Here is a 68,117-nt window from a genome sequence, read left to right on the forward strand (position 1 = left end):
GGGACAAGGAAATACGGGGAGTACCACCCCATGTCCCACTGGTCCCTCGGAACCATTGTCACTGCGCCCTTTGTTAGGAGATTTGTAATCTCCTCCTGGAGCGCACGTGTTTTCATCGGGCAGGACAAAACAGTCTCTCTCACGCCCCTGAAGGGCGGAGGAGGCTGAATGAACTGTAGTGCATATTCCCTCCTCAATGTCCTGTCTAGCCAGCCCGACAGAATACCTGCCCCTTCTAGCCATTCTGCATAACGCAACGACAGCGGCTGGGCCGTCTGTTGTGGTGCAGTCGACAGAAAAAGCTCGAATTTCTGTATGACCCCAGCCGCCGCTGCACACCGAGGAGGTGGCACAGCCCAAGGTGGGGTCATTTCGAAAGGGATGGGCTGCCGTCTGTAAAGAGTGTTTGTTATGTGTAACAATGCCCTTTATTGACGCAGGTTTATTATGCCTGATAATCAAAGAACCGGCCGCACGCTCATGAGCTGGGCCAGATCCTGATAGACATGGAGGGGTTTTTGATGTAAATAACGGTCCCTCTATACGGCTACAGACAGGGGTGTTTAACCCCCTTTGTGTCGTGATAGGGGTAAGTCCGTTAGGCAGAGAGCTGGCCACACGCTGGTAAGCTGGGCCAGTCTCCGCTTTGTTTCTAACCGGTAGCGATTGGACCACGCTCCGACAAGGCAGGCGGGTCTCCGCTCTGGTAGATAACGGTCCCTCTATACGGCTACAGACAGGGGTGTTTAACCCGCTTCGTGTCGTGATAGGGGTAAGTCTGTTAGGCAGAGAGCTGGCCACACGCTGGTAAGCTGGGCCAGTCTCCGCTTTGTTTCTAACCGGTAGCGATTGGACCACGCCCTGACAAGGCAGGCGGGTCTCCGCTCCGGTAGATAACATGGGAAAATCTCCTTTACTGAAAAGGTAAGGTGGGGATTTTCCTTCTTTTGCCTCTTTATGAGGTAGCAGCCATGAAGAGGAAACCGGTGGTGGGGTCATTACCGACCCCTCCGCCAGTGAAACCGGGTCACGCTGCCGTGGGGGGCCGTAGCGGGCCCTCCCAGTGGTCAGCGGCGGGGGCTGGGGATGCCGAGTGGGGCATGGCTCCGTCGGTAGAGGTGGAGCCAGTGCCGCATCACGCCGAAACCTCCGTTTCGCAGCCGTTGACGGTCTAGTCGTCACCACGGCGGAAGAAGAAGAGGTGGAGGGTCGCTGGAGGGGGAGGTGGCTGGCAAGGTGCTTCTTAGCCTCCTCCATCGCGGCCAGGCGCTTCGTCATGGTGTCCATGGCGGGACCGAATAGCCCTTGTCTCTCTATTGGAGCATTCAGTAGGGCCATCCGGTCCGCCCCGGTCATGGTGGTGAGAGACAGCCACATCTGTCGCTGCTGCACCACCGCGTTTGCCATCAGGCGACCCCCACAAACCGCGACGCCCTGGGCCAGGTACATCGTCGCGGCACTGAGCTTGCTCAGAAGCTCCGCCTCCGCTGCAGACAGACCGTTGGGGTCGGTCTGTGGTGATTTTCGCAATGGCGGCGTTAAACATGGCGATGTTATTCGCCGCCGCCTGCGCACCGAGAGCGTAGCTCTTGTCTACCAGGGTGGCGTTAAACCTGTCACGCTGGTTGGGCAGCATAGGTTTTTTAGGCACCGACCAGGCGCTGGACCCCGGTACCAAGTAGGCGGCCAGCGCTGGTTCGAGCGGCGGGGAGCCGTCGGTCATCCCCTCCGCGAGCCCCTCCACTCTGGTAAAGGGCAGGAACGCCTTCACTGGCGCCCTGCCTGTGAGTGGTTCTCCCCACTTGTCCTCCACGAACTTATCTAAGCCCGGGAGGACAGCGTTAGGAGGTTGGCCCTGTCGCTTCGCCCTTTTCCCGTAAAACAGGTCCTTCCTCCGTTGGGGGAGGGGAGGCGGGGGAGGGAATTGCCAACACGCCTGCCGCAGCTTCCAGGAGGCCCTGGAAGTCGTGGTGGAGTGATGGGGGGGCGAGGGCGGGGAGCTCGTGAGCCTCTACCTACCGCTCGCTCTCATCAGAGCTTTCTGACCCTGACACCGACCACTCAGCTGGGTGAGGGCGGCGTGATGTCAGGGCCGGCTGAGCGGGCGGGACCATCCCTGCTTGGGGAGGTGCCTGTCCAGAACGCCGCTCAGGGGCCTGTCCGGACGCATCATCGGCAGAGCTATCCGAGTCGGATAGCATCCCCGAGATAGCGTCCGCCAGGGGAATGCTCTCCTTGAACCAGGACATCCTCTTCCGCCTTTCCGCGACGGAAAGGAGGTGGAAGGGGAGGCAGCTGGGGGAGGCGACCAACGCCGCCTCGGCATGTTGGGGGCCGAGGCAGACGTGGCAGAAGTCGTGCTTGTCCTCCGCTGCTAGGAAATCGCAGCGGCAGGCGTCCCGGAGGAACTTCTTCGTGGTCGGCGGCGGACGATCCATCGCTGAAGGGAAAAGTCTGGCGGGTTCTCCAGTCTCTTGTAGTCGTCCTTCTTGCAGTCTCAGATGTAAACCCGTGCTGAACTTTTTGGGAGAATGAGGAGCGAAGGACGGCCCTTTATATAGCACCCCAGGGCGGGCGCAGGCATCGAAAAATTCAGTCATTGGCTACTTTAGGTAGCGGGGTAAACCAATAGGAGCAGAGCTCCCCTATGGGGCGGAGCTCCACGATATAGAACCTCCGGAAAACCGCAAAAATTAGGCATTCACCGGTAGGGGGTAGGTGCGGGAAAGTTACCATAGCTCATCGTAGGAATCATTGATCGACTCGGGGTTGGTCTCTACGTGTTTAGGAGACTCAGGCGCATAAAGAACATGAAAGGGCTCATGTCTCTATCACAACCACAGCACAGCTACGCGCGAATCATACGAAGGGGAGCAAGATATGGCAGGGGACTTTTTCTGTCAAAACTCCGGTTTTGAAGAAAAGCACTCCATACCTTTAAGAGGTGATAACCACTAATAGTCAGGTTCACTATGTTTCAATTTAAACTTTCGTGGGAATTTTGGGGGGATTTGCTAATCTATACATTTTTGGAAAGGGCATTGTATGAGGAATCAGAAAATATATGTTTCCATTTGCACAGATGTCTGAAAGGCGGCCATCTTGGCATTTAAGAAATGGCCGCCATAATACACAGATGTTGTAATATCTTGGCTTCTAAATAAGCTAGAACATTTTAACTGCTAAACCTACATTTTCAGCGTCAATGAATCCAATGGTTGGAGTTACAACGCAATTTTTTGTATTCTTCTTCTTAAAAAAAAAAAGTATATGGGCACAGGCAGCCATTGCTCTGCAGGATCCATAGGCTAATTGGATCCCCTGCAAAATTGGTACTCCAAACATGAGGATGGCATGCTTAAACCAACAACCACAGACGTCCTCCCAGCCCCAAAGTCCATCATTGAGATGGTACTATGCAAATGCAAAACTGACTGTTCTTCTGGCAGATGTTCATGCAGAGCTAAGAACTTAGCCTGTACCGACATGTGCAGCAGCCAGTGCCAGAACGATGACGATTCCCAAGCTGTGACGCACGAAAGTGATGATGATGAACTAATCTAACAGCCCAGCTCACATTGGCACGCATTGGACTCGCCATTCACATATCACACATAGCATAAACGCTTATACATAGTCAAGAGACACAACCCGCCTGTCATTACACATAGAGTAAATACACATCCCACAAACAGAACAACCAGCACACCATACACTCCCCACATTCCTCCCATTCATTTATTTTGTTCCATTCCCTATTTTTATCATTAAATATGATATACGGAGCTTATTCTCCATGCCGCACCCGCCTTGAAGTCCTGCCTGAGAGCGTTCCTCACTTCCTGTTTGCGCCAACTCAAGATCCCCAAAATCTGGCGAAGAGCCCTAGTTGTTGCGATCCCTAAACCGAATAAGCCTGAAGGGGACCCTAAGAGTTACCGTCCCATCTCTCTGTTATGCATCCCCTTCAAGATCCTCGAGACGGGGCCGTCTTTATAGACCTGACGGCTGCCTACGATACCGTATGGCATCGCGGCCTCACCTGCAAGCTGCTCCGCCTGCTGCCGGACAGGCACATGGTCAGAATGATCATGGAGCTCATCCGTAACCGCAGCTTTACCCTTACCACCGGTTGCGGACAGCTAAGCAGGCTTCGACGCCTTAAGAACGGCGTCCCTCAGGGATCGGTCCTGGCCCCCCTCCTCTATAATATCTACACCTATGACCTGCCCAACACACTCTCGCGGAAGTACGCCTACGCAGACGACCTCGCAGTGGTGTACTCTGCTGGAAATTGGCAGTCTGTGGAGGGGATTCTGAGCCAGGACATGCAGACACTAGTGGCATACTTCCGGAAATGGAGATTGAAGCTTAGCGAGGCAAAGACGGTGTCGGCTGCCTTCCACCTTAACAACAGGGAGGCTAAATGTGAGCTTAGAGTATACCTAGATGGAACTCCCCTGCCATGTTCCGCTGAGCCAATCTATCTCGGCGTGACATTGGACAGGACGCTCACGTTTCGCCGGCACCTCGAGTCACTGCGCAAGAAGTTAACAGCTCGTGTGGCGTTGATGAGGCGACTGGTTGGCTCAGGCTGGGGCGCCGGCGCAAAGACCTTGCACACGGCAGCCCTAGCCCTCCTTTATTCAACTAGTGAATACTGCGCCCCAGTATGGTGTCGCAGTGCCCACACCCGCCTCATCGACTCGCCTATAAACGAAGCCTTGCGGTTTGTGACAGGATGCCTGCGTCCTACCCCTGTGGACAACCTTCCCATCCTAGCAGGCATCCAGCCCGCAGGCCTCCGTTGCATGGGAGCCACAGCACGTCTCGCCTGCCGGGCCGTGGAGCTTAATAACCATCTGCTCCACGATAGGCTCACTATAACAGCGGAGCCCTCCCGGCGTCTCAAGTCGAGACACCCATTTGTGCCTGCCGCACAGGATCTCAGGCAGCAATGCAGAGATCTTAACATCAGTGCGGCAGGATGGGCGGATTATATGTGGCGCGCGGAGTGGGAGGCAAACACCTCCAAACTCCGCGACCATATCCCAGTCGCCGGCCCTGAGCCCCTCGGGATGGACTTGCCAAGGCTATCCTGGGTGAGGCTCAATCGTCTCCGGACCGGCATCGGGCGTTTCCGCTCATCAATGCACAGATGGGGCTTGGCCCCAAATGCGTCGTGCGAGTGTGGCGCAGAGGACCAAGCCGCAGACCATGTTATCCTGGATTGCCCGGTGTACCACCCACCCAACGGGATGCATGTTCTATCGGTACTAGATGACGAGACGATGACGTGGCTTCTGGAGGGGTGTCCAGAAATATAGCCCGGGTGAGCCCCTCAACCAGGTCTCGGGGTGGTAAAAGGGTAGCCCCTCGGCCCCGAGCATGGTGGAGTGGAGAGGAAAACAACTACCCATACGCAGAAAGAAGATCATTAAATATGCCATTAGGCTAAAGATTTACCTGCCTCTGTATTGCCTTACTGGTTGCTGGCTGTTGCCATAACATCCAAAAATGTATAGATTAGCAAATCCCCCCAAAAAGCCAACAAAAGTTTAAATCATAACATCGAGACTATCTAATGCAGGAGGTTGTCGTGATCATACTGTGGTCTGTGGACTCACGTATGGAAGTAATAGAAAAACGACAATTTCTTAAAGTATAAGTTACACATTTTTATGTGATGATATAAAAAAAAAAAATACAAAAAATTGCTTTGTAACTACAACCATTGGATTCCTTGACCCTGAAAATGTAGGTTTAGCAGTTAAAATGTTCTAGCTTATTTAGAAGCCAAGATATTACAAAACGTGTGTATTATGGCGGCCATTTCTTAAATGCCAAGATGGCCGCCTTTCAGACATCTGTGCAAATGGAAACATATATTTTCTGATTCCTCATACAATGCCCTTTCCAAAAATGTATAGATTAGCAAATCCCCAAAAAATTCCCAGGAAATTATATAACAAACCTGACTATAATAAGCTGCCAAACAAAAAGGTCTATCATATCAAAACATAATCTAGGGATGTATAGGAATAAAAGAATCACATCTAGAATTTGCCCAGAATTTGGTAATGAAAAATGGTTTGGCCCAAGGACTAAAGATAATACGATGGTTATCATATTTTTTCAAATCTTTATTAATAAGTTATTACAGAAACAGTAAGTGACATTTTCCGAGAGCGAAATCTGTTGTGGTATTTAAAAAAGGCGGTTAGCGATGAAATCTATGAACATGGGATGACGATTTCCATTGACCAATCAACGGTGTGCAGCGTCACACGTCACACGCAGCCTGGCAAAAAAGTACCTTTCGTTCCAATAGTTCCTGGTCGAGAAGGGTAGCTAAAACAGATCGGCTCGCTTCGGCCCGGCTCGGTTGGCAATGGAGAAAGGAAAATAAACCGGGTCAGCCCTGTAGTGGAAAAGCACCATTAATGTCGAGCCCTGATGTTGTCTCTCATCCGCACGCGTCGTATTCTAGTCTGGCGACAATAATACATTTACCGGTCTGACTTTTTAAATAAAAATAAAATCGATTCTACACAAGTTATTTTGAAGGTCTCACCCTGCGTCTGATCCTGATGTTATAGAAGCACCGTAGCAGCAGGGTAGAAGCGAGGTAAAGGGGTACGCGAGCCAGTCTAGAGCTGCGTTCGTGAATTCGCTCCGGAGGGCACACTGGGCTCAACGTCATAAAGGGACCAAGTAATTTGATTGGACAAGAGGCATTCCATGACTGCTGATCAGATTTCCAGAGCGAATTTACAAACGCAAGCTAGGGCTAAACCACTCGCAGACTCGTTTTCTTCGTAAACGAAACTTTAAGTTGTAAAGTACCCACTCAATATAATAAACAACAGTTTAACAATCACTAAATACTTATAATTTGTGGATTGGATTCACTGTTCTCGTTTGCCATAGGCTACTGGTAAGGGATACTTTTGCTAATACTTTCATGTTTGGGGCTGTATGATCATCTAATTATGTGTAGTTATGTGTTTCTAGCATGTCGATGTTCTCTCAGCATGTTGTGATGTTATAACAATTAAGAAGATGAATGGCTGAAATGGTGCAAAGCGGGGAAAAACAAATACAACATCTAAAGTCTGGAACGATTATATTTCAAAACAAGGCTTCCCTTTAACTCCCCGAGGGCTCCGACTACTGCCAAGTCTATCGCTGGGTTTATTTGCAAGGACCTTCGCCTGTCCAGTGTTGTGGAAAACGAAGGTTTCTGCCGAATGCTGCTAACACTGGAACCACGTTATGAAATACCAGTTAACACAGATATTGTGATGTATCGTTGATGAATTGTCTTACAATGTATAGATTATCGCAGAATCGATGTACCGTGATACTGTATGGGGGTTACGGTTATCGATACATCAGTTACCTTGCGATTCCCACCCCTAACTTCTTCCCTGTGTGTTGTCAGACACAGTGATTTATACCTGAGTGCTAGGTGTACGTAGGTATTCAGGTGAGTATCTTCATTCATCCCGAAGGAAATTCTTGTGCTAGATCCAGAGACCATACAAACTGCAGTTTACAAGCTAATGTTAGGTCAATTCGCTAGAACTAACCTACATACCCTGGTTCATAAGAAGAAATCAGTCTTCGTCACTTACATCGTCGTCCTCTGTGAACCTTTTAGGTGGTTTGGTTACCCTAGATGGTTTTCGTGACATTTCACAATCACAAACATATATGTACAGAAACTCACTAAAGTATAAAACACAGCTAAAATACAGCTTCTCTTCAAATCACTCTCCAGCCCCTATGACGCTTTGAGGTCAATGCATTAGTTTTTTTGGTGAACTACCGTAGTAGCCCTAAATCAGGGGTGCTCATGTAACAGAGTTGGGAATGTATGTTTAGTTGTGGTGAATGTAGATGAGTTTCGCCGTGCTTGAGCAGCCCTAGTTATTGTTGGAGCCCCCCTTTGGAGTTTGGGTGTACTGCAGGTCTGCGCGTTCTTTTGTCCTTCTCTTGTTGCCGTACTCACGGTGGTACCAGAAAATGGCCGCCATCTTAATGGGTATGTGCGCATGTAAAACGCTCCTCGTGTTTTGTTGTTTGTATGGAGAATCTTGTAATGTAGGGTGAAAATGTTGGTGTAGTACTGTGCTGTTTGTTTTTACATGTATTGTGATGTATTGTGATGATGTGAAACAGAACATTTATTGTATGTTGTTTTGAACGTGCAGATTCACAAGCAGACCAGAGAAGAATTGTGTTCTATATGTCTTCTCTGCAGGTATGTCGCTCCACATGTTGTTTGTAATTGTTATTTGTAATGTTTGAGGGAAGTTTGTGTTCTTTCTGTGAACAAATTGTCCTGATGTGAAATGTACATAGACGGTGGTGGCAGAAAATGGCCGCCATCTTAATGGATTCACAAGCAGACCAGAGAAGAATTGTGTTCTATATGTCTTCTCTGCAGGCCAAATAAAAGAATTGATTGAAAGAAGTTTGGCTGTTTGACCATCGTTACACTGGTGCCGTGACCCGGAGATCTCAAGATCAGCTGAACGCCGATCTCCGTGGATGCTGCGTGGATGCCAGGTCTTAGTGTGATAGATCAAGTGTGGTCAGAGTATTATAGTAAATGGTCATTCAGTCTGAGGTCTGTGATTATATCAGTTTAAAAAGTGCTTTGATTGTTTTGGTTTTTATGTCCTGCTGTAACTTTATATTTTTTTTTAAACATTATTATTATTATTATTATTTTCATTCAGTAATATTACACAACGCAAGTCTGTACCACTATGGCTCAGAGGCCAGGTTTTAATGATGAGATTTTTGCCAGTCCAGTGTTGCCTATGGGGAGGGGTGCATGGGGGGCATGTCAGAGCAGAGCAGACAGTGCTGTCATAGACATTGACATTGACAGTGCTGTCAATAGTAGGGAGGTGGGGTGTTCCCAGTTGTTTACTGACAGTGGTAGAGGCACAGGGTCAGGTCAGGACCCAGGTTGTGCTGCTGTCGGACAGTTTACAGGGGAGACTCCTCCCACATCCACACCCAGTGTTAATGACACTGAAGCTCTTCATCACCTTTCAGACATGATGGGTCAGCTAGGTGCTCAGATTGGCGAGTCCATTGTAACCAAGTTAATCTCAGCTGGTGTAGTTCACTCAAATAGTATGAGCAGTGCACACCTCAACTGCACATCGCCTCCAGATCCTGTGACTGATCCTAATGTTGTTAGACAGGAGGTTCCGTGCGTTACTGTGAATGTAACATCAGACAGGGAACCACCAATGTTCCGAGGTGATAGTTCTGATAAGTGTTCAGTCCAGGACTGGATTGACATGTCTAAAGCTTATCTGAGAAAGCAGAAATGTCCAATGCATGAACAGGCTGAGGAGATACTGGCAAGGCTGATGGGTAAGGCAAAGGATGTTGTGAGGGTTGGTTTGCGAAGCGATCAGACACTTGATGTGAAGCAGAACCCTGATCTCATCTATGATATCCTTCTCAAGTACTTCAGTGATGTGTCATCATGCCTCCCGTTGTCAGATTTCTATGCCACTCTACCCAGACCCAATGAGAACCCTGTAGACTACTGGTTGAGGATCAACAAAGCAGCTGATGTAGCTGGTGAGGGCCTTCGCAGACAAGGTAGGAGGATGGAGAACGTGGGTGAAGAGGTAGCACGGATGTTTGTCAGGCATTGCCCGGACTCTGGACTATCCCGTATTCTGGAATGCAAGGCTATTGAGGAGTGGAGCTCACGAGACATACAGTTGAAGATTGATAATTATCAGAGAGAGCTGAGAGCCTCTGGCAGGACCGGTAGTTTTGTGCCATTGAAGAGCCATGCCACCGCCCTCCACACTGTGCAGTCTCATCCAGAGCCTTCGATTCAGTCTGTGTCTGAGCAGTGTTCCACCCAGTACCCCCCTTCTCCTGCCCATAGTCCAGTGTACCACACACAGTGTCCGCCTTCTACCCTCATTCCTTCCCAGGACCATGCTTTAGGCCAGCTTCCGTGCCACTCCTCCGCGACTGCTGTGGCCCAGAACACTCAGCAATCTGAAGACAGGATTCTTGCTCGCATTATGGAGAGGCTGGAGCAGATGATGGGGAAAGTGCAGCAGCGTGACAGTGCTCCTCGTGGCGGAAGATACCAGGGTGGCGCCCGTGAGAAGGCCTGCCGAGTCTGTGATGACAGTAGACACACTACCATCTCACACTGCATGTCAGAGAAGCTGTGCTTTGTCTGTTTAGCCCCAGGTCACACAAAAGTTGAGTGTCCCACCAGGTCGTCCCGAGCACCTCAGCCTCAGGGAAACTAGGTGGCCTGTATTCAGAGGGAGAAAGTATAGGTCGCCAAGTAAACTCCCATTGTGAGGACGAATCTAGTGCTGAGACAGTGTATATAGCTCTCAAAAGCTCAAGTGATAACTCTGAAGATATTGTTTATCAGAATACGCATACAATTAGTGGTAGTGACAGCCTTTTCTACACACCTGTGACAGTTGGTAATACAGTGACTCTAAATGCTATGCTAGACAGTGGGTCTATGGCTTGTACAATGAGTAAGACGGCAGAGGGAAAGCTTAGAGAGGTTGGAGTTGCTACAGAGCATAACCAGTTCAGTTCAAATGTGGTGCTTGTTGGCTGTGGTGGTCGCCGTGTCAAGCCTGAGTCAGCTTTCAACGTGGAAATGGAGGTGTATGGCTGTAGGATTATGGTTCCCACTCTGGTAGTTGAAGGCCAGCATGATGAGTTGATACTAGGCACCAATGTTATTAAATATATCCTCCGGCAGTATAAGCAATGTGATGGCTACTGGAAGGCTGTGTCTACGCCCTGTCCTGCTGGCGATCCAGAATCTGAACAGTTTCTCTCGATGCTCGCTGGTCTGAACCGTTGGCGAGGTGACGTCATACCTGACAAGATAGGCACAGTCAGGTGCAACTCAGCCGTGTGTCTTGAGCCTGGTCGGGAGTACCTGATGTGGGGCAAGCTACCCAAGTCCACTATTGTGTCTCCTGGTAGCGCTGTGATGACAGAGCCCACATCGTGTCGCTCAGCTCCAAGAGGGGTTCTGGTGGCCAGAGTTGTTACTCCTTTGTGGGGAGACGGATGGGTTCCATTGAAGCTGATCAACTCGTCCGACAGGCCCGTCTTGGTAAGACGCAATGCTAAATTGGCCGACGTCTTCTCCTGCATTGCGCTCGAGGACATGGATGAGACCGGACCTGCTGAGGTCCCACTACTCAGTTGCTGTCAAGTAACCCCGTCCAGTGAAAATGCGGCCCGCACTGTTGATGAGGAACTGAAGTACATGGGATTGAGTGGGCTCGACATACACTCCTGTGACGTGTCTGAACAGTGTAGAAGCAAGATGGCTGACCTGGTTGTGCGCTACAAGGACATCTTCTCACGCCATCACCTGGATTGTGGAGAGGCAAAGGGCTTCATACATCGCATTCACCTCTCAGATCACAGGCCATTCCGGCTCCCATTCAGACGAGTGCCCCCCAGTCAGTATCAGAAGTTGCGCCAAGTACTGAGTGAGATGGAGGAGAAAGATATAATCAGGAAGTCAACCAGTGAATATGCATCTCCGTTGGTTCTTGTATGGAAAAAGAACGGAGATCTCCGTATCTGTACAGACTTTCGCTGGCTGAACAAGAGGACCCTGAAGGATGCTCACCCTCTCCCTCACCAGGCCGACTGCTTAGCTGCACTTGGAGGTAACTCCTTGTTTAGTACTATGGATCTAACCTCAGGGTTTTATAACATGCCACTACACGAGGATGACAGAAAGTACTCTGCCTTTACAACACCTATGGGCTTGTATGAGTATAATCGCCTCCCGCAGGGCCTCTGTAATAGTCCTGGGAGCTTCATGCGTATGATGACTAGCATTTTCGGAGACCAGAACTATCTGAGCTTACTGGTTTATCTGGATGATTTATTGGTGTACGCCCCTGATGAGAGGACAGCTCTGGAACGCTTGGAGATGGTGTTCAGTAGACTGCGTGGTCATAACCTGAAATTGGCCCCCAAGAAGTGTTTTTTTCTCCGGAAATCCGTCAAATTCCTCGGCCACATAATTAATGACAACGGTGTGTTGACTGATCCCAGCAAAGTTGAGAGCATCGCAAAGATGACAAGTGCTGACCTGATGGAAGCGGACGGTGTAACCCCCTCACAGAAACGAATCAGATCTTTCTTGGGGATGATCAATTATTACCAGCACTTTGTGCCTAGCTTCTCCGCTATTGCAAAGCCTCTCTTCTCTCTGTTGACGGGCCAGAAGAGAAAAGGGAAGGTGAAACAGTCCAAACAAAGGTCACAAAGCAGGAAGTTGAAGGTTACTGACTGGACCCCCGAAACGGAGCAGGCTTTCCAGAAGCTGAAAACGGCGCTGGTTGAGACGGCTGTCCTGGCTCACCCTGATTTCAGCCGTCCCTTCATGCTGTCAACGGACGCGTCCCTTGATGGCATCGGTGCTGTCCTGTCGCAGATCCAAGAGGGTGAAGACCGAGCGAGGCCAATCGCATTCGCCAGCAAGTCCCTCTCTCAGTCTCAGAGAAACTACCCAGCCCATCGGTTGGAATTCCTAGCCTTGAAGTGGAGTGTCTGTGACAAGTTTAGCCATTGGTTGAAGGGGCATGATTTCACTGTTTGGACGGACAATAATCCATTGACTCATATCATGACGAAGCCCAAGCTGGACTGCTGCGAGCAACGATGGGTGGCTAAGTTAGCGAGCTATAACTTCGACATCAAGTACGTGCCAGGCCCACAGAATGTTGTCGCTGATGCCTTGAGTCGTGTGCCTTTCGTCAAGCAGAGAGTCAGTCACAGATTACTTGAAGAGCCCTACAAGAATCTCCTCTCCGAAGTCCAGGATGTGTCGAGTGCTTCTGTACAGGACGCCTTCCGGTCGTCCAATGATAGTGGTGACACTCCACGCCAGGCAGAGAGTTACGCTCAAAGTGTCCCATCACCTCTGCATGTCCACGCTCAGTCTATGGAGATGGATGAAGTGTCTGTTGTTCTACAGTCATATGACGATCTGTGGGAGGTCGGAGCAAGAACGCGTGCTGTAGCAGTCTTGCACCATTTGCCTCAGTTAGTCCCAGGTGGTCAGGACTCACTTCCTGCTTACAGTGAGAAGGAACTCCGGGATGAACAGCTCAGAGACAGAACTCTCTCTCGAGTCTTGTACTATGTGGAGAGACATCGGAGACCCTCCAGGAGAGAGAGAGATAAGGAATCAGTCACAGTCATGAGGTACCTGAAGCACTGGGAGAAACTTGTTGTGAGCAATGGGATACTCTACAGAGTCTCGAGGGATCAAGTCGTGAAGTCAAAACGCCGCCAGTATGTGGTTCCTGAGTCTAAGAAAGTTGAAGTTCTGAGAGGTGTTCATGACCATGCCGGCCATCAAGGTCAGTTCAGGAGTCTTGGCTTGGCCAGACAGAGGTTCTTCTGGCTCAACCTCGACAGAGACGTAAGAGACTACGTCCGTAACTGCCAGCGGTGTATTGTCAGTAAGACTGTTGAACCTGCTGCGAGGGCGCCTTTGCAGAGTATCACATCAACCAGGCCACTTCAGCTGGTTTGCATTGATTTCTGGTCAGCGGAGGACTCAAGGAACAAGTCAGTTGATGTGTTAGTTGTTACTGACCATTTTACAAGAATGGCCCAGGCATTCCCCTGCAAAGATCAGTCAGCCAAACAGGTGGCGAGAGTTCTATGGGACAAGTTCTTCTGCGTCTTTGGGTTCCCAGAACGTATCCACAGCGACCAGGGAGCTAGCTTCGAGAGTCAACTAGTGAGTGAGCTGCTCAGAGTCTCCGGTGTCAGAAAGTCGCACACAACCCCGTATCACCCGATGGGTAACGGTAGTGTGGAACGTTTCAATAGAACTCTCGGTAACATGATCCGAGCGCTTGAACCAGAGGCAAAAATCAACTGGCCGAGGCGTTTGCAAACTCTGACGTTCATGTACAATAGCACAGCGCATGAGTCAACTGGCTATGCACCTTTCTATCTGATGTTTGGGCGTACTCCTCGTCTCCCTGTCGATATACTCTTCCGGACAGTCCTGAATGATCCAGCTGTGGTCAGCTACGACAAGTATGTGATGTCTCTCACGAAGGATCTGAGAGAAGCTATGGTCATAGCCCAGGAACATGTCATAAAAGAACAACACCGTCACACAGAGCTCTACAACAGACGAGTGAAAGGGCCCACCATTGACGTCGGAGACCGTGTGCTGTTGGCGAACAAGAGAGAGAGAGGAAAGAGAAAGGTGGCTGACCGTTGGGAGTCTACTGTATATACTGTGGTGGATAGGAACTCTGAGACTCACACATATAGGATACAAGACACTGTCACTGGACGAGAGAAGGTAGTCCACCGTAATCTATTGTTGTTGGTGAACTTTCTGCCGGTGTATGATACGAGTGTGATCTCTGACCCAGTTTCATCCCTGTCTGCTGTTCATACATCAAATGAGCCAAGTGACATGTCCGTGTCGGAAGTGGAACAGGATTCCTTGCCTGGGGAAGTGAGTAGAGGAACCGCGTTCGAGTCGGAGAGAGTGGATTCCTGTCCTGGGAGTGAGGGGGGGGGAGGTTGAAGACATGGAGTATGGGGGTAGAGCTGTTCGGGAGAGGGATGTTCCCTTGACTGTTCCAGAGCCCAAGGATCCCAAGGGAAGAACCCTGGAGTGGGTCACCCAGTTACCATTCCCTGACCACTCACGGACAGAGGCTACTAACACTGTAGTGTCTTCAGTCTCGTTTGCCCCTCAGAGGGTTCCCGAGCAGATGGCTGAGGAGCAAATGGTAGATCAGTCCATTAACTCTGATTCTAGATTTGTGGTTAGCGCTGATGATTGTACTGATGTTTCTGGTAACACGAATCAGATAGATGATGCTAGTGACACACAGCGTACTGACACTCTAGCTTCTGTTACACAGTGTGAACATCCTAGTACAGTCACACAGGTCAAGTCCAAGTTTGGTCGCCTTATCAAACCAGTTGACAGATTGATTTATACTATGTCAGGACAAGACATTATCCAAGACACTAAGTCAGACATTCGAGCTGTTTGTAGGTCAGTGTTTCAGGCTTTCCACAGTTAGATAAGCCGAAGCTCAGTTCAGTGCATGTATACACTGTGCACACTGACATCCTATGACATATAGGTTTGTTCGTTATTCTGATTGTTTCATAAGAGGTTGTGGCCTCTTGAAGGCTAGTAATACACAGTGAAAAAAAAAAAGGGTCTTGTGGGGTGTAGAACGCATCCTACCGCCAGTAGTTGGTTGGAGAGATAGGTTACCTCTCTTTCCACTTCATCCTTATAGGATACTTTTCAAGTTGGCTGTCCTGTCCTTTGGCGGCCCTATGTAATAGTGTAAAAAGTAAAAAGTAGTATTTAAATGTATAGTTGCTGCTCAAGGTTGGCGAAATTCAGGGGAGGTGGGTGTAACAGAGTTGGGAATGTATGTTTAGTTGTGGTGAATGTAGATGAGTTTCGCCGTGCTTGAGCAGCCCTAGTTATTGTTGGAGCCCCCCTTTGGAGTTTGGGTGTACTGCAGGTCTGCGCGTTCTTTTGTCCTTCTCTTGTTGCCGTACTCACGGTGGTACCAGAAAATGGCCGCCATCTTAATGGGTATGTGCGCATGTAAAACGCTCCTCGTGTTTTGTTGTTTGTATGGAGAATCTTGTAATGTAGGGTGAAAATGTTGGTGTAGTACTGTGCTGTTTGTTTTTACATGTATTGTGATGTATTGTGATGATGTGAAACAGAACATTTATTGTATGTTGTTTTGAACGTGCAGATTCACAAGCAGACCAGAGAAGAATTGTGTTCTATATGTCTTCTCTGCAGGTATGTCGCTCCACATGTTGTTTGTAATTGTTATTTGTAATGTTTGAGGGAAGTTTGTGTTCTTTCTGTGAACAAATTGTCCTGATGTGAAATGTACATAGACGGTGGTGGCAGAAAATGGCCGCCATCTTAATGGATTCACAAGCAGACCAGAGAAGAATTGTGTTCTATATGTCTTCTCTGCAGGCCAAATAAAAGAATTGATTGAAAGAAGTTTGGCTGTTTGACCATCGTTACACTCACACTTTTTGGAACCAAGATCTACTTTTCAAGTAGCCAGTCTGCCAAGATCTACCAGTCTAGTTTCAACATCGCAAACGTACATGCACGTACTACAAACACACACACACACACACACACACACACACACACACACAGTTCCCAGCCTGCATAGTAAACTCACAATACACTTTCCCTCTCTCTGTCACACAGCCACAGGAGAAGACCATCACAAACCCTCCCTCTTTGCTATTCTCGCTCACACACATACACACACACACACACACACACACACACACACACACACACACACATTTGCCAGTCTGCATAGGGAGCCATAGCACAAACCCTCCCTCTCTCTCCCCCTCTCTCTCTCACTCTCTTACACACACACACACATACACACACACACACACACACACACACACACACACACACACACATACATACACACACACACACACACACACACACACACACACACACACACACTCACGTTCTCTCACTCACACACTGACAGCCAGTCTGCAGTACCATAGCCAACTACTGATCCAACAAACAGAAAAGTAAACCAGATACAAAACAGGTAATTCCCTAGTTTGAAAGGAGGAAATAAATGCATTTCTCTACCTTAGTGGGAGACCTGGCACTGGGAGTTGGCAGCTAGTTTCTAGTAGTCAGGGCTGTAGGAGCTGGTTGCAAGGTGTAGGCAGGCTGCAAGGTGTCATCAGCCACTGTGGATCTGTCATCGAAAAGGCAATCTGCAGCCTCGAGAAACGCTTTTTTCACAATTTCGCCGTCTTTGAATGACTTCTTGTGTTTAACAAGAACGTGACTGACGCGATAAGAAGCTATCGTTACAGCTGTACGTTTTCGCTCTTTTGCCACATTTCCCTTCTAACAGCCATCGTAGATCTGCAGATCAGACAGACGCACTTCCAATATCACATCGTGTAAAAGTCCTCCTCCCATTCTGGATGGAAGTTATACGTTATTGGTTTCTTACTTGGTCCAGCTTCCCCACTCATTTGTATACCCTTTCTTTAGTAGTAAATAGTAGAAATTGGAAGGCTAACTAGTTAATTAGTCTCGCCGGTATTTTGTATTTTGTAGTTGGCGCTGTTGACTGCGCATGCGTGGTGAACCGTGTGTTAGGTGAAAATATCAGATCGCAGACTGGCTTACCTGTACGTCAATCAAGTGGCAAAAGCCATAGTGAGGATGGATGATAGGCGAACTTTTTTTTTTTTTTTTTTTTTACTTTCTTTTTTTTGTTGTTCAATGCCATGCGATCTACCCATACTACCTTTGCGATCGACCGGTCGATCGCGATCGACGTATTGGGCACCCCTGCCCTAAATGGTTAGAAAGTGCAACTTCTCTGCTTTCAGAAACTGTTGGATTTTTTTCGATTGCACATACGAACCCTGTAAAATCCTGGTGAGAAGTTATCGCAACATAGAAATAACTTATGTTATTTTATTTTATTACTTCTTATGTTTCTACTTCCATCTTAAGACCTTTTAAGACATTTTATTTCAACCCCAGCATAGTTTAGCAGACAGGAAGATGTTAGCTCGGGCATCAAGTGACTTGGATGAGATGAGATGTAGACCCCCCCCCCCAGATCTACATGATTCACCTATTTAGGTAGGTCACCTATTTTGAGGTAAAAACAGCGGATTTCACCGGAAGGTGAGCGATTATCATGCCTGCTACCCCTCAACACTAGACCCCCACCAGCTCACCTACCGCAAGAACAGGTCAACAGAGAATGCCATCTCCACAGCACTTCACTCCACCTTGACCCACCTAGATACAACCAACACCCACGCCAGGATGCTGTTCATTGACTTCAGCTCAGCATTCAACACCGTCATGCACATGCACTGTGTCCGAGCGGAAGGCCCTGCAACGGGTGGTGAAAACTGCACAGCGCATCATCGGCACCAAACTTCCTTCCATGGAGTCCCTCCAGGCAGACCTGTATCGGCGGAGGGCAGTAAGCATCATTAAGGACACCTGGCACCCCAGCCACGGCCTGTTTGACCCCCTACCGTCTTAGAGACTTTGCACTACTGCTGACTGCGCATACCTATTTTTGCACATAGCATTTTATTTATTTATTTTTACATATTTGTAAATATTTGTAACCTAATTTTTTATATTAATATATTTCTAATTTATACATCTGTATAAATACACACCATACTGTACATAGCTTACTGTTATCCATCTTTTGTATATACCTACTATACTTCCAATACTGTAATTAACACTTCATAACTGTACATATCCTATGTACTATCTTACCGTACTTACCACTTCATAACTGTACATATGCTTGTCTCCAATATCATGTTTGCAATATATCACTATTTGCAGTTCTGGTTAGATGCTAAACTGCATTTCGTTGTTTGGTACTCTGATCTAATCAAATAATCATAATTCAAATAGACAAGTTCATAATAGAATGGCAAATAATTATGTTCTTCAATGAGTGTCACATAATGTGTTGGGATGAATAGAGATTTGATGTCCTGTGAATGTATCTGACGCAATAGATTATTGATAAATGATCACTATCATGCTCTAATGACCCCTTCATAAACCTGCCTCATAATCAAAAATTAGTCATGAAGCACATATGTAGCAAGTGTTTATGAAGGTTTAGGAAGGCTACTTACTGTATGTTCATGGTTCATAATTAACCTTCAGGGACCGCATATTCAAATAACTGTTCGACCACGAATTGAAAACAAATCGATACAGTAATAAAACGATGCACATTTTAATCTGTGAGGTGATGCGTTTTGAGTTGTTTTCAAAGGCAAATAGACAAAATAAGTATTACAATCAAATAAAACTCGATTAAATAAAGTAGAGTTGATGACTGAGCGTCGTCTGTTCAGTGTATACTGTTAAACATTTGAGACCGACGTTAAGTCGTCTAGTTGTGAGTCCTCATTGTTAGTGACCAGGAGGCACGAAGAGGAGGAGAAAAAAATAAAATCAAACAGAAAACGTGTGAAACCTCTCCTCCGTTTTCCAGAACTTTCTCTTTTTTTGAAACCACCATCTTTTCTTTGATGTTCTTCCCCCTGAGTGTCTGGGCCGGCAGAGTTTTACCTCCTTCCACTGGCCGGAGATGAGGACTAACGCCATAAGTCTGCGTTTACCCACAATCCTCTCGGACAGGAGTGGACCAGTCCACCAGGACTCGTGAGTTTGATGTCACCGAAACTGTAGTCAGATCGCTGGACAAGTTGACTACCAACCAATGTTGTCCACATTTCTTCTTTGGCGTTCACCGGAAACTTTCACCCCCCTTTTCTAACTGATCAACATGGATGACAAGGTGTGTAATCTGGTCACATGTGAAGGTTTGTGATACGGTCAATTCGATGTCTTGTCTCTTCTCTTCCTCCTCCTCGTACCTTAAATAAACTCCAACCCTTCGTACTTCACGTCTCCGATCTTCGTCTCCGGCAGCATCACGCGTCCGTCCAGCGTGAACGCCAGGATGTACGTGGCCACCTTCCCCGCGTCCTCCTCCGACTTCAGCGCCAGCACGATCTGGTCGTCCGTGTCGGGGACGAACTTGAAGGAGGAGAAGCCGTGCGTGGGGTGGAGGGGTCCCGCGTGCCCCACCGCCACGCGGCTGAAGTCGGCGGGGCAGGACAGCAGCAGGTTGGTGGCGCGCCGCTCGTCCGCCGTCTCGTCGTAGCGCTCGGCGCTGGCCCGGCGCGGCAGGAAGAACCAGCTCTGCAGCCGCTCGCTCCACGCCGCCGACTCGTGGATGAGGTAACCTGAGGGAGACAGGGACGCAAACTGGTGATGGCCCAAAAAGGTGACAACATTTTTCTTTTTTTGCCGGAAAACAAAGAACATTTATGAAGATTCTTGACCTATTTTTGCACCCCTGGGAGAGAGGGAGGGAGAACATGAGTTTGACCAAAGGAGGGGAAGGGAAAACAGAGAGCATGGGGGGGGGGGACAGAAAGATGAAAGGATGGGGAAGGGTAGACACATGAGTGTGTCCAAGTTCTAGAGACACGACAGAGTGCTTTGACATGGAAAACAATATTGATAAGAAAAAGATGGAGGCGGTTAGGACGTGTGTTGAGGACATGACTAAAGTGGCACTGCGTTGGACACCTGCGCCTCCTAAAGGAATACGCATGAAACCGCTATCCTATCTGTTCCCGAGAATTTACCACACGTTATTAACCGCTGATCATTCCCAGTCCAGGCTAGCGATGGCACAGAGAAACATGGCTTGTTGGAGTGGGGCAGTCCCACGCATATTTTTCATTTTATTAGACAGATATAGTGAAGACAGACAGGAAAGTAAGGAGAAGAAGGGAGAGAGGGCATGTCAGGAGGGCATGGGCCGGTTACAAACCCATGCCGACATGGGCATATGTGTGCACTGTAGACCGCGGTGCTAGACCACTGGAACACCCCAGGCCATGGTGCTAGACCACTGGAACACCCCTGTCGATGTTCTCTCAGCATGTTGTGATGTTATAACAATTAAGAAGATGAATGGCTGAAATGGTGCAAAGCGGGGGAAAACAAATACAACATCTAAAGTCTGGAACGATTATATTTCAAAACAAGGCTTCCCTTTAACTCCCCGAGGGCTCCGACTACTGCCAAGTCTATCGCTGGGTTTATTTGCAAGGACCTTCGCCTGTCCAGTGTTGTGGAAAACGAAGGTTTCTGCCGAATGCTGCTAACACTGGAACCACGTTATGAAATACCAGTTAACACAGATATTGTGATGTATCGTTGATGAATTGTCTTACAATGTATAGATTATCGCAGAATCGATGTACCGTGATACTATCGGTATGGGGGTTACGGTTATCGATACATCAGTTACCTTGCGATTCCCACCCCTAACTTCTTCCCTGTGTGTTGTCAGACACAGTGATTTATACCTGAGTGCTAGGTGTACGTAGGTATTCAGGTGAGTATCTTCATTCATCCCGAAGGAAATTCTTGTGCTAGATCCAGAGACCATACAAACTGCAGTTTACAAGCTAATGTTAGGTCAATTCGCTAGAACTAACCTACATACCCTGGTTCATAAGAAGAAATCAGTCTTCGTCACTTACATCGTCGTCCTCTGTGAACCTTTTAGGTGGTTTGGTTACCCTAGATGGTTTTCGTGACATTTCACAATCACAAACATATATGTACAGAAACTCACTAAAGTATAAAACACAGCTAAAATACAGCTTCTCTTCAAATCACTCTCCAGCCCCTATGACGCTTTGAGGTCAATGCATTAGTTTTTTTGGTGAACTACCGTAGTAGCCCTAAATCAGGGGTGCTCACACTTTTTGGAACCAAGATCTACTTTTCAAGTAGCCAGTCTGCCAAGATCTACCAGTCTAGTTTCAACATCGCAAACGTACATGCACGTACTACAAACACACACACACACACACCCACACACACCCACACACACACACACACACACACACACACACACACACACACACACAGTTCCCAGCCTGCATAGTAAACTCACAATACACTTTCCCTCTCTCTGTCACACAGCCACAGGAGAAGACCATCACAAACCCTCCCTCTTTGCTATTCTCGCTCACACACATACACACACACACACACACACACACACACACACACACACACACACACACATTTGCCAGTCTGCATAGGGAGCCATAGCACAAACCCTCCCTCTCTCTCCCCCTCTCTCTCTCACTCTCTTACACACACACACACACACACACACACACACACACACACACACACACACACACACACACACACACACACACACACACACACACACACACACACACACACACACTCACGTTCTCTCACTCACACACTGACAGCCAGTCTGCAGTACCATAGCCAACTACTGATCCAACAAACAGAAAAGTAAACCAGATACAAAACAGGTAATTCCCTAGTTTGAAAGGAGGAAATAAATGCATTTCTCTACCTTAGTGGGAGACCTGGCACTGGGAGTTGGCAGCTAGTTTCTAGTAGTCAGGGCTGTAGGAGCTGGTTGCAAGGTGTAGGCAGGCTGCAAGGTGTCATCAGCCACTGTGGATCTGTCATCGAAAAGGCAATCTGCAGCCTCGAGAAACGCTTTTTTCACAATTTCGCCGTCTTTGAATGACTTCTTGTGTTTAACAAGAACGTGACTGACGCGATAAGAAGCTATCGTTACAGCTGTACGTTTTCGCTCTTTTGCCACATTTCCCTTCTAACAGCCATCGTAGATCTGCAGATCAGACAGACGCACTTCCAATATCACATCGTGTAAAAGTCCTCCTCCCATTCTGGATGGAAGTTATACGTTATTGGTTTCTTACTTGGTCCAGCTTCCCCACTCATTTGTATACCCTTTCTTTAGTAGTAAATAGTAGAAATTGGAAGGCTAACTAGTTAATTAGTCTCGCCGGTATTTTGTATTTTGTAGTTGGCGCTGTTGACTGCGCATGCGTGGTGAACCGTGTGTTAGGTGAAAATATCAGATCGCAGACTGGCTTACCTGTACGTCAATCAAGTGGCAAAAGCCATAGTGAGGATGGATGATAGGCGAACTTTTTTTTTTTTTTTTTTTTTACTTTCTTTTTTTTGTTGTTCAATGCCATGCGATCTACCCATACTACCTTTGCGATCGACCGGTCGATCGCGATCGACGTATTGGGCACCCCTGCCCTAAATGGTTAGAAAGTGCAACTTCTCTGCTTTCAGAAACTGTTGGATTTTTTTCGATTGCACATACGAACCCTGTAAAATCCTGGTGAGAAGTTATCGCAACATAGAAATAACTTATGTTATTTTATTTTATTACTTCTTATGTTTCTACTTCCATCTTAAGACCTTTTAAGACATTTTATTTCAACCCCAGCAGAGTTTAGCAGACAGGAAGATGTTAGCTCGGGCATCAAGTGACTTGGATGAGATGAGATGTAGACCCCCCCCCCCCCAGATCTACATGATTCACCTATTTAGGTAGGTCACCTATTTTGAGGTAAAAACAGCGGATTTCACCGGAAGGTGAGCGATTATCATGCCTGCTACCCCTCAACACTAGACCCCCACCAGCTCACCTACCGCAAGAACAGGTCAACAGAGAATGCCATCTCCACAGCACTTCACTCCACCTTGACCCACCTAGATACAACCAACACCCACGCCAGGATGCTGTTCATTGACTTCAGCTCAGCATTCAACACCGTCATGCACATGCACTGTGTCCGAGCGGAAGGCCCTGCAACGGGTGGTGAAAACCGCACAGCGCATCATCGGCACCAAACTTCCTTCCATGGAGTCCCTCCAGGCAGACCTGTATCGGCGGAGGGCAGTAAGCATCATTAAGGACACCTGGCACCCCAGCCACGGCCTGTTTGACCCCCTACCGTCTTAGAGACTTTGCACTACTGCTGACTGCGCATACCTATTTTTGCACATAGCATTTTATTTATTTATTTTTACATATTTGTAAATATTTGTAACCTAATTTTTTATATTAATATATTTCTAATTTATACATCTGTATAAATACACACCATACTGTACATAGCTTACTGTTATCCATCTTTTGTATATACCTACTATACTTCCAATACTGTAATTAACACTTCATAACTGTACATATCCTATGTACTATCTTACCGTACTTACCACTTCATAACTGTACATATGCTTGTCTCCAATATCATGTTTGCAATATATCACTATTTGCAGTTCTGGTTAGATGCTAAACTGCATTTCGTTGTTTGGTACTCTGATCTAATCAAATAATCATAATTCAAATAGACAAGTTCATAATAGAATGGCAAATAATTATGTTCTTCAATGAGTGTCACATAATGTGTTGGGATGAATAGAGATTTGATGTCCTGTGAATGTATCTGACGCAATAGATTATTGATAAATGATCACTATCATGCTCTAATGACCCCTTCATAAACCTGCCTCATAATCAAAAATTAGTCATGAAGCACATATGTAGCAAGTGTTTATGAAGGTTTAGGAAGGCTACTTACTGTATGTTCATGGTTCATAATTAACCTTCAGGGACCGCATATTCAAATAACTGTTCGACCACGAATTGAAAACAAATCGATACAGTAATAAAACGATGCACATTTTAATCTGTGAGGTGATGCGTTTTGAGTTGTTTTCAAAGGCAAATAGACAAAATAAGTATTACAATCAAATAAAACTCGATTAAATAAAGTAGAGTTGATGACTGAGCGTCGTCTGTTCAGTGTATACTGTTAAACATTTGAGACCGACGTTAAGTCGTCTAGTTGTGAGTCCTCATTGTTAGTGACCAGGAGGCACGAAGAGGAGGAGAAAAAAATAAAATCAAACAGAAAACGTGTGAAACTTCTCCTCCGTTTTCCAGAACTTTCTCTTTTTTTGAAACCACCATCTTTTCTTTGATGTTCTTCCCCCTGAGTGTCTGGGCCGGCAGAGTTTTACCTCCTTCCACTGGCCGGAGATGAGGACTAACGCCATAAGTCTGCGTTTACCCACAATCCTCTCGGACAGGAGTGGACCAGTCCACCAGGACTCGTGAGTTTGATGTCACCGAAACTGTAGTCAGATCGCTGGACAAGTTGACTACCAACCAATGTTGTCCACATTTCTTCTTTGGCGTTCACCGGAAACTTTCACCCCCCTTTTTTAACTGATCAACATGGATGACAAGGTGTGTAATCTGGTCACATGTGAAGGTTTGTGATACGGTCAATTCGATGTCTTGTCTCTTCTCTTCCTCCTCCTCGTACCTTAAATAAACTCCAACCCTTCGTACTTCACGTCTCCGATCTTCGTCTCCGGCAGCATCACGCGTCCGTCCAGCGTGAACGCCAGGATGTACGTGGCCACCTTCCCCGCGTCCTCCTCCGACTTCAGCGCCAGCACGATCTGGTCGTCCGTGTCGGGGACGAACTTGAAGGAGGAGAAGCCGTGCGTGGGGTGGAGGGGTCCCGCGTGCCCCACCGCCACGCGGCTGAAGTCGGCGGGGCAGGACAGCAGCAGGTTGGTGGCGCGCCGCTCGTCCGCCGTCTCGTCGTAGCGCTCGGCGCTGGCCCGGCGCGGCAGGAAGAACCAGCTCTGCAGCCGCTCGCTCCACGCCGCCGACTCGTGGATGAGGTAACCTGAGGGAGACAGGGACGCAAACTGGTGATGGCCCAAAAAGGTGACAACATTTTTCTTTTTTTGCCGGAAAACAAAGAACATTTATGAAGATTCTTGACCTATTTTTGCACCCCTGGGAGAGAGGGAGGGAGAACATGAGTTTGACCAAAGGAGGGGAAGGGAAAACAGAGAGCATGGGGGGGGGGGACAGAAAGATGAAAGGATGGGGAAGGGTAGACACATGAGTGTGTCCAAGTTCTAGAGACACGACAGAGTGCTTTGACATGGAAAACAATATTGATAAGAAAAAGATGGAGGCGGTTAGGACGTGTGTTGAGGACATGACTAAAGTGGCACTGCGTTGGACACCTGCGCCTCCTAAAGGAATACGCATGAAACCGCTATCCTATCTGTTCCCGAGAATTTACCACACGTTATTAACCGCTGATCATTCCCAGTCCAGGCTAGCGATGGCACAGAGAAACATGGCTTGTTGGAGTGGGGCAGTCCCACGCATATTTTTCATTTTATTAGACAGATATAGTGAAGACAGACAGGAAAGTAAGGAGAAGAAGGGAGAGAGGGCATGTCAGGAGGGCATGGGCCGGTTACAAACCCATGCCGACATGGGCATATGTGTGCACTGTAGACCGCGGTGCTAGACCACTGGAACACCCCAGGCCATGGTGCTAGACCACTGGAACACCCCTGTCGATGTTCTCTCAGCATGTTGTGATGTTATAACAATTAAGAAGATGAATGGCTGAAATGGTGCAAAGCGGGGGAAAACAAATACAACATCTAAAGTCTGGAACGATTATATTTCAAAACAAGGCTTCCCTTTAACTCCCCGAGGGCTCCGACTACTGCCAAGTCTATCGCTGGGTTTATTTGCAAGGACCTTCGCCTGTCCAGTGTTGTGGAAAACGAAGGTTTCTGCCGAATGCTGCTAACACTGGAACCACGTTATGAAATACCAGTTAACACAGATATTGTGATGTATCGTTGATGAATTGTCTTACAATGTATAGATTATCGCAGAATCGATGTACCGTGATACTATCGGTATGGGGGTTACGGTTATCGATACATCAGTTACCTTGCGATTCCCACCCCTAACTTCTTCCCTGTGTGTTGTCAGACACAGTGATTTATACCTGAGTGCTAGGTGTACGTAGGTATTCAGGTGAGTATCTTCATTCATCCCGAAGGAAATTCTTGTGCTAGATCCAGAGACCATACAAACTGCAGTTTACAAGCTAATGTTAGGTCAATTCGCTAGAACTAACCTACATACCCTGGTTCATAAGAAGAAATCAGTCTTCGTCACTTACATCGTCGTCCTCTGTGAACCTTTTAGGTGGTTTGGTTACCCTAGATGGTTTTCGTGACATTTCACAATCACAAACATATATGTACAGAAACTCACTAAAGTATAAAACACAGCTAAAATACAGCTTCTCTTCAAATCACTCTCCAGCCCCTATGACGCTTTGAGGTCAATGCATTAGTTTTTTTGGTGAACTACCGTAGTAGCCCTAAATCAGGGGTGCTCACACTTTTTGGAACCAAGATCTACTTTTCAAGTAGCCAGTCTGCCAAGATCTACCAGTCTAGTTTCAACATCGCAAACGTACATGCACGTACTACAAACACACACACACACACACCCACACACACACACACACACACACACACACACACACACACACACACACACACACACACACAGTTCCCAGCCTGCATAGTAAACTCACAATACACTTTCCCTCTCTCTGTCACACAGCCACAGGAGAAGACCATCACAAACCCTCCCTCTTTGCTATTCTCGCTCACACACACACACACACACACACACACACACACACACACACACACACACACACATTTGCCAGTCTGCATAGGGAGCCATAGCACAAACCCTCCCTCTCTCTCCCCCTCTCTCTCTCACTCTCTTACACACACACACACACACACACACACACACACACACACACACACACACACACACACACACACACACACACACACACACACACACACACTCACGTTCTCTCACTCACACACTGACAGCCAGTCTGCAGTACCATAGCCAACTACTGATCCAACAAACAGAAAAGTAAACCAGATACAAAACAGGTAATTCCCTAGTTTGAAAGGAGGAAATAAATGCATTTCTCTACCTTAGTGGGAGACCTGGCACTGGGAGTTGGCAGCTAGTTTCTAGTAGTCAGGGCTGTAGGAGCTGGTTGCAAGGTGTAGGCAGGCTGCAAGGTGTCATCAGCCACTGTGGATCTGTCATCGAAAAGGCAATCTGCAGCCTCGAGAAACGCTTTTTTCACAATTTCGCCGTCTTTGAATGACTTCTTGTGTTTAACAAGAACGTGACTGACGCGATAAGAAGCTATCGTTACAGCTGTACGTTTTCGCTCTTTTGCCACATTTCCCTTCTAACAGCCATCGTAGATCTGCAGATCAGACAGACGCACTTCCAATATCACATCGTGTAAAAGTCCTCCTCCCATTCTGGATGGAAGTTATACGTTATTGGTTTCTTACTTGGTCCAGCTTCCCCACTCATTTGTATACCCTTTCTTTAGTAGTAAATAGTAGAAATTGGAAGGCTAACTAGTTAATTAGTCTCGCCGGTATTTTGTATTTTGTAGTTGGCGCTGTTGACTGCGCATGCGTGGTGAACCGTGTGTTAGGTGAAAATATCAGATCGCAGACTGGCTTACCTGTACGTCAATCAAGTGGCAAAAGCCATAGTGAGGATGGATGATAGGCGAACTTTTTTTTTTTTTTTTTTTTTACTTTCTTTTTTTTGTTGTTCAATGCCATGCGATCTACCCATACTACCTTTGCGATCGACCGGTCGATCGCGATCGACGTATTGGGCACCCCTGCCCTAAATGGTTAGAAAGTGCAACTTCTCTGCTTTCAGAAACTGTTGGATTTTTTTCGATTGCACATACGAACCCTGTAAAATCCTGGTGAGAAGTTATCGCAACATAGAAATAACTTATGTTATTTTATTTTATTACTTCTTATGTTTCTACTTCCATCTTAAGACCTTTTAAGACATTTTATTTCAACCCCAGCAGAGTTTAGCAGACAGGAAGATGTTAGCTCGGGCATCAAGTGACTTGGATGAGATGAGATGTAGACCCCCCCCCCCCCAGATCTACATGATTCACCTATTTAGGTAGGTCACCTATTTTGAGGTAAAAACAGCGGATTTCACCGGAAGGTGAGCGATTATCATGCCTGCTACCCCTCAACACTAGACCCCCACCAGCTCACCTACCGCAAGAACAGGTCAACAGAGAATGCCATCTCCACAGCACTTCACTCCACCTTGACCCACCTAGATACAACCAACACCCACGCCAGGATGCTGTTCATTGACTTCAGCTCAGCATTCAACACCGTCATGCACATGCACTGTGTCCGAGCGGAAGGCCCTGCAACGGGTGGTGAAAACCGCACAGCGCATCATCGGCACCAAACTTCCTTCCATGGAGTCCCTCCAGGCAGACCTGTATCGGCGGAGGGCAGTAAGCATCATTAAGGACACCTGGCACCCCAGCCACGGCCTGTTTGACCCCCTACCGTCTTAGAGACTTTGCACTACTGCTGACTGCGCATACCTATTTTTGCACATAGCATTTTATTTATTTATTTTTACATATTTGTAAATATTTGTAACCTAATTTTTTATATTAATATATTTCTAATTTATACATCTGTATAAATACACACCATACTGTACATAGCTTACTGTTATCCATCTTTTGTATATACCTACTATACTTCCAATACTGTAATTAACACTTCATAACTGTACATATCCTATGTACTATCTTACCGTACTTACCACTTCATAACTGTACATATGCTTGTCTCCAATATCATGTTTGCAATATATCACTATTTGCAGTTCTGGTTAGATGCTAAACTGCATTTCGTTGTTTGGTACTCTGATCTAATCAAATAATCATAATTCAAATAGACAAGTTCATAATAGAATGGCAAATAATTATGTTCTTCAATGAGTGTCACATAATGTGTTGGGATGAATAGAGATTTGATGTCCTGTGAATGTATCTGACGCAATAGATTATTGATAAATGATCACTATCATGCTCTAATGACCCCTTCATAAACCTGCCTCATAATCAAAAATTAGTCATGAAGCACATATGTAGCAAGTGTTTATGAAGGTTTAGGAAGGCTACTTACTGTATGTTCATGGTTCATAATTAACCTTCAGGGACCGCATATTCAAATAACTGTTCGACCACGAATTGAAAACAAATCGATACAGTAATAAAACGATGCACATTTTAATCTGTGAGGTGATGCGTTTTGAGTTGTTTTCAAAGGCAAATAGACAAAATAAGTATTACAATCAAATAAAACTCGATTAAATAAAGTAGAGTTGATGACTGAGCGTCGTCTGTTCAGTGTATACTGTTAAACATTTGAGACCGACGTTAAGTCGTCTAGTTGTGAGTCCTCATTGTTAGTGACCAGGAGGCACGAAGAGGAGGAGAAAAAAATAAAATCAAACAGAAAACGTGTGAAACTTCTCCTCCGTTTTCCAGAACTTTCTCTTTTTTTGAAACCACCATCTTTTCTTTGATGTTCTTCCCCCTGAGTGTCTGGGCCGGCAGAGTTTTACCTCCTTCCACTGGCCGGAGATGAGGACTAACGCCATAAGTCTGCGTTTACCCACAATCCTCTCGGACAGGAGTGGACCAGTCCACCAGGACTCGTGAGTTTGATGTCACCGAAACTGTAGTCAGATCGCTGGACAAGTTGACTACCAACCAATGTTGTCCACATTTCTTCTTTGGCGTTCACCGGAAACTTTCACCCCCCTTTTCTAACTGATCAACATGGATGACAAGGTGTGTAATCTGGTCACATGTGAAGGTTTGTGATACGGTCAATTCGATGTCTTGTCTCTTCTCTTCCTCCTCCTCGTACCTTAAATAAACTCCAACCCTTCGTACTTCACGTCTCCGATCTTCGTCTCCGGCAGCATCACGCGTCCGTCCAGCGTGAACGCCAGGATGTACGTGGCCACCTTCCCAGCGTCCTCCTCCGACTTCAGCGCCAGCACGATCTGGTCGTCCGTGTCGGGGACGAACTTGAAGGAGGAGAAGCCGTGCGTGGGGTGGAGGGGTCCCGCGTGCCCCACCGCCACGCGGCTGAAGTCGGCGGGGCAGGACAGCAGCAGGTTGGTGGCGCGCCGCTCGTCCGCCGTCTCGTCGTAGCGCTCGGCGCTGGCCCGGCGCGGCAGGAAGAACCAGCTCTGCAGCCGCTCGCTCCACGCCGCCGACTCGTGGATGAGGTAACCTGAGGGAGACAGGGACGCAAACTGGTGATGGCCCAAAAAGGTGACAACATTTTTCTTTTTTTGCCGGAAAACAAAGAACATTTATGAAGATTCTTGACCTATTTTTGCACCCCTGGGAGAGAGGGAGGGAGAACATGAGTTTGACCAAAGGAGGGGAAGGGAAAACAGAGAGCATGGGGGGGGGGGACAGAAAGATGAAAGGATGGGGAAGGGTAGACACATGAGTGTGTCCAAGTTCTAGAGACACGACAGAGTGCTTTGACATGGAAAACAATATTGATAAGAAAAAGATGGAGGCGGTTAGGACGTGTGTTGAGGACATGACTAAAGTGGCACTGCGTTGGACACCTGCGCCTCCTAAAGGAATACGCATGAAACCGCTATCCTATCTGTTCCCGAGAATTTACCACACGTTATTAACCGCTGATCATTCCCAGTCCAGGCTAGCGATGGCACAGAGAAACATGGCTTGTTGGAGTGGGGCAGTCCCACGCTTATTTTTCATTTTATTAGACAGATATAGTGAAGACAGACAGGAAAGTAAGGAGAAGAAGGGAGAGAGGGCATGTCAGGAGGGCATGGGCCGGTTACAAACCCATGCCGACATGGGCATATGTGTGCACTGTAGACCGCGGTGCTAGACCACTGGAACACCCCAGGCCATGGTGCTAGACCACTGGACCACCCCAGGCCATGGTGCTAGACCACTGGACCACCCCAGGCCATGGTGCTAGACCACTGGACCACCCCAGGCCATGGTGCTAGACCACTGGACCACCCCAGGCCATGGTGCTAGACCACTGGACCACCCCAGGCCACCATACGGAGGGTTAACAGGCTTCATGGTTATGGTGTTTCAAGAGACTGGCGTTGCATTGCATCAGCCCATCAAGTTTGTGATTCATAATGGCAGATTCATAATCACAGAGGCACACGTCATGATTATGAGGTGGTGATGCACACGGCTACCTTCTAGAACACTCTACTGTAGATGGTAGGAAATGGCTGTTACAACCTACTCCAGCTAAAAGAGAAATCTCTACATTAACATTTTTTATTTCGTATTATTATTTTGTAAGTTCTTAAGTTCCTCAAAAGAAAGCACTGTTGATAAATTAAAATACACTTTAAATTAAAATACTCTATTATTATTATTATTATTTAAATTGATAATAGATAACGTTTGCTACTTATTTTTCACAAACGTAGTGTAAAACCGTAATAAAATGTTTTATAAAACCGTGCTTACTAGGGTTACTGGGCACTTAAACATCAAGGTAATTAGTAGACATCAATCCTTCTGGGGAGCTACAGGGATATCTGAACCTTTTTTACCCACCATTAAAACATGACATTCTCTAATAATAATAATAATAACTTTTATTTGTATAGCGCTTTTCCTGCAAACGTTGCAGCTCAAAGTGCTCCAATCATTATATAATAATAATTTAGTCATTTAAAGGCAATATTAAAAAGATGGGTTTTTAGTCTTGACTTGAACATATGTGCTGAGGTTGCATCCCTAATGTAAACTGGCAGTGAGACACAATCTGGAGCATAAAACGAGAATGCAGCCTCACCAAATCTCTTCTTTTGTACATGTGGTACACAGAGAAAACCAGCGTCAGAAGACCTGAGAGCTCTATTGGGCTGATATGCTAGCAGAAGGTCTTTCAGGTATTCTGGTGCTATGCCAGTGAGAGCTTTAGAAACAAGCAGAAGGATGTTCTATTGTAACTCAGCTCTAGGACTCTTACCTGGTGGTGTGATCCCCGCCGCGCTCCGTAAGGCGTTGTATTGCGGCACCCAGCTCTCGTGCTCCACGTCGCCACGGAAACCCACCACTTTCACCCACTCTGGGTTGTCGTTGACGACCTCGCCGGTGGTGGTGGTCCACTCCTTCCCCAGCCCGCCCACGTACAAGCGCTCGTCTTTGACTGCCAGCCACTCAGCCTTGAACCCTACACACAGGCCAGAGGAGGGGAGGGGGAGGGGAGGGGAGAGAGCAGGGGGGGAGACAGAGTTTGCGATTGTTAATGTGTCTGAAGAAATGTCACCCTCGCCACTCCTTTTGCCATGGTAAATGCATCTCACACCTTTCTCTTTGTTGGGAACGAGATTTAAGGAGAGGAACAGCGAGATAGTCACTACCATAGGGGACAGACAGACGGACGGACAGCCTAGCTCCAGCCTTTCAACATAGGGGACAGACAGACGGACGGACAGCCTAGCTCCAGCCTTTCAACATAGGGGACAGACAGACGGACGCCCTAGCTCCAGCCTTTCAACATGGGGGGGGGGGGGGGGGGCGGGGACGGACGGACGGCCTAGCTCCAGCCTTTCAACATAGGGGACATACAGACAGACAGACGGACAGACGGACGCCCTAGCTCCAGCCTTTCAACATAGGAGACAGACAGACGGACGGACGGCCTAGCTACAGCCTTTCAACATAGGGGACGGACAGACAGACGGCCTAGCTCCAGCCTTTCAACATAGGGGACGGACAGACGGACGGCCTAGCTCCAGCCTTTCAACATAGGGGACAGACAGACGGACGGCCTAGCTCCAGCCTTTCAACATAGGGGACGGACAGACGGACGGACGGCCTAGCTCCAGCCTTTCAACATAGGGGACAGACAGACGGACAGCCTAGCTACAGCCTTTCAACATAGGGGACGGACAGACAGACGGCCTAGCTCCAGCCTTTCAACATAGGGGACGGACAGACGGACGGCCTAGCTCCAGCCTTTCAACATAGGGGACGGACGGACGGACGGCCTAGCTCCAGCCTTTCAACATAGGGGACAGACAGACAGCCTAGCTCCAGCCTTTCAACATAGGGGACAGACAGACAGCCTAGCTCCAGCCTTTCAACATAGGGGACAGACAGACAGCCTAGCTCCAGCCTTTCAACATAGGGGACAGACAGACAGACAGACGGACGGCCTAGCTCCAGCCTTTCAACATAGGGGACAGACAGACAGACGGCCTAGCTCCAGCCTTTCAACATAGGGGACAGACAGACAGATGGACGGCCTAGCTCCAGCCTTTCAACATAGGGGACAGACAGACAGACGGACGGCCTAGCTCCAGCCTTTCCGCAAACCTGCTCGAACACTTTCCGTGAGCAGCACAGAAAAATGCACTAAACAAAACCAAACCGTTTTTTTTTTTTTGGGGGGGGGGGGGGGGGGGGGTTTATCAGCTGAATGATGTTCTGTGTCTGGATCGCCCAGCTGCCAACAGGCTGCAGCTGGCTGAGGGCGGAGGCGCGTTCCTTCCCCTGAGCTTCTCGTATCGGTAACCCTATTATAACATGAGGTGACCTGCTCGACAGTCAGAGTGCCTCTGCGCATTCCTGTGTGATTCTTGTCTTGATAACTCCATGCACACGCTTGGTCAGCAGAGGCCTGCGCGTGGCTTCCCAGGGGGGTCGCCTTTCACACGCTCACGTGCTCCTCTGGTGTCGTTCTCCACGAGAAAGAACACTGAGTGTGTTCGTTAGGTGGAACAGAGGAGGCTGTGAGCTCAGGAGGTAGAGCCGGTGTCTAGCGGTCGCAAGGTCGGCGGTTCGATCCTCGGCTGGCTGCCGGGTGACGTCAGACCGTGTGTCTGCTCTAGTTACAGTTGTCAAATACAGGAGATCTGCCGTCACCTGGTGTGCTCATTTGACGATGTCATGTGTCCCGCTGTGCCGGACGACAAAGATTACACATGGTAAAAATGTTAGTTTTTTAAAGGTATTACCGGTGTAGCAGGTATTTTGGTATAAGGGTTTGAGAATCCTGAAAGCAGCACAAGCCTACTGTGTACAACATGTAGGTTTACACTAGGGATGCACGATATGCATTTTTTCCAACCGATACGATAACCGATGTTTACCCGCTTCTCGTGGCCGATAACCGATATGATAACCGATATGAGAACAGATATAATTTCACAGTTGATAACCTGTAGTTCATGCACACCTGAAGGTAAGAAAGGCTTTGTAGTGAGCAAAGATTGATGATTTAATATTCCATAGTGATCTCACCAAATCTAACTTACATCACTATTGTTAACACAACAAAGAGAACACTTCTGACTCTTCAAATGTTCATTTATTATTTCCTCTAACAAACAGAATCTGTTAGACAGTGCACAATGCTTTTTTTAGCCAAGATCTGGCCTCCTTTTATGAAAACAAAAAAGGCTCACCTAAGAGTAATTAGATCAAAAATAAAGTGCATCTTGTCTATCCCTGTAAATTGAAAATGCATAAATAAAATATTAAAAAATAAATAAATAAAGTGCATCAGTCAATACAAAAATAAAGACTTTTAAAGAACCAAAAGTTTTATAGAGCTTTTACAGAAACTAGTGCCAAATGGCTGCTTAGTCTGCAGATAAACAGAATGACACAAGGCACATAGTAGGCTACACTAGTATGCTTAATAAAGCAACTGAAAAGGGCTGGGCTATGCTAAAATCCTTTATCTTCTACTACAGAGAAAGGCTGGTCGTCGAGGGCCATAAACTCCATTATTTTTTCATTGATTGCTTGAGCCTTTGAGCTGTCTCGAGTAAACTTCCTGCAGTTTTCAAATGCGTGTTCAATAAGCTAGGCTACCTTCTGCTACTAGTGCTTGATATTCCTTCCATACAGCGTGCTTGCAATGGTGAATTTTAAGGTGACTTATGAGATTCGTTGTGTTGTAACTCGTAGACCTTTGCCCTCCTCTCCGAACTTTTGTCGAACATGTATTGCAAATTGCAAACGCACTATCTGCCTCAGAAACTGTGAAGAATGTCCACACCAGGGAAGCTCTCATGTTTCGCTCTCGTCTATACACTGCATGGCTGTACGCAGGCGCAGCAGCATGAACGCAACAACCGGAACCAGAAATATTTCCGGCTTCATATTATCGGCTCTATATCGGCTCAAATTTAATAAAACCGATAAATATTTAATAACATTAATTTCCCATTATCGGGCCGATAAATATCGGTGCCGATAATATCGTGCATCCCTAGATATTAACTAATATTAAGTAGTGTTGTTCCGATACCGATACTAGTATCGGCATGGCCACCGATACGCACAAAAATGCTGGTATCGGTATCCGCGAGTACTAACAAATAATAACACCCGATACCAAATTTACACAGTGTCGGAAAGAGACAACAAATATGCAGTTTGTAATGTCTGCTCAAAAGAAATTCCTCGCGGAGGAACGCACGCAAGGACTTTCAATACCACGAATATCATACGGCATTTGCTGCGTTCGTCGATTCGCTCCGAGAGCGCCGAAGCGCACACTGGGCTCGACGTCATAAAGGGACCGAGTGCTTTGATTGGACGAGAGGCGTTCCACGAGTGCTGGTCAGAGTTCCAGCGCGACTTCACGAACGTAGTGTAGGTAGTGTTCAGCGACGTCATGTGACCCCGCAAGCAGGAAGTCACTAAAGCTAGGCTAAGGCCCATAGCAACAACAACTATTAGCGCGAGAGTTTTAGGTCTTCCTCTGTGCACCTTGCACAAGTGTAGATAGCGTGCGACTTTTCAGCATAGCAGGACATATTTTAGATGATAAGAGGAACAGGCTGAGTGCCAAAAACGCTGAGATGCTTGTATTTCTCAAGGCTAATCTGCCAGTGATGCTGCTTAATCAGAAGTAAGGTTTGAGTGTTTACTTGCTGTTGCACTACTACTACGACTGTTTTATATCTTAAAGTTATTTTGTTTGTAAATGTTCACTTGCTGTTGCACTACTACTACGACTGTTCTATATCTTAAAGTTATTTTGTTTGTAATTGTTTACTTGCTGTTGCACTACTACTACGACTGTTTTATATCTTAAAGTTATTTTGTTTGTAAATGTTAACTTGCTGTTGCACTACTACTACGACTGTTTTATATCTTAAATGGATATTGCACTGATTGGCATCTGTGAGAGCCACATTTCAGGTTTTATAAGGGGTTGATTTTCTTGTCACCATACCAGGTAGACAATAAAAAAAAGTTCTATAGCATTCACTCTCTGTTGGTATTTTTTCCTGTTTTACAAAGGTTTTGAGCAGTGCCAGACTAAGTGTTAGCAATAATTTTACATCAAGCTGAGTATGCGGCTCAAAAAACATGTTTTTTTGTTTTGTTTTTTCAAACGCCGTGGTATCGGATCGGTACTCGGTATCGGCAAGTACTGCACGGTCAGGTATCGGTATCGGTATCGGGATCAAAAAATGGTATCGGAACAACACTAATATTAAGTAATATTATTACTTGTTAACATTTTGCAATTGATCCGCAGTACACATGTGTGCCCCTTTGATTCTGCGACTGGTTTCTGGTCTCACCAGCAGCGTCACTAGGCTACACTTTTAAAAAGGGTGCTATAATTGATTTGCCATTTGTAAGAGAAGATAAATAGAATAAAAACATTAAGGCACTAAAACTAGAAATCTGACAGTAACTCATTTTTTTTCTACAATGCTGAATTGATTGATTGATTGATTATACTTTATTGTCCCCGAGGGGAAATTTGTCTTGGGCATGCTGCAGTTTAAATTGTTTTAACTTTAAACCAGTTGGTCACTGAGTACTGCAGAGTACTGTTTTTGTTGCTTGAATAAAGGATGGCAGTCTTTAATAGCCAACTGTTGTTGTGGACTATATACTGGGGAAGTATTTGTTATTATTCAGGAGTAAAACAATAAATACAAATATCGGATTGATATCGGTATCGCAGATACCTGAAGCCCAGGTATCGGTATCGGTAGTGAAAAACTGGGATCGGGACATCCCTATCTATAACTCAGAAGTTTTATTTCAACCCAATTCTTAAAAAATAAATATACTTCAATCCCCAATGGGGGAAATTACTTTCTGGATTTTTCTGGTGGAGATTTTTGCATTGGTTCGACACTAACCTTTGGAGACAGAGCCATCTCCGTCAGGTAGTATAACCCAGGGGATGGCCTGGCTGCCCTCGATCCTGTAGACCACACCTGTCCGGTCGTCTACGCTGTACAGATGCCCGTTGAACACCACCAGCTCTGACAACTCCATACCTACGGTTGGGTAGAATCAGGAGAAAAATTATCAGAATAATCAGCAAAAAAAGTCACTGTTATTTTTTCTGAGTGGGGCTTCACTCATTTCAGTCCCACTCATGTTTTTTCATTTTATTGGACAGATATAGTGAAGACAGACAGGAAAGTAAGGAGAGAGGGCATGTCAGCTGGGCATGGGCCGGAGTAGAACCCATGCCGACATGATGGGCATGTATGTGCACTGTAGACCGTGGTGCTAGACCACTGGACCACCCCAGGCCACAAAAGTCAGTGTTTAACGATACACAAAATAACGAATGTTGTGTTTCCTAAAGCTAATGAAAACACATTCCTTAATAGATTAACTGAACTGTCTTATAATGTCGAGTCAACATCGTGACGGTAATAATGATGGTATTATTCTGGTACTGTTATCTGAGTTAAAACTTACAACATCATCCCAACCCAACAGAAGCTTCGTACTGAGATAGATTTTATAAAACATGGGGTCGTTTCTTTACCTATCTTGGGGAACAATTGATACCCCATAAGCAATAATCACTTTTATCCTAGTATTATCTGGTTGGGATAATCTGTCTACATGTATGGTGAGGTGTAAACCCAATGTTTACCGTCTCATTTAAAAAAAAAAAAGAATCTCCTGTATAATCCTTGTCCTAAGTATTACAATCAATGTGTTTTCAATTGGCTATGTGTCCTAGCTATTTTTTTGTGTGATTTATTTACTGTAGTCTACGTTCAATAGACTTCTATTTTGACTACATATATGTATGTATGTATGTGCAATATGTCTAGCGTATATGTGTACAGTTTGACCTACTGCTCATTTTGTATTGTCATAAAAACTTAAATAAACAAAGCTTCGTACCGCGGCCCTTTTCCGCCAGGTGGCTCTCCAAGACGACCGCGTCGGCGTCCCACGCCACCTCCACCCTGTCCCCGCTCTCTGACACCAGCAGGTGGCCCTGCCTCAGGTAGCTGAACCACGTCTGGTCCTTGGAGCTCCGCGAGCCCGTGTCCAGGTCCGCTATCACCCCGATGCGGTACCGCAGGCCCCCGGCCGTCCTCTCGGGCCGGCTGAGCGGGTATGTGTAGTTGTAACTCTTTTGTTTCGCGGCGGATCCCACGGCTGACACCATCGCACGGCCGTCGAGGCTTCTCTCGCTGTTGTCTTCGCGGTTGGCTCGCCAGCTGCGCGCTCCGGTGCTGTGGTGGTGCTGATGGAAGCGGTCAACGTCGTCGTCGTCGCCCCCCGCAGACCGGTTGGTGTACAGAAGGAGCGCGAGGGCGAGCAGTGTCGCCACGGCGATGGCCCTCCATTTGAGGCGGAAGCGCGGGTCGGAAGAGGAGGCGGCGCCGGTCATGGAGGCCAGGGCTGGGAGGCCTCGGACAGAGATCCGCAGGGAGTTCATGGGATCATCCCTCTCTCCCGACTCAGAATACCCCGGGATAATGGACATGGGAGTGGGAGAGGGACAGGGAGCTGGGAGACATCAGAGAGAGAGAGAGAGAGAGAGAGAAAAAAGGGGTTGAGAGAGGAAAAGGGGAAGAGAGAAAGGAGGCAGAGAGGGAGAGAGAAGAGACAGAGTGAGGGTGGTGGGAGAGTGAAAAGAGAGGGGAGAAAATGGGAAGGGAGACATTTTTTTTTATTGTTCATTGTTAATCATTCATGACATAGTTCTCTGTTCATTGTGAAACCCTCTGTATGCTCGGCAGCCCCACCCTCCCACACCCAGGACTGAATACTGAACTCCCCTCCTTCTGGTCAATATTAAGGACTGTAAAGATGCAAATAATTCAATATACCACTTGATTTATACGTGTTGTGTGTATCATACATACCCAATGATTGAAGTTATAAACTGAGAGTGAATACCAACAGAAGAATATTGCAGGGGATTTTGGCACATTGTTTTGGGCCGCTATCCACACGTTTAGCTGTGTTGCTCATTCCACAAATTACCGAAATAACATTTCCGAACTTTTTGGGAGGACGACATTCATCCAACCCCATCTTAACGTTTTTTTTTTTTTGTCTTTTTGTGAAATAGAAATGGGTTCCATATTTGCTTTATTGTTTACGTTTTTTGGCCGCAGGGTATGCACATGGTTTAGTTACAGAGTGTTCGGTTGTTAAGTTACAATACCATTCGGTTGTTAAGTCGTGACGTGTTTCCGGGTCCAAAGTTGGCTGAGGCGCTGTCTTCGAAAGGCCTCAGTTATAATAATAATTCATTATATTTATATAGCGCTTTTCCGAGGCTCAAAGATGCTGACAAATATGGGAAAAACAGGAAAGTGCTGTGTCCCTTGTTGTATGAATAGATCCGAGTCTAAAAAACGATTGAACTGTCATTCTACCGCTGTAGTACACCGGTACTCTGGTGCAGGGAATTTCTGGTTTGGACCCGGAAATTGCTAAACGTCAGACTTTGACGTCAGACTTAAAAACCAAATAGAACCAAGGGGCTATTTCCTGTTATTTTCCCCAGCCGGCCTATTTCCTGTCGATGTGGTACGGTGACTCCCAGAGAAGATCCCAGGCCAAGTCAAATGTCATCCATCGCACCCTTACCCTTCCACACCCTTCTCCAGTGTGGTATCCAAAACATAGACCACACTGTGTGTGTGCGTGCGCATGCGTTGTGTGTGTGTGTGTGTGTGTGTGTGTGTGTGGCGAACAGGTACGGACGGGCATGGCAAGGTGACCTCCTGCGTCGATTATGTAACTGTTGTCAGAGGCAACCGACAGCCACGTGTTGTGCCGTAATGTCCTCCAGCTACTCTGGAACGAGACTCCAACTGGAGACTCCCTTGGTTCTCTCAGTGTTCCCTCAGGGACGCATTCCACAGTGACTGTACTTAGTTTTAAGCTTCAATTCAGGGACACGTCGAGCTGAATAGAACATCACGTCCACTGGTCGTTAAAGCCTTTTCCCGGACATGTCCCATCAGAATCTGGCATCTAAAAGCCTCATGAAAGTCATGTGGCCCGCCCTCTCTCCAACACACAACTCCGCTCTTTCACTAGCTCACACACCCTCACCACCCAGGCTGTGACGGGGTGAAATTCTCCCCCCTCATTACCATCAGCTTCACAAGGACGCTCCTCCACAGCCCATCGTAGCAGACCCGAGCTGAGAACCATTATCTACCCCTCTGTGCCTCTCTCTGTCTCTGACACTCATTTTATCTCTCATTTACATTTACTTTTAATTTTACATTTTTGGGCCAATTAACATGTAAACGGAATATTCCTGTTGCTACAGCGCATATAAACACCTTATTCTGAATATTACGTTAACCACAATATTGACCTTAATCAGAATATGGTGTGCATGTAAACGTAGTCAATGACTTGAAAGTTGTGTCTAAGACTTGTTGAGAGAACAAAATGGCAGCTGTTAAAAACATAAATAAATATGTTGTTCCAATTCATATCTTTTAAGTTCTCATCCTTGCATTAGAATTAGAGCAGTTAACAGTTTGATGGTATCATGTGGTAATGCTCTCTGAAATTAGCCCATGATAGGAGGTGATAGACAGATTCATCCTATCACCTTTCAAGTATTTTAGCCTGCCCTTTTCCAAACAACTTCCAAGGGAGCTTTCCTAGATGGTTGTGTGAAACAAACCATCTGAGTCAGGTTAGTAATGCTCCATCACATGTTTTAAATCTATACACAGTGAATGTTCAACTGAAGCTTGACTTTAAAGCAACCCAACAGAAGTTTCAAGTAAGTTTAGTTATTTCACTAGTAGCTCGGGCTGTGGGGGTGCTAGAGACGGAACAGTCCCCAGAACACCTACAAACAAACTGCGCGTTGATACGACCTTCCTAGCCGGAGATATGGCCGCACTTTACAATAAACTTCCTTTGGGACGCAAATTAATTCGCAATCGCAATATCTGTCCGAAAATTGGCAATTACATATTTTCCCCAAATCGTGCAGCCCTAATGTGAAACCGACAGTGAGGATAGCCTAAGGGCCAATCCCGATTCCCTTTTCCACCCCTATGGTTCATTTTCGAGTGTGACTCGATTCAAAGCCAAGGCCTTCGAACAGAGCCACAAGCCATACCCCTTGAAATCTACCCCTATGAATTGGGACAGCCCTTCAAGACTGATTACATCATCAGGAGTATCGTAGAAAAGCATTGACGCTCGCGACTCATTCACAACTTCACTTTTACGCTATCAATCGATCAAACAAGTCATCAAATAAAAAAGAACAATGCTTCATTATCAGACCATGACAGAATAACGGCGCTCTAACCTTTATGAAACCTGTGCTCCTACCCTGCCAGTCTGCACTGATTTAGGACAACAGTGCAACAACTTTGCGGCTGAACTTTAGTTAAATTTACGGCGTCATATACCATCAGTGGGAAACATGGAAAAATGCATGACTTACATATTTAAGCTGGAGAAAACAGCCGCTGGAGAAACAGCCGCTGTCCACTGCATTAATTAACTACATGTGCTTGATGAGTCTCCCGCTCACTGCCCTCCATCAAAAATGTCACATCCATCAATAATATTACATAATAACAACTGCTCGGATTAGATTGCGAGTTGTTTTGGTATGCCGCAATACAATTTATACCACCAAAGGGGGGGGGGGGGGGGGGGGTTCGCGCCTATCATGCACATAATATCAGCCTGTGGATAGAAAACATTAGATAGATAACTTTACATTAAATATGTCTACCATCAAGCTTCTACCACAGGGCCGTCCAGGCCCTGAACACAGCAAAGACCTAAGTTCTGGGCCCTGGACAGTCTGGACGGATTGATGGCAGCTGCTGGACTGAAAAAATCAGGTGTAGTGCTGAGGCACAAACATGTACATTTCAAGCCTGCAAACTGTGACACTTTAAATAAATGTGAAATAATACTATTGTGCAATATGACAACCCTAGTCGTCTATCTGTACAGTATAGTACAGTGGATAGTGTACATAGCCTTTATTTATGTAAACCAGCTCCTTTCCCTTCTTGTGTTTTTTTTTTTAAAGTTTTTTTTTTCCTTTCCTAACACCAGGGGAGCCACCCCTCCTACATTTCGTTGTTTGGTACCTGTACTGTAGCAATGACAATAAAGTCCATTCATTCATTCATCATCCGCTGTCAAACACCACAATTTATTTCATGATTGTACATCTCTGTTAATCGCGCACATTTGGGGGGGAGGAACAGGGTGACTGTCAGCCTGTGACAAACGCGCAGATATGAGCGCTCCAGTGTCTTGCTTTAGTGGTCTAATGGAAGTGATCAGGCATAACAGCGATTTTTTTGTTATGCTTGTTATAAAGAAAAGGTCTATAATGCATTGTAATGACATTAAACTAACGTTTGATAGATAACTTTACATATGTGTACCATCATCCGCTGTCAAACGCCACAGGTAATAATTGATTTATGATTGTACATCTCTGAAATGCTCGACTGTCATGCAGCTTGTAACGTTAGACACACAGCACATCGGCATAATAACGTTTTGTTGTTGTTGTGCTTGTTATAAAGAAAAGGTCTATAATGCATTTAAATGAATGATACAACCCATTAATAATATTACATAATAACAACTGATTGCGGGTGCCGCTACATGGAAATAGGTAAAAATGCGCATCATGTACAGGTCAGCCGAACGTTTGACAGATAACTTTACATATGTGTACCATCATCCGCTGTCAAACGCCACAGGTAATAATTGATTTATGATTGTACATCTCTGAAATGCTCGACTGTCATGCAGCGTTGCGTTACTGTAACGTTAGACACAGCACCGACATAAAAGCGATTTTTGGGTTATGCTTGTTATAAATAAAAGGTATATAATGCATTGTAATGACATTAAACTAAGACAATAAGATGGTTATCATAATTTTTCAAATCTTTATTAATAAGTAATTACAGAGAAAGTAAAATGACATTTCCGCATTGAATAGAGCGACATAAGATTTCTGTAGATGATTCGCAATGCATCCTGGAATCAAGGGGTAGCGTACCCCTATGGCTTCGAAGCTAGTCTGGTTCTGGAATCGCTCGAAACGAAGTCATAGTTAGCCCTCGAAATGAAGCCATGGCTCGATGAAATATGAATTGGGATAGCCCTCCCCCTAAACGTGAACGCGCAAATCGAGCCATAGGGGTGAAAACGAAGGGCTAGGGGTGAATTGGGATTGGCCCTAAGTCTGGCCAGAGGGAGTGGACTCTACACTACAGCACCAGTTTCAACACACTGACTGGGGTCTGTCAATCAGGCCACCCTGGAATCCCAACAGTGTCACCACCCACAAACAGATAAGATCTTTCCCCAACCAGAAGACCATGGATGAGCGGTGAGGTCTGCTTACTGCTGAAGGCACGCAACGCTGCTTTTAGATCTGCTGATGCAGAGGCCTACAGCTCGTCCAGCGCTAACCAGAAGAGAGGCATCAGGAAGGCCAAACACAACCACAAACTACAGATTTGAAGAGCACTTCCAGAACAACTCTGATGCCCGACACATGTGGGAAGGCATCCAGGCCATCACAGACCACAAGCCCAAAAATACAGCCGCCCCTACCAGCACTGCCCTCCCTATCCGACCAGCTCAACCACTTCTATGCTCGCTTCGGCCGGGACAACAAGGACCCAGCCATCAGATAGATTTCAAGATCCTTCTGCTTGTTTATAAAGCTCTCACTGGCACAGCACCAGAATATCTGAAAGACCTTTTGCTACAGAGCTGGATAGGGGTGTAACGGATCACGGAAATTCCGTGATCCGTTCGGATCGCCCTCCACGGTTCGGAACGCATGTGTACCGCGGATCAATTGCAAAATGTTAACAAGTAATAATATTACTTAATATCTTACTTAATATCTCTTGTAAATCACAATGTAGAGTTGCCATGAAAAGATAGACGCGACAGTTGCTGGCTTTGTTGTACTCTAAAGCGCAATGATAGGTTGATAATGCGAAAGAAAAAGAATCCGTTGTTTGCTCACTACACGTGAAGCTTGAAATCCACAACAACAAGGCTGCGTTCGTAAATCCGCTCTGGAATCTGATCAGCGTTCAAGGAACGCCTCTTGTCCAATCAAATTACTTGGTCCCTTTATGACGTCGGACCCAGTGTGCGCTCCGGCGCTCTCAAAGCGAATTTACGAACGCGGCCCAAGTGTGTCATGTTACGTTGTTCGGCGGAGAAGAACTCGAAATGCCTCCTCGTCATTTAAATCCCATGTATTGGAGCACTTTGGCTTCTCTGTCAACTATGACGGGAGGCACGAAAAAGGTAGCTCGACAACTTCTGATAATGTAGGCATTTTTTTCATACCATGTTCAAAATAAGGGTTCACTTTATTATTTAGTTAAAAGTGGCATAAAACATGTTTATTCATCTGCTTTAAAGAGCCCAGTGACTCACTGCTGCAACCAGGCGAGGCTCCTCCCTCTCTCCTATCATTTAAATTGAGTGTATTTCAGTATAATTATGTAATGTTTGAGTGTAGAATATGTTATATATATATATATATTATATATATATATATGTATATATATGTATGTATATATATATATATATATATATATATATATATATTAGCAGTTTTGACATCTTGAATGTTGTTGGTTTTTGTCACATAGTAAAAGTGGTGTTTTTACAGAATTCAAGGAAAAAGCAGTTTTTATAAAAACAAAAATGTTTTGTGTTGATCCGAAAAATTATCCGATCCGTGACTCAAAAACCGTGACACGATCCGATCCGTGAGTTAGGTGATCCGTTACACCCCTAGAGCTGGACAAGGTGCAACCAGGATACATTTCAACTTTGTTTCAATTAGACATGTGACCTGTGACCGCAAAACAAAATCACAATGCAGAAAGGAAAGTCTGATAAATTGCACATATTCATGCAAACTGTCTCTGTATTCTGATATTCACCATTTTGTCTTCTCCTCCACTCAGAGAGCTTGGCTACTGGCATGTTTCTCCTCTACAGCCCTCTATCCTCTCTCCCGCTCACTCACACCAGCAATGATTCCTATCTCTCTACCCGCACTCCTTTTATCTCTCTGACATCCCTCCCTTTACCTCTACCCAGTGAAACAGCCAGTACTGGTAGAACTGGTAGAACGCAATGTCCCTTCCTGTTGACGTTGACTGGTTTGTTGACTGTCTTTTTTGATAGAGCAAGTGCCATAGGCTCCCTACCTGATTAACTAAATACACTAGTGTGGAAAGTGGTCTTTGTGAAAACATATTGCCAGGGTTGATATGACTTTGGTCTGCAGTCTGACTTTGGCTAGACGGCAAGGCGAATGTGTAACGCGTAAGTGGGAGTAATCAACAACCCAACAGTTAACTTACAACTATATAATGATTACAGGCTGAAATCTACTTTCACTGCCTTCCTTTTTTTTCTGAGTGGGGCAGTCCCACTCATATTTGTCTTTTTTATTTATTGATAGAGACAGTATAGATTATGACAGGAAGGATGGGTGAGAGAGAGAGAGAAGGGATGACAAGCAGGACATGTCCGCGGACGGAATCAAACCGGGAACCCTGCTGTTACATGGTCGACGCTTTTCTTTCACAGAGCTATCACTCTGACAATCCCCCCCCCCCCCCCCCCACACACCCTAGTGAACTACCCCCACCCCCAGCCCCCATATATGTTACATCATGTTCTTATATCACTATTTGCACTTCTGGTTGGATGCTAAACTGCATTTCGTTGTATAGTACTTGTACTCTGCGATGACAATAAAGTTTAATCTAATCAAATCTAATCTGGCTAGGCCATCCATTCAGAGAACTGGGTGATGGTTTACTTTTCTCATGAGAAAAAAGAACACTTGGAATGCAATATAATGCCTTTACACTATTACTATAAATAAGCCAGTCTCTCTATAAGGGTAACAGTCCCTAGCCTAGGACCAGAGCCTAATAGCACAAGCATGTTTCATAATAACAGCCCCTAGGCTAGGACCAGCAAGCCTAACAGCACAAGCATGTTGTATTGTCTCTTCAGTGTCCCCCTTGTACTGTCTCTCCAGTGTCTGTAAAAAAATAAATACTTTTTCACGACGACTGCCAGTGGCCCCTGGCCTGAGCTCGATTACGCCTCCAGAACTGGTGAATTGATGATTCGCTTCGGCCGGGTCAAATGTATTGATTGTAAGTCGCTTTGGAATAAGGCGTCTGCTAAATGCCCAAAATGTAAATGTAAAACGTACATGGAGCAGAAAGAGGTGAGCAAGACGGCTCAGACAGCCCAGTCATGAAGGTAGTGGAGGGAGGCTTTAGGTGGCCGGTAGATGAGGGCGACCTGGAGCGGAGCAGACAGTTTAATGACAACACACTCAAACGAGGTGGTAATAGGTAGGTTACCGGGAGTTCCTTAGCCAGGATGTCGGCTCGGTGGATAACAGCCAGTCCACCACCACCACGACCCAGTGGAGCGGAGCCTTCTGAATGTACACACAGCCTGTTGGGGTGTGGCTTGATTGAATGTGATGAAATCCTGCAGATTTTTTGGCCAAGTCTCTGTTAAGCATAGAATGTCAATGCTTCTGTCAGTGATGATGTCGTGGATGAGTAGTGCTTTACTGTTGAGGGAGCGGGTGTTCAGAAGCATAAATGTTGCGGTGTTGTTGTTGTTCGTAGATGCTGGGAAGGTAAGATGAGGAAAGAGAGACCAGCACACTGTCAGCGCAGACCAGGGACCTCGGGTTGATAGGGCGCACGTGAGGTACCAGGGTTCGACAGTAACGCTTGCCCGCTTGCCCGCTTGCCCGGAGCAAGTCAAAAAAATCGCCGGGTTTGTTTGCACGAGCCCGACGACGCTGCTGGATCCTGGATATGTTTACCTGTGTGCAGGAAGAACAACAGACGGCGCAGGCGCCAGACCAGACTAGATGATCGTGGAGTGAAGATATTATTAAAGTGTACGCGCCTGTCAGATCACCTGTCGCATCGCATACGCTTTAATAATATCTTCACTCCACGATTTTTTTACTTGCTCCGGGCAAAGCGGGCAAGCGTTAATGTCGAACACCTGGGTATGTTCTGATGACGTCAATTGTTGCGATGACCGAGTAGGCAAAATTGCAATCGGGATGCCCGGTGTATGTAGCGGGGTCGGCGCAATAGTCAGAGAGATTGAATAACTGCGAGGCAGTCAGGGGTAGTGTGGTTGAAATGGTTCAGGAGTTCCAGTGGGGATTGTAGGAGAGGCATTAGAACAGCAGAGAGCCTGCTAGCAGCCGGCACCGTTAAGCCAGATAGACACCGAACCTCCAACCTCGGCAGCGGCGTTGGATAGCCGCCAAGTCGGGGAGAGTCCTGGCAAGGTTACAGAGAGGAGCCCAGTCGGAGTGTTCCGGAGCGGGGGATTCCACAGGTGGTAGAGCACGCCGGAACAATCCTCATGCAGTATTTGAGAGGGAAGATTAGCAGCAGGGAGTAGCAGAAAACAAAGTAGTAGAGAAGACAGGGGGGGCAGCAGTAGCCTGGAGGTTAGAGAGGCTGGCTAGCAATCGGAAGGTCGCTGGTTCGATCCCACAGGAGGGAGGTTGCATGTGCCCTTGAGCGAGGCACTGAAACTCTAATTGCTCCAGGGGTACTGAATATGGCTGACCCTCTGCCTGGAGCAAAAAATACAAAATTCCAACAATTCACTGACAAGTTGATTGCATGGCAATAAATCAGTAAAAAAAAAAAAGACAGGAAGAAGGCTACTATAGGCAATCTGCTGTCCCTCCTGAGACATCTCCACATCTATCCCCCCCCCTACCCCCACAGTATCTCTAATGTTAATATAAAATAAGAAATACTAGCATAGATTCGTTTTTTCCTGCTATGACTGGTGGATAGATCATTCACTTACTTAGTCTGTAAGTCTCTTAGTCCGTAGCCTATTTGTTGGAAGACGAATTGGATAAAGGCGTCCTCTAAATGCCCAAAATGTCATGTCAAATACGACCCGCTTAACGTACAGACAAAACAACAACATGAAAAAGACTGAATTTGACAAGCAACAGTCAACTTTTAGTCCCGCCCGCGATATACATGAAATGCATAAGCTAATGGTCCTACAGTACCAGTCCAAAGTGTGTTGTACATGTAAACGTATAGAAGTGATGGGTACCGCTGAGAAGCCCCTTCCCCACCGCAGCCACGGGGACAGGAAGAGCCCGTTTCCTGCTAGTCTAGGGCATAGAGAACACATACATGGATATATTAACTATGGTCTGGAGGGTCAACATCGCCTGTCTAGCTAATGACAGTCTGACCAAATGCCTTTTACCCGTCGTGGTAGGAACCAGATCTCATTAAAGGTTTGTCCGTTATATAACAGCTATGCATAGCCTCTACATTGCACTTGTAGCGGCTAGCTTAGCTTGTGTACAACAACTTTAGCAGAGCTAATAGGATTTTTTTTGGGGCATGTTAAATCCGCATTTGATGGATCAGCTATGACTTACAACGTACCATTACTTGTATTCATTTGGGGGGGGGGGGGGTACCTCTAGATAGACCGTACTTACTGGGAGAATGGGGGCTCCCCGTATCCCCCCGTCGTGCTGGTTTGGTGGTGGGTATGCGGCGCTTCGCTGGAGGTTCCTTCGGCTCCTTACCGCCTCTCCACCGCGTAGAGGCAGCCAGCACTTCCTGCTGCCGCGCCACTGAGCGGAATGACCTGGCCTGCCAACACGCACACCGCACCGCCTACCCGACGCATGCCACCGAGCTCACTGATTGGCCAATTCATTTCCGCGCCGGCGGGGTCAATGGGGCTACCAGAATGACCCGTTTGCCATCGTAGTAGGTATTGAGTGCATTATCAATGCTTAAAAATAAATGGATGATTCAGTAAGACAATGCATTGCTCTCAAGTTTTGAACAGAGTTCAGAGTGAGATTTTGGCGGCGGCGGGGGGGGGACGGGGTCTGATCTGATAAATGACATCAATTTGTACAAACAAAAAAAACACACACACACAGTCTCAGCGTCAGGGGCGGACTGGGTTCAAAAAACAGCCCTGGCATTTGCGACACAACAGCCCTATTTCCAAACGCAACATCAACATGGATTGTTAACATAAAAAGCTTGAGATAACCAGACTGACTAGAATCGAATGTAGACATTTGGAACACAAATGTAACACACACACGCACACGCAACTGACACACTACAATCGCTGATGAGTGCCGACAACAATCCACACAACGTTATTGAGAGCATAGTATAACCAGTAGTATGCTATAAGGCACATTCAGGACAAATAGGCCAGACCAAAACATGAGAAACAATGCCAACTGCTAAATTCTGAAATCAAACTCACAACAAGTAGGCTAATTCTTTAGATCTTATATTGAACTCCATTTCCCAAGCATAGCCCCTACCTAGTGGGGGCCCCTGGGCTTGAGTCATTGTTCGGGCCCCTACCTACACCAAGAAAGGTTAGAAGTCATAAGGAAACATGTTTATTGACTGGGCAACACAGTGTAAATACAGTACGATAGTTATGGAGATAGACTCCAGTTCTATGAGTGGAGCGGAGCCCCATAGGGGAGCTCTGCTCCTATTGGTTTACCCGCTACCTAAAGTAGCCAATGACTGAATTTTTCAATGCCTGCGCCCGCCTGGGGTGCTATATAAAGGGGCGTACTTCGCTCCATCATTCTCCCAAACATACAAAACAGCCGGGTTTGAACAAGTCGAAGTGGGCCAGCAGCCCTATGGGGCTCCGCTCCACTCATAGAACTGGAGTCTATCTCCATAACTATCGTTCTATATCGTGGAGCTCCGCCCCATAGGGGAGCTCTGCTCCTATTGGTTTAGGCGGAGCGAGCGAGGCCAAATGTACCCCCACTGAGAGTATTAGTCCGAAAACAATCTCAGCGGCACCCGGAGCTGACCACTGATGTTGGTTCAAGACAACCTTAAAAAGTTGGCCCAACCCACACCGAGTCTGCTCCACTGATCTAGCCCTTACGTGAGCACGTAGGGTTGTAGATCTAACGGAACATGTCCTGGAGGAGGGTCCCCTCCCCAGGCACATCCGTAATCATCCTGACAGCACTTGAATAGAATCCCCAACCAGGGTAATCCAAGTGCCTTCCCCACTACATCAGTCATCAGCAAAACTGAGGACAGAATGAGAAAAGGTTGAGGAAGAAATATCACTTACCTAACCCTTACGTTGGGTTGTTGATCTAACAGAACATGTCCTGGAGGAGGGTCCCCTCCCCAGGCACATCCGTATTCATCCTGACAGCACTTGAATAGAATCCCCATGACCAGGGTAATCCAAGTGCCCTTCCCACAACATCAGTCATCAGCAAAACTGAGGACAGAATGAGAAAAGGATGAGGAAGAATATCACTGACCTAACCCTTACGTGAGCACGTAGGGTTGTTGATCTAACGGAACATGTCCTGGAAGAGGGTCCCCTCCCCAGGCACATCCGTATTCATCCTGACAGCACTTGAATAGAATCCCCATGACCAGGGTAATCCAAGTGCCTTCCCCACTACATCAGTTATCAGCAAAACTGAGGACAGAATGAGAAAAGGATGAGGAAGAAATATCTTTCAAGTAATATCGTACAAAAAGTGATGGCGACGACCAAGACGCCGCCTCACATATCTCCTCCCCTCCCACTCCCCTGAGAATGGCCACTGATGTGGCCATGCCCCTGGTGGAATGAGCCCGAATGGCAGTCGGCACGGGCTGCCCCTTCGATTCGTATGCGAGGCTAATAGCCTCGCAAATCCAATGGGACAGCCTCTGCTTCGAGAGTGGTGTCCCGGCTTTCTGTCCGCCATAGCAGATCAGAAGCCGGGGAGAAGATCTCAGTCCTGCCGTGCGCTTCACATATTGTGCCAACGCGCGCACCGGACATAGACAATGTAAACGCCTCTCCCTCTCTCCGTCGTGAGGAGGAGGAAAAAAAGGCGCTCAGAGCACAGCTCTGAACCCTAAGCCCACGATTAACCGTAGGGATAAAAGCCGGGTTAGGGCGTAATACAGCTTTTGTTTCGTCATCAGATATGATCAAACAATCTGCCCGTGACGAGAGAGCGCACAAATCACTCACTCGCTTAGCCGTAGTCAAGGCGAGGAGTAGACTCGTCTTGAGAGACAATAAAAAGCAACGACACAGTGACAATGGGTTCGAATGGGGGCACGCACAGCGCCTCTAGCACAATCGACAGGTCCCATTTTGGCATTAGAGTCCTATGAGGGCGTCTAAGCCTACACACTTCAGTCAAAAAACGCTTAACCAGCGAATGACTGAAAACAGTGTCGTTGTCGCAAAACCCTCATGACAAGCTGAGATGGCAGCCGCATAAACTTTAATAGTTCCCGCCGCCAATCCCTTGTCAACAGCGACTGTAAGAAGCACAAGAACGTTTCGACCCGACAGCAGACAGGGTCAACGTCCTGTCCCTCACACCACTGTGTAAACTCGCCAGCGCGCCGCATATCCCTTTGCAGTGGATTGCGCGCGCGCACTCTGAATGGTCTGAATGACCGCGTCTGTCAGACCCCTGCGTTCTAACAAATCCCTCTCAGTAACCAGGCCATGAGGGGGCCCCCCATCATAGGCGGCCCCCTCACCAAGCCTCTGGCTTGAGAGAGTGCATCTTGTCGATGAGGTATGGGCCATGGGCCCTCTACCAACATCTCCATCAGTTCCGGAAACCACGGGGCTCCGGGACGGTCCGGGGCTACAAGAATTAACTCTAGCCTCTCTGACCTCACTCGTGCCAACAGTGGGAGGATAGATGTCAGGGGTGGGAACGCGTATAACAGGACCCTCGGCCATGGGTGGTGTGCGAATGTATCGACTCCCAATGGCGGGTTGTCCTGTTCGCGCAGGGAGAACCAAAGGCGACACTGCGCATTCGTCCGTGACGCAAACAGATCCACTTCTGCTTGCCCGAACCGTGCCCAAATCAGAGACACAATGGAGGGTGCTAACCTCCAGTCGTCGTCCCTCGGGCCTCCCCGTGATAACAGATCTGCTCCTTCGTTGAGCAGACCTGGAATGTGGAGAGCTTTTAGCGAACTCAGGTGTGTGACAGCCCACAGCCATACATCTGTCGCTAGGCGAAGAAGTGACGCCGAGCGTACTCCCCCTTGACGATTGATGTATGCTACTGTTGTCCTGTTGTCGGATCTGACTAACACGTCCAGATCCTTTAACACCGGGGCAAAATGAAGTAGCGTTAACTCCACCGCCTCGAGTTCCAGCAGGTTGATGTGACGCGTCTCTAACGGTCCCCATCTTCCTGCCACCGAACCTGCCTGACACGCTCCTCCCCACCCAGTCAACGACGCGTCCGCGAAGACTGGGTAGTGGGATGCCGGTCTGCCCATGGCGACTCCGCGCGCGATGACACGCGGGTCTCTCCAGTAGCTCAGGTCGGTTTTGACCGATCTTGGTATTACAATCAACTTGCGACGGTGTCTCACTGGAACCAGCCGCAGTCGTGCGAACCACCTCTGCAGTCTGCGCATGTGTAATAGGCCTAAGGGGACCACTACATGGGCTGCAGACATCAGTCCTAGTAAGGACATCCTTGACAGAGCGGTGATTGTATTTGTCACTCGACACACCCGGAGAGCTGACGTCAGTGTCGCTCTCTGTGGTGCCGATAAACTGGCCCTCATCTCGGCAGTATCCATCTGAATGCCTAGATAGGAAAACTGTTGAGCCGGCCACGGAGCACTCTTTGTCCAGTTGACAGCTAACCCCAGCTGAGCGAGGTGCTGCACCAGTGAGGTTGCGTCCCGAATGGCTCGATTTGGGTATTGGGCCAAAAACCAGTAGGTCGTCGAGATATGCTAATATGCGTATCCCGTTTCGCCTCAGTGGTTCGAGTGCTGTCTGCACGCATTTGGAGAAAGTTCGAGGAGCAAGCGCGTACCCGAGGGGCAGGCGCGTGTACTCGTAAACCTTCCCTTGGAAGGCAAAACGTAGAAATTTCCTGTGCCTCTCTGTGATTGGCACATGAAAATACGCGTCCCTCAGGTCTATGCTGATTCCGTAGTCGCCCTTCTGTAACCAGACAGGAGGCGCCTCGTCGTCAACATACGAAAGGGGCGTTTCGCCACTCTCTCGTTGAGGACCCTTAAATCTAGTATGGGTCTCATGCCTCCCGATTTCTTTGGGACAAGGAAATACGGGGAGTACCACCCCATGTCCCACTGGTCCCTCGGAACCATTGTCACTGCGCTCTTTGTTAGGAGATTCGTAATCCCCTCCTGGAGTGCACGTGTTTTTATCGGGCAGGACAAAACAGTCCCTCTCACGCCCCATAATTTCTGTATGACCCCAGCCGCCGCTGCCCACCGAGGAGGTGGCACAGCCCAAGGTGGGGTCATTTCGAAAGGGATGGGCTGCCGTCTGTAAAGAGTGTTTGTTATGTGTAACAATGCTCTTTATTGACGCAGGTTTATTATGCCTGATAATCAAAGAACCGGCCGCACGCTCATGAGCTGGGCCAGGTCTTGATAGACATGGAGGGGTTTTTGATGTAAATAACGGTCCCTCTATACGGCTACATACAGGGGTGTTTAACCCGCTACGTGTCGTGATAGGGATAAGTCCGTTAGGCAGAGAGCTGGCCACACGCCGGTAAGCTGGGCCAGTCTCCGGTTTGTTTCTAAACAGTAGCGAGTCGACCACACTCTGACAAGGCAGGTCGATCTCCGCTCTGGTAGATAACGGTCCCTCTATACGGCTACAGACAGGGGTGTTTAACCCGCCTCGTGTCGTGATAGGGGTAAGTCCGCTAGGCAGAGAGCTGGCCACTCGCTGGTAAGCTGGGCCAGTCTCCGCTTTGTTTCTAACCGGTAGCGATTGGACCACGCCCTGACAAGGCAGGCGGGTCTCCGCTCTGGTAGATAACATGGGAAAATCACCTTTACTGAAAAAGTAAGGTGGGGATTTTCCTTCCTTTGCCTCTTTATGAGGTAGCAGCCATGAAGAGGAAACCGGTGGTGGGGTCATTACCGACCCCTCCGCCAGTGAAACCGGGTCACGCTGCCGTGGGGGGCCGTAGCGGGCCCTCCCAGTGGTCAGCGGCGGGGGCTGGGGACTCCGTTTCGCAGCCGTTGACGGCCTAGTCGTCATCAGGCGACCCCCACAAACCGCGACGCCCTGGGCCAGGTACATCGTCGCGGGCGGCACTGAGCTTGCTCAGAAGCTCCGCCTCCGCTGCAGACAGACCGTTGGGTCGGTCTGTGGTGATTTTCGCAATGGCGGCGTTAAACACGGCGATGTTATTCACCGCCGCCGCCGCCTGCGCACCGAGCTCATCAGAGCTTTCTGATTCTGACACCGGCACCGACCACTCAGCTGGGTGACGGCGGCGTGATGTCAGGCCCGGCTGAGCGGGCGGGACCATCCCTACTTGCGGAGGTGCCTGCCCAGAACGCCGCTCTGGGGCCTGTCCGGACGCATCATCGGCAGAGCTATTCGAGTCGGATAGCATCCCCGAGATAGCGCCCGCCAGGGGAACGCTCTCCTTGAACCAGGCCATCCCCTTTCGCCTTTCCGCGACGGAAAGGAGGTGGAAGGGGAGGCAGCTGGGGGAGGCGGCCAACGCCGCCTCGGCATGTTCGGGGCCGAGGCAGACGTGGCAGAAGTCGTGCTTGTCCTCCGCTGCTAGGAAATCGCAGCGGCAGGTGTCCCGGAGGAACTTCTTCGTGGTCGGCGGCGGTCGATCCATCGCTGAAGGGAAAAATCTCCTCCGCTGAAAAGTGTCCTCCGCTGCTTGGAAGTCGCAGCGGCAGGCGTCCCGGAGGTTCTATATCGTGGAGCTCCGCCCCATAGGGGAGCTCTGCTCCTATTGGTTTACCCGCTACCTAAAGTAGCCAATGACTGAATTTTTCAATGTCTGCGCCCGCCTGGGGTGCTATATAAAGGGGCGTCCTTCGCTCCCTCATTCTCCCAAAAAGTTCAGCACGGGTTTATATCTGAAGACTGAGAAGGACGACTACTAAGACTGGAGGACCCGCCAGACTTTTCCCTTCAAGATGGATCGTCCGCCGACCACGAAGAAGTTCCTCCGGGACACCTGCCGCTGCGATTTTCTAGCAGCGGAGGACAAGCAAGAACGGCGTTCTGGGCAGGCACCTCCCCAAGTAGGGATGGTCCCGCCCGCTCAGCCGGCCCTGACATCACGCCGCCTTCACCCAACTGAGTGGTCGGTGCCGGTGTCAGAATCAGAAAGCTCTGATGAGAGCGAGCGGCAGGTAGAGCACGTGCTCCCCGCCCTCGCCCCCCCATCACTCCGCCACGACTTCCAGGGCCTCCTGGAAGCTGCGGCAGGCGTGTTGGCAATTCCCCGTCCCGCCTCCCCTCCCCCAACGGAGTCCTTCTGGGAGAAGGACCTGTTTTACGGAAAAAGGGCGAAGCGACAGGACCAACCTCCTAACGCTGTCCTCCCGGGCTTAGATAAGTTCGTGGAGGACAAGTGGGGAGAACCACTCACAGGCAGGGCGCCAGTGAAGCAGTGGCGGATACAGAAAGTGGCTGATGGGTAGGCCTGGAAAAATCTGGGTAGGCCTGAGTGAAACTCATCACCGCACGTTTTAGACCTATCCTATGTATGAGCAGCCAGATGGATGGAACACAACCGGGCTCGCGATCATAGGCGCCGATTTATGTTTCTGCCCGTGGGTGCTCGAAACATTTGGGTACGACCAACACGCATGCACACACACGCACACACACGCACGCACGCACACACGCAAAATATTCGCAGGGACTGGAGATCACTATGCAGACCATGAAACGAACGGAAAATAAATAAAGTACCTGTCTACCCAGAGAATGCAACGGACAGCAAGTCTGACAGAATTAACAAGAAATATATAGGTACATAAATGAATGTATGAACAAATAAATGAACGAATACACACTAGGATCCTCTGTGATATTCCTTGAGCAGACAATTCCGCAGTTTCCACAAAGCCTACTGCTCGTTCTTTAATGACCCCTCCATGAATGAATCGAATACAGACAGCAACTAGCTCGCGCTTGGATAGATCTTTATACTCATCCGCAAGTATGGCATAATATGTGGATTGCTCATGCAGTTCAGACTTTATCTTTCGAATTAGCAGTGAGGCTGCAGCCTCAAGCAGCTCATCCTGAATGTGATGGCTTAGGAGCGTGGCATTTCGAGGCAGTTCCTTCAGTCTATTTTCAATTTCTGGATCATATTTTGACATGAACTTGAATAGCTCCAAGAAATTACCTTTATTGAGCGCCTCTTCCGTTTCTCTGTGACCTCTCAGTGGAATTTCCAACTTGGCACACAACATAGCAATGTCTAACACAACTTTAACGTGTTGCCGGTTTCGCTCTATGAATGAAACGGCATCACCGTGCATTTGATTTAACACTGTCCCACGGCTTTGGGGTCCATGGCTTTGCCTGTACCCATCCAACTTGGTGAGGGCAACAGCATGCGGCTTGCTAGACTCGTGTTTGTCACAGGCCTGCCGGAGACGTTTCCAATTTTTGTATCCATCTCTTATAAAAGTGAACTCCGTGTGCGCCTCTGGGAAATGTCGACACACTTCACAAAAAATTACGGTGTAGTCCTACCAGTTAGCTCTTCACAAGCCGGTGGCAACGACGGTCGCAAGACAAAACTATTCACATTACAGTTAGTTAGTGAAAATTAAACTTAAAAAATATTTTATTATTATTATTATTATTATTTATTATGTATTTTTATGAATCTGACTGGGTGGGCCAGCTGTCAATCTGGGCGGGCCTAGGCCCACCCAGGCCCACCCATAGATCCGCGCCTGCAGTGAAGGCGTTCTTGCCCTTTACCAGAGTGGAGGGGCTCGCGGAGGGGATGACCAACGGCTCCCCGCCGCTCGAACCAGCGCTAGCCGCCTACTTGGTACCGGGGTCCAGCGCCTGGTCGGTGCCTAACAAACCTATGCCGCCCAACCAGCGTGACAGGTTTAACGCCACCCTGGTAGACAAGAGCTACGCTCTCGGTGCGCAGGCGGCGGCAGCGGCGAATAACATCGCCGTGTTTAACGCCGCCATTGCGAAAATCACCACAGACCGACCCTACGGTTTGTCTGCAGCGGAGACGGTACTTCTGAGCAAGCTCAGTGCCGCGACGATGTACCTGGCCCAGGGCGTCGCGGTTTGTGGGGGTCGCCTGATGGCAAACGCGGTGGTGCAGCAGCGACAGATGTGGCTGTCTCTCACCACCATGACCGGGGCGGACCGGATGGCCCTACTGAATGCTCCAATAGAGAGACAAGGGCTATTCGGTCCCGCCATGGACACCTTGACGGTGCGCCTGGCCGCGATGGAGGAGGCTAAGAGGCACCTTGCCAGCCACCTCCCCCTCCAGCGACCCTCCACCTCTTCTTCTTCCGCCGTGGTGACGACTGGACCGTCAACGGCTGCGAAACGGAGGTTTCGGTGTGATGCGGCACTGGCTCCACCTCTACAGACGGAGCCATGCCCCACTCGGCATCCCCAGCCCCCGCCGCTGACCACTCGGAGGGCCCACTACGGCCCCCCACGGCAGCGTGGCCCGGTTTCACTGGCGGAGGGGTCGGCAATGACCCCACCACCGGTTTCCTCTTCATGGCTGCTACCTCATAAAGAGGTAAAAGAAGGAAAATCCCCACCTTACTTTTTCAGTAAAGGTGATTTTCCCATGTTATCTACCGGAGCGGAGACCCGCCTGCCTTGTCGGAGCGTGGTCCAATCGCTACCGGTTAGAAACGAAGCGGAGACTGGCCCAGCGTACCAGCGTGTGGCCAGCTCTCTGCCTAACAGACTTACCCCTATCACGACACAAACAGGGTTAAACACCCCTGTCTGTAGCCATATAGAGGGATCGTTATTTACATCAATAACCCCTCCATGTCTATCAGGATCTGGCCCAGCTCATGAGCGTGCGGCCGGTTCTTTGATTATCAGACATAATAAACCTGCGTCAATAAAGGGCATTGTTACACATAGCAAACACTCTTTACAGACGGCAGCCCATCCCTTTCGAAATGACCCCGCCTTGGGCTGTGCCACCTCCTCGGTGTGCAGCGGCGGCTGGGGTCATACAGAAATTCAAGCTTTTTCTGTCGACTGCACCACAACAGACGGCCCAGCCGCTGTCGTTGCGTTATGCAGAATGGCTAGAAGGGGCAGGTATTCTGTCGGGCTGGCTGGACAGGACATTGAGGAGGGGATATGCACTACAGTTCATTCAGCCTCCTCCGCCCTTCAGGGGCGTGAGAGAGACTGTTTTGTCCTGCCCGAAAAAAAACACGTGCGCTCCAGGAGGAGATTACGAATCTCTTAACAAAGGGCGCAGTGACAATGGTTCCGAGGGACCAGTGGGACATGGGGTGGTACTCCCCGTATTTCCTTGTCCCAAAGAAATCCGGAGGCATGAGACCCATACTAGATTTAAGGGTCCTCAACGAGAGAGTGGCGAAACGCCCCTTTCGTATGTTGACGACGAGGCGCCTTCTGTCTTGTATACAGAAAGGCGACTACGGAATCAGCATAGACCTGAGGGACGCGTATTTTCATGTGCCAATCACAGAGAGGCACAGGAAATTTCTACGTTTTGCCTTCCAAGGGAAGGTTTACGAGTACACGCGCCTGCCCTTCGGGTACGCGCTTGCTCCTCGAACTTTCTCCAAATGCGTGCAGACAGCACTCGAACCACTGAGGCGAAACGGGATACGCATATTAGCTTATCTCGACGACCTACTGGTCTTGGCCCAATGCCCAAATCGAGCCATTCGGGACGCAACCTCACTGGTGCAGCACCTCACTCAGCTGGGGTTAGCTGTCAACTGGACAAAGAGTGCTCCGTGGCCAGCTCAACAGTTTTCCTATCTAGGCATTCAGTTGGATACTGCCAAGATGAGGGCCAGTTTATCGGCACCACGGAGAGCGACACTGACGTCAGCTCTCCGGGTGTGTCGAGTGACAAATACAATCACCGCTCTGTCAATGATGTCCTTACTAGGAATGATGTCTGCAGCCCATGTAGTGGTCCCCTTAGGCCTATTACACATGCGCAGGCTGCAGAGGTGGTTCGCACGACTGCGACTGGATCCAGTGAGACACCGTCGCAAGTTGATTGTAATACCGAGATCGGTCAAGACCGACCTGAGCTACTGGAGAGACCCGCGCGTCATCGCGCGCGGAGTCGCCATGGGCAGACCGGCATCCCACTACCCAGTCTTCACGGACGCGTCGTTGACTGGGTGGGGAGGAGTGTGTCAGGCAGGTTCGGTGGCAGGAAGATGGGGACCGTTAGAGACGCGTCACATCAACCTGCTGGAACTCGAGGCGGTGAAGTTAACGCTACTTCATTTTGCCCCAGTGTTAAAGGATCTGGACGTGTTAGTCAGATCCGACAACAGGACAACAGTAGCATACATCAATCGTCAAGGGGGAGTACGCTCAGCGTCACTTCATCGCCTAGCGACAGATATATGGCTGTGGGCTGTCACACACCTGAGTTCGCTAAAAGCTCTCCACATTCCAGGTCTGCTCAACGAAGGAGCAGATCTGTTATCACGGGGAGGCCCGAGGGACGACGACTGGAGGTTAGCACCCTCCATTGTGTCTCTGATTTGGGCACGGTTCGGGCAAGCAGAAGTGGATCTGTTTGCGTCCCGGACGAATGCGCAGTGTCGCCTTTGGTTCTCCCTGCGCGAACAGGACAACCCGCCATTGGGAGTCGATGCATTCGCACACCACCCATGGCCGAGGGTCCTGTTATACGCGTTCCCACCCCTGACATCTATCCTCCCACTGTTGGCACGAGTGAGGTCAGAGAGGCTAGAGTTAATTCTTGTAGCCCCGGACCGTCCCGGAGCCCCGTGGTTTCCGGAACTGATGGAGATGTTGGTAGAGGACCCATGGCCCATACCTCATCGACAAGATGCACTCTCTCAGGCCAGAGGCTTGGTGAGGGGGCCGCCTATGATGGGGGGCCCCCTCATGGCCTGGTTACTGAGAGGGATTTGTTAGAACGCAGGGGTCTGACAGACGCGGTCATTCAGACCATTCAGAGTGCGCGCGCGCAATCCACTGCAAAGGGATATGCGGCGCGCTGGCGAGTGTTTACACAGTGGTGTGAGGGACAGGACGTTGACCCAGTCTGCTGTCGGGTCGAAACGTTCTTGTGCTTCTTACAGTCGCTGTTTGACAAGGGATTGGCGGCGGGAACTATTAAAGTTTACGCGGCTGCCATCTCAGCTTGTCATGAGGGTTTTGCGACAACGACACTGTTCAGTCATTCGCTGGTTAAGCGTTTTTTGACTGGAGTGTGTAGGCTTAGACGCCCTCTTAGGACTCTAATGCCAAAATGGGACCTGTCGATTGTGCTAGAGGCGCTGTGCGTGCCCCCATTCGAACCCATTGACACTGTGTCGTTGCGTTTATTGTCTCTCAAGACGAGTCTACTCCTCGCCTTGACTACGGCTAAGCGAGTGAGTGATTTATGTGCTCTCTCGACACGGGCAGATTGTTTGATCATATCTGATGACGAAACAAAAGCTGTGTTACGCCCTAACCCGGCTTTTATCCCTAAGGTTAATCGTGGGTTTAGGGTTCAGAGCTGTGCTCTGAGCGCCTTTTTTCCTCCTCCTCACGACGGAGAGAGGGAGAGGCGTTTACATTGTCTATGTCCGGTGCGCGCGTTGGCACAATATGTGAAGCGCACGGCAGGACTGAGATCTTCTCCCCAGCTTCTGATCTGCTACGGCGGACAGAAAGCCGGGGCACCACTCTCGAAGCAGAGGCTGTCCCATTGGATTTGCGAGGCTATTAGCCTCGCATACGAATCGAAGGGGCAGCCCGTGCCGACTGGCATTCGGGCTCATTCCACCAGGGGCATGGCCACATCAGTGGCCATTCTCAGGGGAGTGGGAGTGGAGGAGATATGTGAGGCGGCGTCTTGGTCGTCGCCATCACTTTTTGTACGGTATTACTTGAAAGATATTTCTTCCTCATCCTTTTCTCATTCTGTCCTCAGTTTTGCTGATGACTGATGTAGTGGGGAAGGCACTTGGATTACCCTAGTCATGGGGATTCTATTCAAGTGCTGTCAGGATGAATACGGATGTGCCTGGGAAAGGGACCCTCCTCCAGGACATGTTCCGTTAGATCAGCAACCCTACGTGCTCACGTAAGGGTTAGGTCAGTGATATTCTTCCTCAATCCTTTCCCATTCTGTCCTCAGTTTGCTGATGACTGATGTTGTGGGAAGGGCACTTGGATTACCCTGGTCATGGGGATTATATTCAAGTGCTGTCAGGGTGAATACGGATGTGCCTGGAGAGGGGACCCTCCTCCAGGACATGTTCGGTTAGATCAACAACCCAACGTAAGGGTTAGGTAAGTGATATTTCTTCGTCATCCTTTTCTCATTCGGTCCTCAGTTTGCTGAGGACTGATGTAGTGGGGATGGCACTTGGATTACCCTGGTTGGGGATGCTATTCAAGTGCTGTCAGGATGATTACGGATGTGCCTGGGGAGGGGACCTCCTCCAGGACATGTTCCGTTAGATCTACGACCCTGCGTGCTCACGTAAGGGCTAGATCAGTGGAGCAGACTCGGTGTGGGTTGGGCCAACTTTTTAAGGTTGTCTTGAACCAACATCAGTGGTCAGCTCCGGGTGCCGCTGAGATTGTTTTCGGATTAATAGTCTCAGTGGGGGTACATTTGGCCTCGCTCGCTCCGCCTAAACCAATAGGAGCAGAGCTCCCCTATGGGGCGGAGCTCCACGATATAGAACGATAGTTATGGAGATAGACTCCAGTTCTATGAGTGGAGCGGAGCCCCATAGGGCTGCTGGCCCACTTCGACTCGTTCAAACCCGGCTGTTTTGTATATGTTTGGGAGAATGAGGGAGCGAAGGACGCCCCTTTATATAGCACCCCAGGCGGGCGCAGACATTGAAAAATTCAGTCATTGGCTACTTTAGGTAGCGGGTAAACCAATAGGAGCAGAGCTCCCCTATGGGGCTCCGCTCCACTCATAGAACTGGAGTCTATCTCCATAACTATCGAACTTCTCCATAGGCGGCGGACGATCCATATCTTGAAGGGAAAAGTCTGGCGGGTTCTCCAGTCTTAGTAGTCGTCCTTCTCAGTCTTCAGATATAAACCCGTGCTGAACTTTTTGGGAGAATGATGGAGCGAAGTACGCGCCTTTATATAGCACCCCAGGCGGGCGCAGGCATTGAAAAATTCAGTCATTGGCTACTTTAGGTAGCGGGTAAACCAATAGGAGCAGAGCTCCCCTATGGGGCGGAGCTCCACGATATATAACTAGCCTGACCTTGGTCATGTGAACCAGCTTCATAAAATAAACCAGAAACACTCATTCTGCAGTCTGCACGTTTTATTCTGATATTAACCAGCTTGTTAACATTCAATTTGTCACATTGTATACCCACAAACCATATTACTGTGTTGACGCAACTTCAGGGGAGTGTGTTCATTTTCTGCTGTGCACCGCTCCCCTCTTTCACTTTCCCATAGTCATGCTCCCTCCGGACTCTTCAGATGCAACACTGAGTCATCTAATAAAGTAACACTATTTAGGAGCAGTAACTAGTCTGCAGACTTCAACCATACTCAACTATCATCACTTCTATTCAACACATGGACAACGCATTATTGGATAACGTTTACGTTAGCCCAATATTGCTAGCTTATAGCAAGGAGTCTGGCTAATTAGATGGTAGATTCGCCAGCCAATGAGGGGGCTCTTCACGAGTGCTTCGCCAACCAATCAGGTAGCGGTATTGCTCTACCATCCCCTACCATCCTAGGTTCAGCAAATTCGCGGCCCGGGCATCCGCGCAGAACTGCGTGGACGGCCCGGGCCGATATTATATGTTTTGGGCCGCGGTCTGCTGAAATAAGTTATTTTCAATGAAAATCACCAGAGACAAAATTACAAATAATATATGTATATACAGTATATATATTTAAAAAAAGATAATACATTCTGAGCGGCCCAGAGTCTCGCGGCCCTCCTGGCATTTGCCAGGCATGGCCGGTGGCCAGTCCGCCACTGCTCAGCGTCAAAGGATATGGTCTTCTCCCACGTCGACCAGTCTGTAGCCACTTCGAGATGTGATTGATCAATTCAAATAATCTGTCCTCTTCTGTGTAGCGAGCATCTGAATCAATAGCTCCAGTCAGCCCGTGTCGTTGGAATTAGAACGTTGTTTGTTGTAGCGGGGATATCAAAATGTTACCCGGATACAGCAATGCTAATATTTTCTGATTGGCTGTTCGGTAGCTATATTTTATTATTTGATTAGCTGGTGCGAATGTTACGTCTGTAGTTTTACGACAGTTTGGACTTTACTACAGTGCCGTGTTACGTTATGTGTTACACACGATGTTGAATAAATGGAGATAAGCTCCGACCTGAAGCTCTGAGTATCAGTCTCCGTTATTGAACATATCATTGGCGACGAGGATGGCTGATTGTTCTCTACCACCACCCTCTCCTTTCCTAGCAGTCCCGGCAGAACCACCGATTCCGTGGAACCGCTGGATTTCCTCTTTCGAGACATATGTGTGGTGGCCTGGGAAAACCCGTCGGATGTCGCTGGCGTTCGTTCGTGGCAAAGAGCAAAAATAGATGGAAATCGCGATTTTGGCGATTTTGATATTATGTGGTATTCTAGTACTTTGAACTCCATACTACATTATGGTGAATAAACATTTTAAGAAAACAAAAGAGAAAGTACTTATTTTTATGTTTTTGTGGTGGGTAGTTTGCTAGAGAAACAAGGTCATTCTCATTTCCTCATTTCCTCATTTCCTCATTCTCAGTTAAGCAACGCACGCACAAATGAGCGAAAGGAGAGACGATACTTCCACCTGTGTTATTGCCAGTTTACTGATGCTCACAATATAAGCATAAAGTAATAACATCTTAACTAGAAGACACACAAAATTGGATCTGTCCCTCGCATACCGACGAGGCGAGCAGACTAACACCGCATCACAAGCAGACAAACGAGACCGGCCGATCTGCATAGGCTCCTCCCCCGACCCAGAGGAGAAAGGGGGAGAAATCACCTTTCACTTTTTTTGACATGATACATTAAAATGCTCATAACTTTTTAAAATAAAGGGCTATCTCAGTCATTCAACCAGTTATGAATAGCTGAGAACTTCTAATTTATGGAAATATAAAAAAATGAAAATGTCAAAATGCCACCATGTGAAGGGTTTTCCCAGGCCACCACACATATATCCTAGCCGCCGGCTTGGAGGAGATCTCCGACAAGAGGAAATGTGCGCTGCTGCGGCACTGCCTAGGAGCGGAGGGTCAGCGTGTGTTCGGAACTCTCGGCACCGCGGCGAAATACACAGACGCCAGGGCTGGACTGGCCATCTGGCATACCGGGCATTTGCCCGGTGGGCCGCGGTAGTTTTGGGCCGAGCCGACCGGCAAAAAAAAAAAAAACGTTTTTATTTTTATTTTTTACCAGCCGGCCCGGCCGAAAGCTACCATCGAACGGCCCATAAATCGAAAGCTACCATTGAACGGCCCATAAATCAGGGACAGCGGCCCATTGGTCGATTTTCTATACAGACACTGGGCTGGCCCAATCAACAGAGAGAAGGGGGGGGGTCAGGGGTCACGCACGCACGCAGCACCAGACCTCCGTCTCAGTTTCGCGGTAGTTTTGGGCCGAGTCGGCCGGCAAAATAAATTTTGTTAGCCTGGATAGTTACTAGATAGATACTGAGAGAGATGGAGCGCAAAAGCACACTAAAACGGAAGGGAGGCTGGGAAAATTTTGGGAGAAAAACAAAAAGAAACTCGAGGCAGATGCTGCCAAATGTGTAAACATTAGGGACATGTTTGCTGCACCCTCAAGTTTACCACAGCAGCAACAGCAACAGGTTGAAGAGGAGGCTGGCAGGGAGGAGCGGGAGCAGGGTACAGATACAGAGGATAGAGAGGATACAGAATAAGCGGGGCCGAGTCAGCCTGTAACCGTTGACCCGGTAAGGAAAATATAGGTAGCTGTGTAGGGGTGTAACGGATCGCCCCCCACGGTTCGGCATGCATGTGTACCGCGGATTAATTGCAAAATGTAACCAAGTAATAATATTACTTAATATTAGTTAATATCCCTTGTAAATCACAATGTAGAGTTGCCATGAAAAGATAGACGCGACAGTTGCGTGCTTTGTTTTACTCTAAAGCGCAATGATAGGTTGATAATGGAGAAAAAAAATCTAGAACAACAAGGCTGCGTTCGTAAATTCGCTCTGGAATCTGATCACTGAGTACACTGGTCTACTTGCACTGGTACCATTGCTTACTGTATGTAGTCGTCTTTGTAGTGGATTGGGGGAATACTGCAGTTTGTCATATGACTGTACAGCACAGTATATAAGACGAGTATATAAGGCAAGTATTTTTGTGCTGGTGGGTGTGGTCCGACCGATTGGGGTGGGCCTGTCTGGGCCAAAAATGCCAGGGCCTAATTTTTGTCCCAGTCCAGCCCTGACAGACGCTGTGGAACTACTGAAGCAACACTTCGCCCCTCCACAAAGCGCTCTTCTCCGCCACGTCATATTCAGACGAAGACACCAACGTACAGGTGAGACAGTGACACAGTATGTGGCTGATCTGCGGGGTTAGGCGAGCGTATGCAAGTTCGGGACATTACAGAACGAAATGATAAGAGACCAACTCATCTTACACACGAACTGTGACAAGATTAGGGAAAAACTGTTACTGGAAAATGATGAACTTACATTATCAGCAGCTTTGAACATAGCGGTCCAGGTTGAAACAGCCTTGGAATGTGCAGTTAGTGCGGGCGCGCACAGCCTACAGGTGCCCCTCCTCCACGTGAGTGCAGCCAGCGGCGGGGAGAGCATTTTACTGGCCTCTCGGTCACGCAACCAGCCACACCAGCCGTGTGGGAATTGTGGCTTTTCTGCACACAATTCAAGAGCTCAGACATGCCCAGCCCGTGGTAAAACCTGCTCCAACTGCGGGAGACTAAACCACTTTCACAAGGTCTGCAGGTCTGCCCCAGCTAGAGCTTCCCAGTCACCTACCACAGTCAACCATAATGTCAGCTCAGGACGAGCGCCATTCAAAACATGCTCGTTGATGGTTGGTGATGTCACTCTGCCGCTCCTCCTAGACACTGGAGCCACAGTGTCCCTTGTGAACTTGACGACCTATACACAGTTTTTCTCCCATGTGCCCCTGGGGTTGCCCTCCACCACTCTGCGTGGCTATGCCAACTCTGAGATTGACATTGTGGGCTCTTTTCAGCTGCCTGTGAAGTACGGGGAGAGGACACTGCCGGCCTTCAGGTTCAATGTTGCACGCCACGGGACCAACCTGTTAGGCCTCGACCTGTTCAACGCCCTCGGTTTCACCCTGCTAGACACAGCTGGCTCAGAGATTCACACCGTTTCCATCCCCTGGCAGCAACAGTGGCCTGCGCTGTTCAGCGGTGTAGGCTGCCTCAACACTTTTGCCCACCAGCCTCTGTTAGATCCTACAGTGATGCCTGTTATACAGCCCCTCCGCCGCTCTCCCCTGGCTCTCCGCGATGACATCTCCTCTCAACTACAAAGCATGCTCGATAGCGACATCATTGAGCAGGTGAATGCATCGCCTTGGATCTCCAACCTGGTGGTGGCGAAGAAGAAGTCTGGGGGGCTGCGCATCTGCGTGGATCTGAGAGCGGTAAACAAGGCCATCATCCCTGACAAATACCCCCTGCCAACGATAGAGGAGCTCACCGCCCAGTTCTACGGGTCCAGTGTGTTCTCGAAACTGGACCTCCGTCAGGGTTACCTCCAAGTGCCACGACACCCCGAGAGCCGCAACCTCACAGCGTTCATCACTCACAGAGGGGTTTTCCGCTACAAACGCATGGCTTTCGGTGTAAGCTCCGCCCCCAGCTGCTGGTGGCCGGCAACAGTACCTGACGAGCTACTCACTTACTCCAGGATCAGGGAGGAGTTGTCGGTTTGGAATTACACCTGTGTCGCTCGCGGGTTCTGCACTGTGGTCCCAGGTGTCCTTCGGGCGCGTATCCTTGCTATGGCGCACGAGGGTCACCTGGGCATAGTCAGGCTCAAACAGCGCTGTCGTGATGTTGTGTGGTGGCCAGGCATCGACAGGGAACTCGAAACCCTGGTCAAGGATTGCACTGCCTGTCTCCTTAGTGGTAAGACCAGGGCTCCAGCTCCACCCCCGCCCATGCAGCCGTTGGACTGGCCATCTCAACCCTGGGAGCACCTGCAACTTGATATCTGCGGCGAGCTGCATGGGGTACCACATCACCAGCGTTTTCTCGTCGTGACCTACGACCTCCACTCTAAGTGGCCAGAGGTAACACCTGTGGGCTCGGTCACAG

At 48.2% G+C, this 68,117-nt stretch overlaps 1 protein-coding gene across 1 annotated transcript; it reads right to left on the bottom strand.

Moving 5' to 3' along the window:
* Positions 1 to 29,605: 29,605 nt before the first annotated feature.
* On the bottom strand, positions 29,606 to 49,335 carry cant1b (calcium activated nucleotidase 1b). Its single transcript, XM_080524401.1, has 5 exons — positions 49,208 to 49,335; positions 38,536 to 39,150; positions 37,524 to 37,664; positions 32,369 to 32,572; positions 29,606 to 30,610 (listed from the first exon to the last, which is right to left on the bottom strand). The coding sequence occupies exons 2-5, from the start codon at positions 39,125 to 39,127 to the stop codon at positions 30,240 to 30,242; spliced, it is 1,308 nt and encodes a 435-aa protein (XP_080380527.1). The 5' UTR covers positions 39,128 to 39,150; positions 49,208 to 49,335; the 3' UTR covers positions 29,606 to 30,239.
* Positions 49,336 to 68,117: the final 18,782 nt, after the last annotated feature.

The sequence above is a fragment of the Nansenia antarctica genome, assembly GCF_963989245.1.
Source record: "Nansenia antarctica genome assembly, chromosome: 2".
In the NCBI taxonomy this organism is placed as follows: Eukaryota; Metazoa; Chordata; class Actinopteri; order Argentiniformes; family Microstomatidae; genus Nansenia; species Nansenia antarctica.

Excerpts from the sequence above, each read along its gene's own strand:
- cant1b (XM_080524401.1), bottom strand. The coding sequence starts at position 39,127 with ATGTCCATTATCCCGGGGTATTCTGAGTCGGGAGAGAGGGATGATCCC. Across the intron at positions 37,665-38,535 it reads CCTGGCGGAAAAGGGCCGCG|GTATGGAGTTGTCAGAGCTG; the intron begins GTACGAAGCTTT and ends ACCCAACCGTAG. Across the intron at positions 32,573-37,523 it reads AGATGGCTCTGTCTCCAAAG|GGTTCAAGGCTGAGTGGCTG; the intron begins GTTAGTGTCGAA and ends GCCTGTGTGTAG.